This window comes from Antechinus flavipes, chromosome 5 (assembly GCF_016432865.1).
Source record: "Antechinus flavipes isolate AdamAnt ecotype Samford, QLD, Australia chromosome 5, AdamAnt_v2, whole genome shotgun sequence".
NCBI classification, from domain to species: domain Eukaryota; kingdom Metazoa; phylum Chordata; class Mammalia; order Dasyuromorphia; family Dasyuridae; genus Antechinus; species Antechinus flavipes.
The window spans coordinates 209,984,202-210,056,290 of record NC_067402.1 but is presented as its reverse complement, the minus strand read 5'-3'; the positions used below and the strand labels follow the sequence as shown (position 1 = coordinate 210,056,290).

The following is a 72,089-nucleotide window of genomic DNA, read 5'->3' as shown; positions in this document are numbered from 1 at the left end:
ACAATAATATTCCACAGCATTCATATACCAGAACTTATTTAGCCATTCTCCAGCTGATGGGCATCCACTTAGTTTCCAGTTTCTTGCCATTACAAAATGGGCTGCCATGAACATTTTTGCACATGTGGGCCCTTTCCCTCCTTTAAGATCTCTTTGTAGTAGAAGCAGTGCTAGGTCAAAGGGTTTGCACAGTTTGATAACCCTTTGGGCATAGTTCCAAATTGCTCTCCATAATGGTTGATCTAGATCAATAATTTAAAAAATTATCTCTCCTATGTCTATTTTCCATAGAAATATAGACTATTTCTCTATAGTCTATAGAGACTAACTCAGTCTTTCCAATAAGAATATTTCATATTTTTTCTATTTTCTCAGCATTTTTCATAAAGTCATTAGATTTCATTTGCTCAATTCTATTTTTAAAATTTATTTTCTCAAGTTACATGTAAAAACAACTTTTTTGGGTGATTATATACATATATTCATTTTTTTATATATTTCCCTATGAATCATATTGAGAAAAATCAAAACAAAAGGGAAAAACCATGAGGGGAGGAAAAAAAGGAAAAAGTGAACACAGCATATATTGATTTATATTCTATTCAATCTCTATAATTCTCTCTCTGGATGCTCAATTCTGATTTTTAAGAAATTATTTTCCTCAGTGAGCTTTTGTACTATCCCTTTCCCATTTGGCGAATTTTGTTTTTTAACACATTCTTTTCCTCATTAATTTTTTGTATTTCTCTTTGCACAACTCTCAATTCCCTTTCCAATTTTCCCTTTAACTCTCTTACTTGATTTTCAAAATTCCTTTTGAACTTTTCCATGGCCTGAGATCCATTCTTATTTTTCTTGGAGATTATAGATGTAGGAGTTTTGACTTTGTTATCTTCTTCCAGGTGTGTGTTTTGATCTTTCTTGTCACCCTATGTTCAGAATCTTTTTCTGCTGTTTGCTTATTTCCCCAGCCTATTACTCAGTTTTTACCTCTTTGATAAAATAGGCTTCTGTTTCTAGGATGGAAGGTACACTATCCCAAGCTTTAGGGATTTTGTGAAGCTTTTTTCAGGGATTTTTCTAGGGACCGACCACAATACCTGGAACTGGGAGGAGTATCTCCACTCCACTGTAGCTGTAAGTTCTAGTGTGCTAATTTGGAACCATGATCAAAAAGTTATCAAACTGTGCATACCTTTTGATCCAGCACTATTGCAACTGTTCTTATATCCCAAAGAGATCTAAAAAGAGGGAAAGGGACTTGTATGTGCAAAAATATTTGTGGCAGCCCTGTAGTGGCAAGAACCTAAAAACTGGTGGATGCCCATCAATTGGAGAATGGCAGAATAAGTTATGGTCTATGAATGTTATCAAATATTATTGTTCTGTAAGGATGATTTCAGACAGTCTTGGAGAGACTTACATGAACTGATGCTAAGTGAAATGAGCAGAACCAGGAGATCATTGTACATGGCAACAGGAATATTATACGATGATCAACTCTAATGGACATGACTCTTTCCAACAGTGAGATGATTCAGGCCAGTTCCAATGGTCTTGTGATGAAGAGAGCCATCTACACCCAGAGAGAGAGCTGTGAGAACTGAGAGGTTCACAATATAGCATTTTCACTCTTTTTGTTGTTGTTTGCTTGCATTTTGCTTTCTTTCTTATTTTTTTTTCTTTTTGATATGATTTTTCTTGTGTAACAAGATTACTGTATAAATATGTATTCATATGTTGGATTTAACATATATTTTAACATATTTAACATGTATTGGACTACCTGCCATCCAGGGGAGGGATAGGGAGAAGAAGGGGGAATTTGGAATACAAGGTTTTGTAAGGGTCAATGTTGAAAATTTATCCATGCATATGTTTTGTATATAAAAAGCTTTAATTAAAAAAAAGTCCTAGTGTGCTAAAGCGAGAGAGTCCTTCCTCAGTGCTAATAAAGAGACCTCCTGTGAGCTAAGACCTCTGGAAGCTGCCACTGCTACCACAGCCCATGCCCACTTTTGGCTTGCTAGTTTCCTAAGGCCCTCTCACCCTACTGACCAACCTTTCTTGCTGACCTTCCAGATTGTCTTTGGTGTGTCTGGATTGAGAGGTCTAAAGACCACCACTATTATGGCTGATTCAGAGGCCCCAGGGCTTGCTCCTAGTTTGCTGGTGCCCAGGCCAGGGATAGGGTTAGGGCTGTGTTGGGACTACATGCTAGACTCCTACCCTAGTGCCACTTTTCTGCTGACCTTCTAAGTTATCTTCGGCTGGAGAACGTTTTACTTCATCTTTTTGGGTGTTCTGACCCTCTAAAATTTGTTTAGAGTCATGGTTTAAAAGATTTGGGGGCTGTTTAGGAGAGAGCTCTGCGAGTTCCCATTTTTACTTCTCCACCTTGGCTCTGCCTCCCTGTATTACTATATTTTACCATGTTATAAAATTTCCTTTGTGTGGGAATACTGTAAACGTTCTTTCAAAATAGTTTGTGAGAAGGAATATATTGAAGACATGAAGGGATTTCATCAGTATGGACAGTTCAGATCTGAATAATGAAAATTAATAAAAATCACTGCCGACAAACTTGTGCTCACAACATAACAGCACAGTACAAATACTTCTTTCTTCAACATCTCCACAGTGACATCTGGTGGTTACATCTTAAGTTACCAATCTCATTATCTTTTCTCTCTTCATTCTTCTGGTAATCTTTACAGAAGCTGACACTGTTTACTATCTTTTCTTTCTGGTACGCTCTCCTTCTTTTCTTCCTACCTGTTTGACTCCATCTTCTCAGTCTCCTTTGATGGATTTTCATCCTCTGTTCTTTCTCTGTTCTCTCACTTGGCATTCTCATCATTGTCATGGGTTCATGAATCTATATTCAGTTGTTGATGTTCAACTCTTTCTCTTGTATTTGACTCTTTGTGATTCTAGTTGGGGTTTTCTTGGCAAAGATGCCGGAGTGACTCTCCCCATCCTTCTCCAGTGCATTTAACAGATAAGGAGACTGAGGCAAACAGTTAAGTGACTTGCCCAGATAACTCAGGTCTTCCTGACTCTAAGCCCAGCACTCTACCACACTGTACCACCTGCATTTTCATCAGGTGTCATGGGTTCAAATATCACCTCTATTCAGGTAGATTCCCAAATCATATAGTAAGATTATACACATAAAATGCAATAAACCATAATCTGTCTCCTGAACTCCAGTTGTATATCATCAAATGCCCAGGGAATATTTCCAACTGGTTATCCTATAACTATCTGAAATTCATTATGCCAAAAATAGAATTTATCTTTTTTTAAGTTTCTTTTTACTTGCCTATTTTTATTATTAAAGCTTTTTTTCAAAACATATGCATAATTTTCAACATTAACCCTTGAAAAACCTTGTATTCCAAATTTTTTCCTTCCCTTCCTCCTCCTCCTCCCCTAGATGTCAAGTTATCCAATATATATTAAACACATGCAATTTTTCTATACATATTTCCACATTTATCATGCTGCACAAGAAAAATCAGATCAAAAAGGAAAAAAAAATGAGAAAGAAAACAAAAAGCAAGCAAACAATCAAAAAAATGAAAATATTCTGTCTCTGGGTGCAGATGGCTCTCTCCATCACAAGACCACTGGAACTGGCCTGAATTATCTTGCAGTTGAGAAGAGCCATACCCATCAGAGTTAATCATCACATAATCATGCTGTTGGTGTGTCCAATGTTCCCTTAGTTCTGCTCACTTCACTTAGCATCAGTTCACGTAAGTCTCTCCCAGACTCTCTAAAACCATCCTGTTGATTGTTTCTTACAGAACAATAATATTCCATAACATTCGTATACCACAACTTATTCAGCCATTCTCCAATTGATGGAGTTTCCACTCAGTTTCCAGTTTCTTGCCACTACGAAAAGGATTGCCACAGACATTTTTGCACATATGGGTCCCTTCCCCTCCTTTAAGATCCCTTTGGGATATAAGTCCAATAGAAACACTGCTGGATCAAAGGGCATGATAGCCCTTTGGGCATATAGAACTTATCTTTTCCCTCAAACCCATCCATTTTCCATATTTCTCTATTATTGTTGAAGGTACTATTATTCTTCTGGTCATGTTCATTCACAATTTAAGTGTCATCCTTGAGTTATAAATCTCATAAATCTAATAATTGATTCTATAATCACATCTCCTGTGTATAGACTTCTCAGATATCGGCCACATTCGTTTAGGGCTTCATCACATCTTGCCTGAACTATTGCAATGGCTTCCTAATTAGTCTCCCTTGCTTAACTTTTCCCACTCCAATCTATACTTCATTCATCAGCCAAAATGATTCATTAAATTTTAAGTCTGACCATGTCACTTTCTACTCCATACATTCAATTGGCTTTCTATTCCCTGTAGGATCCAATACAAAATCCTCTGACTTTTAAAGTCCTTCATGACCTTCATCCTTTCAACTTTTCCAATCTTCTTACACATACTCTATGAGCCAGTCACACTGGCTTTGTTGTTATTCCCCATGCATGATACTCCATCATCTCCCTTTCTGGGCCTTTGCCATGGGTTGTCTCCCACGCCTGCAGAACAGCACAAAACCAGATCCCTTTTTGTTGACAGGATCAAATGAGTAGCTAGCAATGTTCTCTGGTGGCTAAAACTTATTTAAAAATAATTTACTATGATTAAGTGTTATTTATTCCAGATAGAAAATTTTCAATATTAAGAAAATCATATTAAATCATTCTAATCATAAGTGTAATAAATCAATCTAGTAAACCATTCTAGTAAAATTGTTAAGTAATTAGAATATATATATTTTTAAAAAATGCAATACCCTTTTTTTAAACAGTAAAAAGTATAGGAAGGGAGTGTTTTTCTTTAAGCTTAAAGCGTTAGAAGATAGTTACTCAAACCTTAGATCCAAAGTTATATGCAATGGGGAAATTTTAGAAATTCTCCAGCTCAGAACAGGAATAAAGTAAGCTTAATAAGATATGTCATACTAATAATCACATACATACACATATATATAATTTAAATATTTTAAAGGGCTACTACTCATTAAAGCCTTACAACAACCCTATATTGTAGGTAGGTACCATTATTTCCATTTAACTGATGAAGAGACTGAGTCTTAGAAAAGTTAAGCACTACATGTGGGGAAGGTTTTTCTATTTCTTATTACAAGGTTTGTAACATAAGAATTGCCTGGTCTTTATTATTCAGGCCTTGGAATCCACAGCTCTTACAGGATTAAGGACAGGTTCCCTTCAATTTCAAAATTCTTCATAGTTGTTCTCAAACAATCTCTTAGAGCAGAAATGATTCCCAATCTCACAGGAGAGGATGTCTTAGATTTTTCTATCATTCTTATTTATCTACTATCAGCAGAATAATCTGGCTACAGGGACCAAGTGACTTTTCAGCTTTCTATTCCCTCATGGAAAAAAAGAGCTGCTGTTTCTCCCTAATTTCCACTTTGTAAAAAGGCCACTCCAAACTTCTCTTCAACAGTGGATTAAAATAATGGTCTTTATCCAGCTGATTCATTCTTTGAACCCATGTACTTACACTCTGAAGTATTTCTCCTGAATGACCTTCTTCCTAGCATCAGTCACTTTGAAAATAAGGGAATTGCTAACTATAAATTCTGGCATATAACCTTTTCTTCACTAGAATCCTGGAGAACAGGATTATTTTCAAGACTTTCTTCAAATTCTGTCATTCAGAGTGTTCCATCTACTTTATCCAAAACTTCATTCTTTCCCTTTTCTCTCCACTACTCCTTTTTTCCCTTTGGGAATACAAGGTTATTTTTCTTTGTAATTGCAGACAGAGGTCATTAGATGACACTAATAATTTCTCATTTCCTATAGAATCTAAAATCCATTTAAGAGGGTAGGGACTGTTAAATTTTTATCTTTGTATTCCCAGAATCTCGAATGGTGCCTTTTCAATGCTTAATGTTGCTAAATTGTTAAATGTCTTCTGTCATACATTAATGGGTCACCTGTTTCCAAAAGATTCCTTTTAAAATAGTTTGCAAAGATTGGATTACTAATATCTATATTTGATAGAGGAAGATGGTCCCTCTACCTATTTAGATGAACACCATCTGAAATATGCAAAGCAATTTTTCTCATTCCTCTCACTCCCACACACTTTTATAAAGCATCATGGGTTGGGATTTAGACTCCTAGCAATAACTTCATGTTGGCTTACAATGACTATTCTTGACTTGACCTTTCACATCACCTTTGGGTGGTTCAACAACATAATCTACTATTAAAAGCTGACATTAATGATCTTTCCATCTTTAGAGAAATCCTTGTTACTTAGCAATGAGTCCTCCAAATAACCTCCAAATATATCTTGCTTCTGGCAGCTGTTGCAGGCTCTCTCCTTCCATCCTATAAGAGTCAGGATACATTCCATTCCATACCTTGTATCCTCTGTTCTTTTGTCAATAAACTTCCTTTATTCTTCTTGCTTCTTCCTTTCTTGATCCCTCTTATCTTCCGGTGCTTCCAAAGAACTGGCTTCTCCTGGAAGATGCTTCATCAGTGGCCATTCTCTCCAGTATTGCTTGGATTTTCTGTTCCTTAATTTGCTGGTCCAGAAGGAAGGAGTCTTACTTTCCTTTGCTATTTCCAAACCTTCCCTCTGCTGCCATCACTTACAACTGCAGTTGGTTTTGAGATTCATGCTTTTCAGATATCACCCAGCCCAGATCCTCAAGGCAGTTCCTGTGTCATCCTCCCTCCTTTCTCAAGGGGTTTAGTATCTCAGTCTTTTTTCCACTCTAACTCCTACTTTTATAAATGAATGTTAAAAGAAAAAAATACCTTTCATAATATTTCTTATATGAAAAGTACTGTGCTAATACTGAGAATAGAAAAGCAGGACAGTCCCTGATCCAAGTTTTAATTAGGGAGACCATACATATAGGTTTCAACTAGAAGTCAGACAAAAGGTACCAGGAACCTTAGGATGCTGGGGTGAAGTTGCGGAGATGAACACTGAAGCATCTGCGGAAGCTATTGCTAGGTAACATCTCCACCAGAACGCATTCCCTGAATGATGACTTGGGAGTGGAGTGGGCCTGAACTGGGCTGGAAGTAGGGCCACAGTGGGTTTGGTGCTGCTATTCCCAGAACGCTAGGACTCAGGACCTTGGCTTTTCAACATCAGAAGTAGCTGTTGAGGTGATAGGGAAGGTTCAATTTACCTGGAACATGCCATGTCATCATCATCATACATGTTCTCAAACACTAGTTGTCAGTTTGCTCAACTCCCATATCTAATTCATTCTACTTGAGCCGTACTTGGGGACAGTCATATCCTTCACAAATGTTCACCTAGCATGATTGAAAATTATGAAATGCTTCTCAATATCCATAACCAATCATTGCTTCATTTCTTTCTGTTTCTGACTCCTAAATCTACTGTTTTTGTGGTTACTACTATTCCTAAGTCTTCCAGACCATTACCTTTGTTTGCTTTCACTTTTCTCCCTTCTTGTTCTTCACCCTATAAAAAGTTCAGCTTTACATTATCTAATTGCTTTAAAATTTCTTTCCCCCTGTTCTACTGTAAATCATGTCCTGTTAAAATGTTCCTCCTCTGTTCTAAGTGGTGATGAAAAAAAGTTATATGATCATGTTGATTGTATCACCTACAAATTTGTGCTATCTAAACTCAACCGGATCTTCATAACTATAAGACAATCTTTCTATTTCTCCCTAATCAGTTTTCATTCACCACTAACTGTTCCATACTTTCTTTCCTCCCTTGAAGCTTACTTATATATTTCCCTATATATTCCTACTGTTAGCTGAAGACCTCAACTCCTTTTTTTTTTTTTTTTGACAGTAAGACCTGAAAACAAAGCAGATGCCCACCTATGGTGGAACATTAACGTTATTAGAATAGCAACATGAAAAATTATATGATACACACAGAAGAACATGTTAAAAACAACATAATTGACTACAATAGTAAAAATGGAAAGAACCAAATAACTATAAATTTAAATCACAAAATTATAAAGAATTAGCATGGCTTGAAAGGAGAGAAATGAAGGGACACACAACTCTTTGCATAGTGGGGCAATCCACAAGTATTGTATATTGTCTTTTTTTTTTTTTTTTTTAACTTTTTCAATGTATTATTGTTTTGTTTTCTTTTTGGTCTTGAAATAGTATTCATTATATGGAATATATCCTTGAGGGATAACAGAAAAAATATTAGGGAAAACTATGATGATGTTTTTTAAAAATCAAACCAAGATATCAATGAAAATTTATTTTAAAAAATTACTATAACCTTTCATGAAAGCATATTATCCCCTGAAGTTATTGTCCTATATAATTCTTTCTGTCTCATTCTTGAAAATAGAAGTCTAATTGAAAATAAAAAAACTATTGAATTAATTAATAAAACTAAGAGTTGGTTCTATGAAAAAAACAACAAAATAGAAAAACCCTTAGTAAATCTGATTAAAAAAAGGAAAGAAGAAAATCAAATTGTTGCTGATGGATCAAAGGGTATGCACAGTTTGATAACTTTTTGGGCATCATTCCAGATTGCTTGCCAGAATGGTTGGATTCATTCACAACTCCACCAGCAATGCATCGATGTCCCAGTTTTCCCACATCCCCTCCAACATTCCTCATTATCTTTTCCTGTTATTTTAGCCAATCTGAGAGGAGTATAGTGGTATCTCAGAGTTGTCTTAATTTGCATTTCTCTGATCAATGATTTGGAACACTCTTTCATATGAGTGGAAATAGTTTCAATTTCATCATCTGAAAATTGTCTGTTTATATCTTTTGACCATTTGTCAATTGGAGAATGGCTTGATTTCTCATCGTTTTGAGTCAATTCTCTTTATATTTTGGAAATGAGGCCTTTATTAGAACCTTTGAGTGTAAAAATGTTTTCCCAGTTTATTACTTCCCCTCTAATATTATCTGCATTAGATTTGTTTGTACAAAATTTTTTTAACTTAATATAATCAAAATTTTCTATTTTGTGATCAATAATAGTCTCTAGTTCTTCTTTGGTCACAAATTCCTTCCTCCTCCACAGGTCTGAGAGGTAAACTCTCCTATCTATTTTATAATCTCAATTATATATAATCTCATTCTTTATATCTAGATCATGAACCATTTTGATCTTATCTTGGTATACACTTTTAAGTGTGAGTCAATGCCTAGTTTCTGCCATACTGGTTTTCAATTTACCCAGCAGTTTTTGTCAAATAGTGAGTTTTTAACCCAAAAGCTGGGGTCTTTGGACTTGACAAACACTAGATTGCTATAATTTTTGACTGTTTTGTCCTGTGAACCTACCCTATTCCACTGATCAATTAGTCTATTTTTTAGCCAGTACCCAATGGTGTTGATGAATGCTGCTTTATAATATATTTTGGAACTAGGAACAGGCTTTCAAGGAGTGTTTTGAAAACTGTGGGAAGTTTACACCCTCAGGGACCTTCCAGGACTCAGCACTTCCTTAAATACCTGCTTGTTAAGCACTTACTTTACCCTCCTCCCATCCCAACTTGAAAGAAATGAGTTTTTAAAAAGTCTGCCCGATTCTCATTAATTTTCCTTCTGTGTTTTTGTTTGTTTGTTTTTCCTCAAGAGAGGGATGGCGTCTTTCTTCCAGAGTCCTTTGGAATCATCCTGGATCTCTGCACTGCTGAGAAGAGGCAACTTATTCAGAATTGATCATTGGACCAAATCGCTGTGACTGTGTACAAAGTTCTCCTGTTTCTACTCACTCTGCTGTTCACTGGTTCATGGAAGCCTTTCCGAGGGTTTTCTGCAATCTCTTGGTCCCCTTTTAGAACACAATGCCGTTTCAACCCAGTCACGGATCACAACTGGAGCTGCCCGACTGATGGGCGACTCCTCCATTTCCAATTCTTTGCCGCGGTAACAGAACGGTTGTAGATATGTTTGCACAAATAGATGCTTTTCCATTTTGTTTTTTATTTCTTTGGGATACAGACTCTGGAATGGGTCTCCGAGTCTGTGTCAAGGCATCCACAAGCAAGATAACTTTATACATATGAATACATGTATTGGATTTAGCCTATATTTTAACATATTTAACATGTATTGGACTACTAGGGAAGGGTGGGAGAAGAAGGGGAAAAGAACAGAAGGTTTTGTAAGGGTCATTATTTTTAATTATAGCTTTTTATTGACAAAACATGTGCATGGGCAATTTTTCAACTTTTCTGTTCCAACTTTTCTCCTCCTTCGGCCCACCCCCTCTCCTAAATGGCAGGTAGTCCCACACATATTAAATATGTAAAAGTATATGTTAAATCCAATATATGTATACATATTTATAGTTATCTTGCTGCTCTAGAAAGATTGGATCTAGACAGAAGGTAAAAAATAAACATGGGAAGGAAAATAAAAATGCAAGCGAACAAACAACAGAAATAGTGGAAATGCTATCTTGTGACCTAGTTTCTGCCATACTAGTTTCCAATTTTCCCAGCAGTTTTTGTCAAATAGTGAATTCTTACCCCCAAAGCTGGGGTCTTTGAGTTTGTCAAACACTAGATTGCTATACTTGTTTAGTGTTTTGTCCTGTAAACCTAACCTATTCCACTGATCAACTAGTCTATTGTTTTGGCCAGCACCGAATGGTTTTGATGACTGCTGCTTTATAATATAGTTTTAGATCTGGTCCCCTGCATTTGATTTTTTTTTTTTCATTAATTCCCTTGAAATTCTTAACCTTTTGTTCTTCCAGATGAATTTTGTTATTTTTTTCTAGGTCAGTAAAATAGCTTCTCTGGAATCTGATTGGTATAACACGAAATAAATAGATTAGTTTAGGGAGTATTGTCATCTTTATTATATTTGCTTGATTTATCCAAGAGCACTTAATATTTTTCCAATTGTTTAGATCTGACTTTATTTGTGTGGAAAGTGTTTTGTAGTTTTGCTTATATAGTTCCTGACTTTCCCTTGGCAGATAGATTCCCAAATATTTTATCCTATTGACAGTTATTTTAAATGGAATTTTTCTTTGTATCTCTTGCTGTTGGGTTTTATTAGTGATGTATAAAAATGCTGACGATTTCTCTGGATTTATTTTGAATCCTGCAGCTTTGTAAATATTGTGCATTATTTCTAATAGATTTTTAAGTTGATGCTCTAGGGCTGACAAGTTACTTTACTCTTTAGGCCTCATTCTTTGTGTATAAAGTGAGGGAATTTGTCTTGTAATAAGCAGCACCCGGTAAACTCTTGGCATTTATAATTTTCATAAATACCTACTAGATCAGGTGTTATTAACATCTGGTACATGAACTTGTACAATTTTGGTCACCATATTTCTATATAACTAGTTTTCTTTATAATTCTCTATATTCTATTTTATGCATTTAAAAACATGAATCTGAGAAGGGATCCCCCAGTTTCTAACTCCTCAAGTTGTCCATGACACAAATGTGGTTAAGAACCCCTAAAGCAGACGATGTCTATGGCTCTTTCTGACTTGACATCTATGAATTATGGCTAGGCGACTCACTAAATCTGTTCCCACAAATAGACATTATCAGCGGTGCCTGGAGAAAATCCTTCATATATACATACAGGGTCTCCCTGGGATCCACAAGATAGGACTCACTTCATGGAGCTTGAATGCCATGGGCAGAACTCCCAGGGAGCCAAGCCAATTACACAGAGTTAGTAAGAGTTCTCCAGTACCAAGAATGATCAGTTTAGAGCTTAACAGGTTATTAGAAGTCAGATAATCACAGTGTAGAGGAGGAGGAAAAAGACAGAGACAGAAAGAATTTTTGCGTATGGCTAGGGAGCTGATGGAGAGAAAAGATCCTGAAAATAAATTTAGAATCATTGAAAATTAATCCTGAAGGGGGCTCTCTTCAAAACTGAAGTGATTCAAAGTAGTTCCAATTGTTCAGTGATGAAGAGAGCCACCTATACCCAGAGAGAGGCCTGTGGGAGCTGAGTGTGGACCACAAAAGAGCATTTTCACTCTTTCTGTTGTCGTTTGCTTTCATTTTGTTTTCTCAGTTTTTTCCTTCTTCATCTGATTTTTGTGTGTGTAGCAAGATAACTGTATAATTAAGTATACATAGATTGGATTTAATATATATTTTAAAATATTTTACATATAGGGAGGGGTAGGGGGAAGCAGGGGAAATTTTGGAACAGAAGGTTTTGCAAGGGTCAATTTTGAAAAAGGAGAAGGAGAAGGAAGAGGTAGAGGAGGAGGTAGAGGAGGTGGAGGAGGTGGTGGTGGTGGAGTAGGAGATGGAGGAAGAGGAGAAGGAGATGGTGGTAGAGGAGGAAAAGGAAGAGGAGGAGATGGTGGTAGAGGAGAAGAGGAGGAGGAGGAAGTGGTGGTAGAGGAGGAAGAGGAGGAGGAGGAGGAGGTGGTGGCGATGGTGGTGATGGTGGAGTAGGAGGTGGAGGAAGAGGAGGTGGTGGAGCAAGAGGAGAAGGAAGAGGAGGAGGAGGTGGTGGTAGAGGAGGAAGAGAAGGAGGAGGAGGAGATGGTGGTAGAGGAGAAAAAGGAAGAGGAGGAGGAAATGGTGGTAGAGGAGGAAGAGGAGGAGGAGGAGGAGGTGGTGGAGCAAGAAGAGGAGAAGGAAGAGGAGGAGGAGGAGGTGGTGGTAGAGGAGGAAGAGAAGGAGGAGGAGGAGATGGTAGTAGAGGAGGAAAAGGAAGAAGAGGAGATGGTGGTAGAGGAGGAAAAGGAGGAGGAGGAGGTGGTGGCAAAGGAGGAAGAGAAGGAAGAGGAGGAGGAGGTGATGGTGATGGTAGTGGTGGTGGAGTAGGAGGTGGAGGAAGAGGAAGTGGTGGAGCAAGAGGAGGAGGAGGAAGAGGAGGAGGTGGTGGTAGAAGAGGAAGAGGAGGAGGAGATGGTGGAGGAGGAGGAAGAGGAAGAGGAGGAGGTGGAGGAAAAGGAGGTGGTGGAGCAGGAGGAGCAGGAGGAGGAGGAGGAGCAGGAAGAGAAGAAGGAGGAGGAGGAGAAGATGGTAGAGGAGGAAGAGGAGGAGGAAGAGGAAGAGGAAGTGGTTATGGTGGTAGAGGAGAAAGAAGAACAGGAGGAAGAAGAGGAGGAGGTGATAGTAGAGGAGGAAGCCAGGGAAGTAATATAGTGAATGAGTGGTACGAAGTATACCTGGCAGAGATGAAGCTCAATTGTCTTCAAATTTTTAACCTCCTTGCAGCAATTCTGTTCTATTAAATTCAACTCAATTCTGTAAATATTTAGAAGAGCTTGAGTGTTGTGGTCCTGAATTGGTCCGGCAGGTAGAAAAGAACTTGACTAAGAGCAAGCCCATGTTTTCTGAGTCCCAGCCCTCCTAATGCTTCTGCATTCCTCCACCATCCTCTCCTCCTCCTCCTCCACTATCTCCTTCTCTTTCTCCTCCTCCTCCTCCTCCACCACCACTTCCACTGCCACCATCTCCTCTCTTCCTTCTCCTCCTCCTCCTGCATGTCCTCCTCCTCCATCACCACTTCCACTACTACTACTTCCTCCTCCACCACCTCCTCCTCCTCCTCTTTTTCTTCCTCCTCCTTCTCCTCTTCCTTTGCCATCTCCTCCTCCTTGTCCTCGTCCTCCTTCTCCTCCTGCTCCTCCTCCTTTATGTCCTCCTCCCCCTCCTCTTCCACCATTTCTTCCTCTACTATCTCCTCCTCCTCCTCCTCCTCCACCATCTCCTCAACAGCAAGAGATACAAAGAGAAATTCCATTCAAAATAACTGTTGATAGCATAAAATATTTGGGAATCTATCTACCAAAGGAAAGTCAGGAATCATATGAGCAAAATTACAAAACATTTTCCACACAAATAAAGTCAGATTTAAATAATTGGAAAAATATTAAGTGCTCTTGGATAGGCTGAGCGGATATAATAAAGATGACAATACTCCCTAAACTAATCTATTTATTTAGTGCTATACCAATCAGACTCCCAAGAAACTATTTTAATGACCTAGAAAAAAGAACAACAAAATTCATATGGAAGAACAAAAGGTCGAGAATTTCAAGGGAATTAATGAAAAAAAATCAAATGAAGGTGGCCTAGCTGTACCTGATCTAAAATTATATTATAAAAGAGCAGTCACCAAAACCATCTGGTATTGGCTAAGAAATAGATTAGTTGATCAGTGGAATAGGTTAGGTTCACAAGACAAAATAGTCAATAACTATAACAACTTAGTGTTTGACAAACCCAAAGATCCCAACTTTTGGCATAAGAATTCATTATCTGACAAAAACTGCTGGGAAAACTGGAAATTAGCATGGCAGAAATTAGGCATGGAGCCACACTTAACACCATATACCAAGATAAGATCAAAATGGGTCCATGATGTAGGCATAAAGAACGAGATCATAAATAAATCAGAGGAACATAGGATAGTTTATCTCTCAGACTTGTGGAGGAGGAAGGGATTTGTGACCAAAGATGAACTAGAGATCATTATTGATCGCAAAATAGAAAATGTAGATTACATCAAATTAAAAAGCCTTTGTACAAACAAAACTAATGCAAACAAAATTAGAAGGGAAGCAGCTACACCCAAAGAAAGAACACTGGGAAATGACTGTAAACTGCTTGCATTTTTGTTTATCTTTCCAGGTTATTTTTACCTTCTGAATCCAATTCTTCCTGTGCAACAAGAAAACATTTTTACAGTTAAAGGTTCTGATAAAGGCCTCATTTCCAAAATATAGACAGAATTGACTCTAATTTATAAGAAATCAAGCCATTCTCCAATTGATAAATGGTCAAAGGATATGAACAGACAATTTTCAAATGATGAAATTGAAACTATTTCCACTCATATCAGTGTTCCAAATCACTATTGATCAGAGAAATGCAAATTAAGACAACTCTGAGATACCACTACCCACCTGTCAGATTGGCTAAGATGACAGGAAAAGATAATGAGGAATGTTGGAAGGGATGTGGGAAAACTGGGACAGTAATACATTGTTAGTGGAGTTGTCAACGAATCCAACCATTCTGGAGAGCAATCTGGAATTATGCCCAAAAAGTTATCAAATTGTGCATACCCTTTGATCCAGCAGTGTTACTACTGGGCTTATACTCCAAAGAGATACTAAAGGAGGGAAAGAGACCTGTATGTGCCAAAATGTTTGTGGCAGCCCTGTTTGTAGTGGCTAGAAACTGGAAAATGAATGGATGCCCGTCAATTGGAGAATGGCTGGGTAAATTGTGATATATGAATGTTATGGAATATTATTGTTCTGTAAGAAATGCCCAATACAGAGAGGCTTGGAGAGACTTACATGAACTGATGCGAAGTGAAATGAGCAGAACTAGATCATTATATACTTCAACAACGATACTGTATGAGAATGTATTCTGATGGAAATGGATTTCTTTGACAAAGAGAAGATCTAACTCAGTTTCAATTAATCAATGATGGACAGAAGCAGCTACACCCAAAGAAAGAACACTGGGAAATGACTGTAAACTGCTTGCATTTTGTTTATCTTTCCAGGTTATTTTTACCTTCTGAATCCAATTCTTTCTGTGCAACAAGAGAATTGTTTGGTTCTGCGTACATATGTTGTATCTAGAATATACTGTAACATATTTAACATGTATAAGACTGCTTGCTGTCTGGGGGAGGGGGTGGAGAGAGGGAAGGGAAGTTGGAACAGAAGTGAGTGCAAGGGATAATGTTTTAAAAAAACCCAGGCATATGTTCTGGCAATAAAAATTTATATATATATATATATGAAAAAACAGTAGTCTACATCCACTGCTTCCATCCTTTTCCATTTTGGGGGCACCTACATTATACCTTCCTTGCTGCTCTTTTCTATAGACTTACACTCCAGAAACTTCACTATCCATTTTTCTATCATCCTATTTTCAGGCTGCTAAATCCTTCAACTGCTGTCATTTATTAGGATGATCACTTTTTTTTTTGCCTTCACCATCATTTCAAATCGTTCCACATCCAAGATCCTGAACCCTGAACTTCTTGCCTCTGACCACAATTTGTTTCCTACTTTCTTCTTTGTTTTGTCTGTCTAGTCTATTAAGGTTATACTGATCTTTCTATTCTCAATCTTCCTTGTGGTGACCAAGTCCATTATAAATCTGTGGTACTTAGCTTCAATTGGGCTATTACTACACAGAAATATTTATTCATTTGAACTTTGTGCTTTTCTCAAGGCCTCTTTGGTTCTAAATTCTCATTGTTCATCTTTGTATTTCCAGTGCTTAGGAAGTAGTAGTTATTAAATCATTGAAGAACTGAATGAATGGAACCAAGGTATCATCTTAACAGTCATTATTTCTGACTGTGAAAATTACAAGTAACCAGAAAATGTTACTTCATCTATTATTTTCCTATTTAGAATATCATGCAAGATATTAATCTTTTTTGGCTGGTTAGGTACCAAGCTAGATTAAAATCCAGAGACTAGTTCATTCTCAGGACTGGATATTAAAATAAATCCAGTCTTGAGGGTGAACTAGTCTTTGGATTTTAATAGTAAACTTAATAGTTATCTATCTAGGCAATTAGGTAACACAGTGGAGGATTACTGGGCTAGAAGAGGAAGGCCAGAGCTCAAATCCTACCCAAGATACCTGATAAGGCCATATCATAGCCTCAGCCACAGTTTCCCCATTGGAAAATGGGAAATAACAGCAAACAGCTCACATTAGCACTAAATGCTATTATGACTACTGTTAACACTAATTAAATCAAAGCAAGGAAGAGAATTCATCTTGAGAAATCCCCTTTACTTTTTGATTTTGGACAGATGCTGCAATTGGCTCTTGGTGAATTGCAACCCTCTGTGTACATAATGCAAAGTAGGCTATCTTTTCTTATCAACTATACAGCATTAAAATATATAGTATTTCACTACAGTATAGGGTAGAGGCAGTGGATGTAGACTACTATTTTCAAGAATGAGACAGCAAGGAGAATTATATAGGACAATAGCTTAAGGGGATGATATGCTTTCATGAAAGTTTATAGTAATTTTTAAAAATAAATTTTCATTGGTATCTTGATTTGATTTTTTTTTTTTAAACATCATCATAGTTTTCCTTAACATTTTTCCTGTTATCCCTCAGGGATATATTCCATATAATGAATACTATTTTTAAGACTAAAAAGAAAAAAAAAAGATAATACATTGAAAAAGTATAGTATGTGGTTAGAACATAGACTTGTCTTATTGGCATCATTCCTCAACTAGGTCAGTTGCTGACAACAATTGAAGTGGAGAGTCTCATAGAAACAAAATTACAGGAAAAGTCAGTCAATTCAAGGCACAATGAGTGTTGCCTTTTGACAAAATTTTCTAGTAAGTCTCAGATATGAAGGGGAATTTTCCATTTAAAACATTTTATATAAGAACATCCATTTTCTAAACCAGAATTAGCATTCATCATTCTGTATCCCAGACTAGTGTATGCAGAATAAAAACACAAAAAACAAGGTAACATTTTCCATTAGACAGTTTAATTCATTGAAAAGTGCAGCAGTGAACAGGGTTCTTGGAAGGGCACTTTCTAAATCATACGAAAGGATACAAAAGCAGGGGTATGGTTAACAAGACAGAAGTTCAAACAATATGGCAGGAACTCAGTAGCTTTATAACCAAAAGTACAAAAAATGAGCATCTGCTTTGGTTGTATGGTTAACTGAGATTGCCTTCCAGCGTAAATTCTAGTAAAGTGGTGTTAAAGCCTTAGTTTTCTCCTCATGTAGATTTGGGATGCCCTTCCCCCCATAAAGGTCCCAACCCTAAAATGTGACAAGTTATAACATATCATTAAAGGAAGTTAAGTTTTTGTCCTTCACATGCTAAGTAACACACACTGCCAAGATTCTCTTGCTATTTCCAAAATCTGCTGTAACTTGTAAAATGTTTGAATCTGACAGATGACTTGAAGGTGAGAGAAAGCTTCCTAAAGGAAGGTTCATAAGGAAGGCCTCTATCTATCTTAACAGTTACATGGCTCTTGGGTAATAAAAGGTACATAGAAAGGACAATCATCTTAAGAAAAAGTAGCACAAATACTCCAGCCACAACGTGGAGGGTCAACAAGTAGTGGAGAATAAACTACCTGTGGGAGATCAAGTGTATGTTTTACCTGGAGATGGACCAGGTTTTAGAACTATTAATTCTACCAAAAAAAAAAAAATTAATGGGGCACAGTAATACCCTCGGCAATTGGCTTTTTTTGGTTTTTAATATTTTGTATGATGAGTGCCTATACTTGGAAACTTGAGTAAGATTTTTGTCAATGACTAAATGGGAAAAAACATTTCTTTTTACTTAGGAAAAATGAGAATTTACTTTTATTAGTAAGTATACTGTGTTAGATGAGAATCAATTTGCTTACATGTTAGTTTACCCTTGCAAAGAATCAAATAAGGAAAAGAACAAAAAAGTCAACCCTTATAACTAGACATTCTGGTTTGTCTTATGCCATTTCAATTTTAAGAATGACTCCTCAACACTAACTATACCTCTCCTCCTATCATTATGGTATAATATGTAGAGGTTAATTGAATTACATATCTAAATCAAGAATACCACATGAAACAGGAATCATGTAAAAGGATAAATCTTATGACTATTAACTCAGAATTGTTTACTTACTACTGATGAAAAAATAAGACACTTAAAATTTCATGTACAACCCTAAATAAAATTAAAAATCAATTTTTTTTTTGCTCTGAGAAGTTAGTTCATTACAAACCACATATTTTCCTCTGTCTGCCTCTCCCGTAAAGTGGTTTTATATTTCAAAAATTAAGTTGGATATCAATACTGCATAGTTTTAAGATCCCACAAGGTGGGAAACATAACAAGTTTTTCTCATTGGTGAGACAGGCTAAAACATTAGTCTTTCTCCAACACATAGAGCAGGATTAAACCCCTGAAAATCTGACAATTCTAAAGTACTTAATGATTTTATAGAAGAAAGGAGAATTGTTTATAAGGAAGAGAAAAAATGGGTAACGGGAACACATTTGGTTTCTTGCTAGATGTGAAAAACAATTTTGCCTGCAAATTGATGTAGAGGAGTCAAAAAATCAAGACTGGCTTAAAAACTAAACTACTTGACAGATATTTAGCAGAAAGGTAGTACTCAATCTGTCGGCCTAAGACTAAGCTTTCTATAGCAGGTGCTCATAGAGCTCTCATCAATGCTCTGCTATGAGTCACTTCTCAATATCACAGGGAAATATGTTTCTGGGGAAAACAGCTGTTTCTGGGCACCAACAGGAACTGTTAGTCATAACTACATAGCAGCACTTGTTTTACTTACCAGCAGCTTGAGAGGTTACCTTTAAAATACCAGCTATGTGGAATTATTATTATTATTATTGTTTATTTTTGTATGAAAGCTTGCTGATGAATTAAAATAATCTGCTTTTCAGGGAGGATGTCTAAAATATTAGTCCTGTATTAAAAACACCCCCCCCCCAAAAAAAAAAAAAAAAAAAGACAAGAAAGGATTAGTCTATGAAGTCTAGGATGCTGCCACACTTGTGACATGAGTTAGTGATATTGCTTAGTCAAAAGACTATGGCACTTGTTCAGTTCAGATCATGAGTCATAGTATGGTGATTAGAATTCTGTGTTGGCATTTTTGATATGAAAATGCTAAAAATATGAAATACTGCAAGAGGGATGTGCAGGCTAACTTTTGTACCAACAAGGGCAAAAAAATTGAAATATTTATCTAAATTCATTTGTAAACTCATTCTTCAGTTGTTATTCAGATACAGAACCACAGGTTACCACCAGGAACTCTGGGTTCATAAAGGTATACAAAAAACCTCAATACGCTGAGTAAATGAATCACAGATTGGCCACCTCTGACTGTGGTGGAAGTTCACAGTTTTTAAAACATATTGCACAAGGAAGTCAGCTGATTAGGTTTTTATCCAAATAGGATTTAAAATGAGAAGTCAGTCCTGAAGCTCCAGGCATGGTCTCGACGATTTGGAGAGATACCTACTATAGTCACTCCAGAGGAAAATGCAGGAATCCAACTGCATAGGTTAGGAAAAGTTACTACAGAGATGGTTTTAAAAACCTTCGAGTCCTGATACTGCCAACTTGACTGCTGAACATGAGACGTGGGTCAAACCTATACCTGAATGAAGATAGAGGAAAGGAGGGGAAAAATGTTGTATCAACTCTAGTTAGCTACCATTAAGAATTTCTTTTCTACTCTGAGAAGACAATAACAGATGGCCCAGGAAGAAGACAGGAGAAAAACAATCCTTGATTTGGGTGGGTAACTATTCTATGAGGACCAACTTTTCTAGGCACACAGGAAGATCTATGACACAATGAGAGGCAATGAATATCAAAAAAATTTTGAGCAGGATATGACATGCTGACAGGATGCACATAAAAGAAATCAGGAAATGTTAACCCTTAAGATGGCTTTTTTTAGGAGGTGAAGCACTGTGAAGGGAGAGCATTTTAAAAATAAATATGATGAGAAGACATGTAAATTTAAGACATATATAATCAATGCTGTGAGAATATTATTTTTCAATCTTATTTCAGAAAATCCTGTTAAGTTCATTCTGTGAAATGAAAAAAATGTCGGGCACAGCCTAATGGTTTCACACTAATAACACCATGAAGTCAGACATTTGAACCAATTATGAGATTCTTATAGTGCCCTCTTAAAATATCGCCAACATAATGTAGTGGAAACAACACATTTTGGAGTCAAAAGGCCTATACATCAACTGATGATTGCACCCTTAGGAAAAATCATTCATTTTAATTTTTGTGTCTTGCTTCTTTACCTATCAAAAGAGAGTCAGACTAGATTGTGACTCTTTTCCTCTCCCTGGATTCTATGAATCTACATGCCTATTATCATCAATGATTTCTGAGATATAAAAATAAAGATTTAAGAATTACAGTGCTAAGGACTTGAAATGAGGGATAATGTTTCAAGTAGATGTAACAGTTATCTGATACTATTTGGGCCATAAGAAAATTAAGAACAGACATCACCTCAATCATCACTCCAGGGTTAAATGATGCTTCTACATTAACAAAGAGTCAGAACAATCTTAATTTCCAGCAATGGAATAAAATGGTTAGGTGGCTATCTTGGAAAGAGTCAGATTTCTATAGTTCTCTATGCAGGATTCCGTACCACAGCAGCTGCTGAAATGCCTTAAAGAGGCAAGTGTCCAGGAAAAAATTATTTGTTTCCAAAGCATTCATTGCTGTAGACATGCAGCTGTTTATCTGGCTTGATAAAAGGCTGCTATGCTCAGAATGAAAATTATGCTTATTCTGCAGAGCTTAGTTTGAGCTTCCTAATGAAAGGAAACAGTTTCCATAGCTGGATTCCCACTTTATTGGTTTGTGCACAAAGGACCAAGAGCAGAAAACCAGGGAGTAAAGTTTTAATTCAGTCCCTAATGATTTGACATACAGTATCTAAACTGTCACAACTGTTCTACTATAGAAGTTATCATGTTACAAAATCAGACAATTTAAACTCAAAATCTCTTATGCAAAAAAAGAATGGATTTGAGTGCAGGTCACAGCCCATCCATGATTTTTTATTCTATTCCATTCTAAATTATATCTTTTTGAACATCCTTCATGGAGGACCTATCCATAACCTGTGGAACCTTTTCACTCTCTGGTTCTCTCATTACTTCACAAATATTAGTGCATTAACTCAGGCAACTTTATCCTTCACACTTCTTATTTTTTAAAAGCATCAGGATAGCCCTGACTTCAAGGTCATTAAGTGGAGAAAGACTTAAAAAAGAAAACCTACAAACTTTACAAAGCACTATATAAATGAGTTACTCAGAAATTTTAAGTGGCCATTTAATGTAATAAGAGAAGTGTCTGGCTTCAGGTATGATTCCTCCTTTAATATTTTGCAATATCACCCTTCCCACCCTAATCTAGGTTCTAGTCCTTATTCAGCCTTTAGCTTAGATAATTTTAGGTAAATTGCTTCACGGTTGCTGAAATATAAATTTAGTTGGTGAGCAGTAGCATCTCTAATGGATTAGAAAGTTTCAGTTTTCATCTTTTTCTTGACCTCTCGGTCTTAGTCTAAGAGATGTATGTACTATTTGAAGAGTACAAGTGAAAGAAAGCCAGGGTGAACTGTCTCATTCAGGGCCTCAGCTAGGAAATGTCTAAAGGATGATTTGGAGTTGGGTCTTTCTGACTCCTATCCAAGACTTGAACTGGTGTGCCATCTCAATGTCTTCATCTAAATTCTTTATCAATAAAAAAGACATCTCTAACACAGGTTCATCTAGTAACTTTTACTCAACTATTATGACCAGGCCAGTCACAGATTTTCCTACTTTCTAATGTTCCCAATTACTGTTTGCAAGTCATTAGGTAAATGTTTCAGTGTTTCAGTCTACATTTGTCCACCACAAGTCCCCAATTATTCTTTGGAGAGTGTGACATTATGACTTGCAATCAAACCACATCACTAGAAGAACAATTGTGTAAAAAGAGGGCTGGATATAGTGGCAGGTTAGGATCCTTTAAAACACCAAGCAATTACATAAATGTGTATTAATATACCTGCTGCTCTCTTCCATCAATTCTAGATCCTCACCATTATTTTTCTGTAGCATCTGCTTACCGACTAATCCAATGATTCATGAATTAAATTAATATCGAGACTCCTCACAATGCTCAAGAAAGGTCTCTAAGTTCTTGCTATGATAAGCAAACTATATAAAGCCTGACATTTGAAGGAAAAAAATGATCAAAAGACTTATTTTGCTGTCAGAAGGCATATGTATAATGCTAGTAATGATATTATAATCTTATATGTAATATTTTATAGTTTAGGAAAGCCTCCCAGATTTTTTTTTCTCAACCAATCCTGGTAAATAAGTAACAGAGATATTATCCCTGATTTGTTGAAAAGGAACCTGAGACTGCTAGGTCTTGACTCCAGGATTTATTCCTTGTTCAGAGTTCTACAACTTTATGCAGCTTTGTATAGTTCCAATTGTGGCAAAAATGGTGAATAACCAGGTTTCCCTTTAAGGCCACCATATTTACCAAGGATTTATTTTGCAATCAATTCCAAGAGGAAGAAAAACTTACCCTGGATCAAAAACCCCTGGAGTACGGCATGTTGGTCCAGAACAAGATTGCAACATCATTAGCCGATAATTCATCTTCCCTAAAAGCTCTGGATCTATAGTCTTAGCAATGTTGTCAATTTGATGTGGATCAGCAGTCAGATTATAAACTTCCACAAACACCTATGAGATTAGGGAAGAAAGAATTGGGAAAAAATATTAAACACTAAACAAACAAACCCAGTAAACACTAATACTTAAAAATGCTAAAAATGGATGTCTTATTCTCAAGTAACATAGCTAGAAAATTACCAGAATTGTTCATATATAATGACTTACACCAGTCAATTTGGCTAAGGTGTTTCTTATATGAATTATGTTTATCAGCATATTCAGGCTGTTCATCTTTAAAATTATTAATTCCAGTGCAGATATTTAAGATAAGGAGTAAAGAAACAAAAAAACAATCTGACTTCCTGAGACTGACTTATGTTTGATGTTGTGGCAGCTGAATCCTTCCTCTATGACGTTTTTTTGGCAGTTACTACTAGATTAAAGCAATAACCTCAACTGGGGCTTGTCTTTGCTTAACTATTAAGCCTACCTATATGGTTTATCATGCTTAGATTTAATTTGGTTCACCCCACCTCTATACTTCTTTATATAAAATGTTGATCCAGTACTGGTCTACTACTATAGATTTGAGAATTCATCAGTGGAAATTATTTGATCTGTACTACATGTTATCATACAGCTATCTGACTTCCACAATAATATTTTGAACAGCAATTTTGTATAATTTCTTTCCATATGTTTTAGGTATACAGCCTAGATCTGGACAATATAATAGTTTTGTAGATGGAATGACTGTTAAAAGGTATGTAATGAGTACTGACCAAAATCTGATTATTAACATATGTTATGACAAAACCAGGATAAGACCTAGAACAAATTCTTATCCTGACTTTTGGAGGATATCACAATTATTCATGGAAAACCTTTTCTAAAGAATTTGTGCCAATTACTATCTGCTAAAAATATCTCTTCATTTCAAAGAATGGAGTTGAATATACCCTAATGATAATATAACATAGAACTAACACAAGATGAATTGCTCTAATAAGACAAACATTGATAATTTCAGCTATTCTCCTATTTAGGAAACGAAGGGACAGGAAGGGATGGGACCTGTTTACTTTGCTGGTTAACCAGAATTCCCTGAGGAGTAAATTCCTTCTATTAATGCATTTTTATGCTTTTAATATAATAATGCATTTAATGCATTAATTCTCCATCTCAGTCCGAGATCCATCTGGGGTGCCAAGTGTCAGAAGTGAGCCTTGAACCCAAGTCTTTCTGGCTTTGAGGAAGACGCTTTCTTCATAATGTTATGTCACCACTTTGGGGATAGTTTCAATCACATAGAATGAGGTCTCCTCTCATTTACATTTGGGGACAGAAGACCTTATTATGGAAAACATAACTGAAGGATTGAATTTATAAAAAATTAACATACTTGATTTTTCTAAGTTTGCTGACTTATGTTAGGGAGCTCCAGGTCTCCATGGAATTATTCTATGATAAATGCAGGACTGAGTCTCAAGAAACATGCACTGACAAAAGATAAACTAGGGGTGGGAAGAAATCCGTCTCACCTCTTGATCGTCAAATTCACAATACTGCAAATTCCATGACTTTGACATTGTCCTCACACAAGCATATGTGTTATTATAAGCATCTTCACACACACAGTCTGGAAAACATTGCTGTAAGATTAAAAATGAAAATAATGAAAACCATTCACTCACAGTGACAGTTACCTAGCGGTCTACATATCACTTCCTAGGCTATTAGTCAAGTGCAAATGTAGGTTATTAGAATTCCCCACTGAGATAGTTTGTGTTTTGTGCAATAATCAAGCCAAGTCTCAATTATTTGGGGCTTCCTAAATCTCCATTTTCAGGCAAAAGGCCTATATCTAATGAGCATATTGGACGCAAGGCACAATAGCAGCAATTCTCAAAAAAAGTTTGGAGTGGGAGAAAGTTGATATTGTTGGATGCCCCAACAACCACAACCTAAATTTTCACTATGAATATTCTTTCTCCTTCATTGGAAGGTAGGAGTCTCAGCTATTTTAAGTTATTTGTAACTTAAATAAAGGGTTTTATAAAAAAATGGGGAGAACTAAATTCGAGTCAATAACATCATAGTCTAAGGCAGAAAATGTTTTATTCTCCACATACATTTCTCTTTTAGATGGCTGGACTGCCATCACCAATCACTTGTAAGGGATGGCTAATAGGACCTGGCTGATGAGGGTCTATTGCTAAAGCAAGATTACAAGTTTAAGCCCTATTTGGGTTTGCTGTACAATGGTTATAAGGACACTTTTAAATTGTGGATGGATCAACACCTCACTAGTACAGGGGCAGTGCAGGTATTAAATGCTTCATTGATGTGTGGAAAAGACTAGAAAAGATCATATTTCTACATTTTCCAAAAGTCCTGTGACACAGAATAGGAGACTGAATTGATGATCAAAGGTTTCAGCAGGGAACAGTAATAACTTGTAACAAAATTCAAATTATGTAAAAAGGAGGGGAAAAAAATCAAGCTGACTTTACTTACACTGACTCCAGGGCCCATAGCAGGACAAGTTGGGTCAGAGCCATTATATCCTTCTCCTTGATATTCCACCAGGACATCTGATCTCCAAGTTACATTACTGGTCCCTCTCTAAAAAGCAAACAGTAGTTTTTTGGTAAGCAATCAATGTTCATAATAGAAAAACAAAGATTTACTACCAATTATAGAAAATTATTTTTACATCTCAGAGAGGTTTCAATTTTTAGTTACTAAATTAAACCACATTAGGAAAACAAAACCACAAAACAAAAACGGTAACACAAGCATTCAAGTGCTCACTATATGCTAGACACAGGGCTCTGTAATAAAGAAACAAAGATAAAAATGAAATAGTCCCTGCCCTCAAGGAGTTTACATTCTACCACAGGAAATAAGTAAATAAAAGTACATGCAAAATACAAAAAAAAAAAAGGGTTGGAAAAAGAAATTAGGAAAAGCCTCCAGTAGGTTCTGAGTTGAGCTTTGAAGTAAAGTAGGATTTCTAAACAGGAGAGATGAGGGACATTCCAGGCAGGAGGGAAAGCATTGCAAAGGAAGAGATGAAATGCAGTATGTACCAAGAACCAAGAAGCCCAATTTTGCTAAACCACAAGGATGTGAAGGAGAGCAAGACTGTAAAGGTGGTTTGTAGGGATTATGAAGGGCTCTCTTCTATTTTTTCCCCTGAGGCAATTGGGGTTAAGTGACTTGCTCAGGATCACACAGCTAGGAAGTGCTAAGTGTCTGAGAGCACATTTGAACTCAAGTCCTCCTAACTTCAGGGCTGGTGCTCTACCCACTGCACCACTTAGCTGCCCCAAGGGCTGTCTTTAAAGCCAGAGAAGCTTTATATTTGACTAGAGATAACAAGGAGTCTGGCTTTTTGAGAAGTGGAAGCAGTAGGTGACAGTCACATCTGAATTACTGCCAAAGTGCCAATAGTTGAACATAGAGAATAGTTTAGAGTTGAAAGACTGGAAGCAGGGAGACCAGTTAGGATGTGACAACAGCTTAGGGGAGTAGACAGATAGACATTAGATCCTATGAGATGCAAATGACAAGATCTGGCAACTGACTAGAGATATGAGCTGAGTGAGAGTGATGGTGAATTAAAAATGTGGATAACTCAAACAAAAGGCAGAAAATAAATTAGGAAAAAGGGAAGGTTTAGAACAAGACATCATAGTTTTTGTCATACTGAGCTTGGGAAGCCTATAGGATTTCCAGCGTGAAATGTTTGACAGACAATTGAATGTAGATTGAGCGCTCAGTAGAGCAACATAAGTAAGGATGACTGAGCAGTCCTGGCATTCATATAGGCATCTAAAAATTTAAATATTTAATGACGATTCCCCAAGATATCAGAAACTATATCTTTTCTGTCTTAGAAATAAGCAAAGCAGCACAGAGTTTGAGGGACTTCCTTAAGGCTACAGAACAAGTTTACGAGGCAAAGGCTACACTAGAATTCATCAAAATATTTGCCGAATGGCTATTACAAATAATTTGGGGCATGCCACAACCACAGTATGGGGGTATCTGCCCTCGAGGGACTTAATATATGTTTGGAAGAAAGGGAATAAATGAAGAAAAATCAGAACACTACAGAAATAAAAAGCATTTAAAGACATTTTTAAGGAAAAAGTATTAATAACATTTTTCAAAGTTAATGAAAAAAAGGAGCTCATAAAACAAGAAGAAAAAATATATATAACTGTCTTCACATTTAACAAAGAACAGCCAAATGAATTAAACAAAGGGTATTTTTGCTGTGCCCCCTTCCTAACTATTCCTTAGTTTCCTCTAAACAAGGAAATATCATCATCTTTAGAGATGATATTGATCTACTACTTACCTTGTCTGGCTGCTGGAAGGAAAGCTTTGCAAATATCCTAAAAGTTCTGGGGAATTAATACAAGGAAGTAGGACTGTTACCTTGCAGCTGGAGTGGTCAGGAAAGGTCCTTGGCTGACAATTGCTCCAGAGGCAATACTCTGGGGCATAATATTAGTCAAATCTCTTGATCAGAGGCTGTTCTTTTGGACCCCAAGGGCAGGAGTAGGAACTAAAAGTGGAAGGTGCAATGAAGTAGACTCTGGCCTGATAGGGTATTGGGGAGAAGCTTTCCTAACAATTAGGGCTGCTCAAAAGTAGAATGGATGATTGGGAATCACAGGGCCCTCTTACACCTGAAGTTAGAATACTGTTCATCTACATACAGGAATAATAATAACAATAATGATAATAATTAACATTTATATAATGCTTATCATGCAAAGTGCTTTACAATTATTATCTCCTTTGGTCCAGACTCTGAGGCACCTTCCAAATCAATCTGGCTTTATGTCTGGAAGAATGAGCACAAGGTAAGAATTGATAGCTCTGATCCCTTTAGGCACTGAAGCCTGGTTCCTTTTTCAGATCAAATTTAAAAAAAAAAAAAAAAAAAAAAAGGTGCCTCCTGTCTTAGGGGGAACTTTACTTTTACAAATACAAAAGGATCTATGATTTACGAAAGAGACACTTGCCTCCAATCAAGGCAAATAACGACCTTTCACAGCTAACTTCTACAGGATTGTCTGAGCCATAAAGACAGGTCAAGTGACTTGCCCCAGCTCACTAAGTGATAATTAAGAGTCATGTGGGCTTTGAAATCTTATCTCTAAGCCCAAAAGTCTACTTCTTATATTTTGTTGCCCCAAACCCTCTGAGAAACTTAATATTGTGGCACTCAAGATGACAAATTACATTAGAACTAGCTAATACAATGGAGAATTAGACCAGCTACCTAACCTCTGTCTGCCTCAGTTTCTTCATTTATACTAGGCAGTTGTCAGGCTCAAATGAGATAACATTTGTAAAATGATCCATAAGCCTTAGAGCACCACATAAATGACAGCTCTTATAATTAGCTCCTGCCCTTTCCCCATTTAAATCCTCTTCTAATGGTTGAGGTAACAAACGCAAAGTTCTTTGAAATCTGAAAGCTCAAAGCAGACTGAAATCCTGTCCTAAGAGTTGTCAGACATCCAAACTAATTGAATTCAGAAAAGCTCATCACCAGAACAGTGACTATGGCAATTCAAAGACCATCTAATCTACTGATAGAAAACAGGCAGCATTTTTTTTGAGAAAGAACCGGTCCATTGAAATCTTAGGTGTCTGAAATAGTGGAGTCAGAGAAGATGTATGGCTCTACAACTTTTTTATGTGTTATAAAGTTACATGTGCAGTTGTACCATGGTAACTTCTAAAAATGAAAATATAGGCAGGGGAAAAAAAGGGCTTGGTAATTAGGGACTTAGAAATCAATTATTCTAAATTCACAATCAGCCATATGGAAATGATAAACTTACCAAGAGGGGCAACAGGGACCTTCCATCCATTTGGGTTTTGTTTAAGTCATATCCTGCAATGTCTAAAATAGTGGGACCCAAGTCAATGTTGGCAATGAGCATCTGTGGGTACAAAAAGAGAACTAAGTCTAAGGCAAAGGAGATCTGATATTGCCTCCAAATGTTTGCTGACTGATCCACAAAGTATTCCTTTAACATTTTGCATACTGCCCTCCCCCCCATATTTTGTATGTATGCAGTATCAATTGCAGCTGATTCCAAATGATACTATTTTGAAATAAAAAAATTTGCTCTCAAAAAAAAAAAGTCTACCAAAATTAAGGCTACTGAAAAGAATTGTGATATAAGATTTAAAAGAAATTTCAGTAAGGGTTCAAAAAAAATAGTTTAAACACCAGAAACATGATTAGAATAAGTGCAAAGTCTTTCAAAGTACATATAGTAGAGGAATAACACTCATTTGCAGAGGTAAGCTTTGATATGCAATCATTGCTTTCTTGCCCCAGTTAATATTGTAAGCTCTTCAAGAATATGTGCTGAACATATTTCCTTTCCCTGGAACAGGCCCCAAATAAGCATCTTAAATATTACTAAGCTTGGACAACATTTTTAACAGATAATAAATAAGAACATCAAAAAAATAGTTTATTAGTTTCTGGAAAAAAACCCCACCAAAAAACCAAGAACAAAAATAAAAGAATAGCATTCTAACTCTAGGTGGACGCCAAAGCTGCTGCTAAAGAGAATTTTTTGGAAATATCTGGCTTCCCTACCACTTTTATTTTCTATATTTAAAGGGAAAAAGCAAGGATGTGAAAAAAGGCCAGTATCCTATGGGTCTATTTATTAGCCAGGGATTCATCAAGGCTCAGATTTTCACTTGAGGGATAGCTGTGATATTTTCTAGAGAAACAAAGTGATGTTCTTATCCTTGGAATGCCATTTCATTAGTCCAAATCTAGCATAACTCAAAGCTGCTAAAAATTAATTTCTAATAGGCACAATCAAAGCACCTAAAAAACTAAAAAATAAAATAAAAAAATCCAACAGCTTCCAGAGTTAGCTAGAATGGCAGTTTTGACAAAAGTTCAGTTTAAATAGAGCAGCAAGAAGAAACAAGGCCTTTCTTCTCTTTCTACTGGCTAATATCACTAGGCTTACCCTACTACAATTCACTATCATATCTGAACATTTCTGCTTTTAAGAATAGCTACAAGTTCTTTGGTTTTGGGCTACTTCCATGATTTTTTTTAGAAAGACTCAGTGACATTAATCAAAAAGAATTTCTATCCAGTTTTCATGTGTAAATACCATCCTTAATCAAAGCAGACTAGCACAAACAGGACAACTCTGTGAAATTAAAGATGTCATAACTTCATGGAGTTTGAGCTAGAAGGAGAAATGATTACTGAATTAAAGAGGTGAATTAGTACCAGTGTTTTATTAGTCTTTTCAGATGGGACCTAATAGAGGAACAGTTCAAACCTGGACAGTAATGGCTTTCCCTTAGCAGAATCAGTAATACAAGTGCAATTGCATTAGAAGTACTTCCTGTGGGTATACTATTAAAAAAAGAAGAAACTGAGATAAGAAAATGAAGGTGAAAAACAAGAAGATCTCTAACAGATGGAGATCACAGCCTGGAAATCTTCCATAATATTTCATTCTCACAGGAAGCTGTACAATGTTGACAAATATCAAAGGTTGCAAAGAATAAGAAAAAGAGGTACCTGATCACATGATCAAAGGGCACTTTAAGAAAAGGAGGGGAGAAAAATAGAAAGTCTCAATTAAGTCCTTAAAAGTATGCCAATTTAGTTATAATGTTGATTTAACATAACTGGTTGGGTAGAAACTCAAAATAAAATTTATGTCAAATAACAGACTGAACTGAATTTATTTTCAAGTAATTATAATGAAAACTCAATTTTAAAATCATCTTTTCATGCTGTTGCTTCCTCTTTCAAATTAATAAGATGGTCAGATTTATCTCTAATCATATCAGCCCCCCTAGAAAATAACCACTTCCACAATACAGCTAGGTCTCAATCAGCTGGAATAATTAATCATCTTAGATGTTCACATGCATTAGGCTTTATGCTACTAAGAAGTATAATGGCTCTATTCCAACAGAAATATGCAATGTAAGTTCAAATAATGTGACCATTTCAGGGAATATATCATTCACAGTAATCTGGATCTAGTTATATAGCCAATCTGATTAAGAGAAAACAGTGTGCGGAGAATGCCAAATAAGAAGCATAAGGATTGAACTAGAAGACATGTAGAGTAGTTTCTTTTCTCAAAAAACTTATCTCACACTTTAAATAGGCCAGAATTAGAATAAAAAATGTGGTATATATTCTGGAGAGCAATTTGGAACTATGCTCAAAAAGTTATCAAACTGTGCATACCCTTTGATCCAGCAGTGTTACTACTGGCCTTATATCCCAAAAAGATCATAAAGAAAGGAAAGGGACCTGTATGTGCACAAATGTTTGTGGCAGCCCTCTTTGTAGTGTCCAGAAACTGGAAACTGAGTAGATGCCCATCAATTGGAGAATTGGCTGAATAAATTGTAGTATATGAATATTATGGAATATTATTGTTTGGTAAGAAATGACCAACAGGACGATTTCAGAAAGGCCTGGAAAGACTTACACGAACTGATGTTGAGTGAAACGAGCAGGGACAGGAGACCATTATATACTTCAACAACAATAATGATCAATTCTAATGGACATGGCCATCCTCAGCAATGAGATGAACCAAATCAGTTCCAATGGAGCAGTAATGAACTGAACAAGCTACACCCAAGTGAAAGAACTCTGGGAGATGACTAAGAACCATTACATCAAATTCCCAATCCCTATATTTTTGCCTGCCGGTATTTTGGATTTCCTATACAGGCTAATTATACAGTATTTCAGAGGCTGATTCTTTTTGTATAGCAAAATAACAGTTTGGTCATGTATATTTATTGTGTATTTAATTTATACTTTAATATATTTAACATCTACTAGTCATCCTGCCATCTAGGGGAGGGGGTGGAGAGAAGGAGGGGAAAAATTGGAACAAAAGGTTTGGCAATTGTCAATGCTGTAAAATTACCCATGCATTAAAAAAAAAAACAATAAAGATATTTATTTTAAAGATTAAAAAAAAAAAGTGGTATAATGGAAAGACCAAGACTAGGAGTAATGAGATTATCAGATTCCAAACTACATGGGGCCTTAAGGATCTTGTGTCTTAGTTCTGTCAGTTAAGAGTTATTACTTCAGCCTAATCAGTTATCCATATTTTGGGGAGAAGGAAACTTCAGAAGTTGTTGGTAATAAGAAAGATAGATAACTGTGAGACATTTTGTGAATATATCACTACTCTTTTAGTGCCTGGGCAAAACAAAGAACAAATAAAAGCCTGTAGACTCTGGAAGGTATAGCTAAGTATGAGTTTAACAATTTTCTATAGGTCAGGGGAGAAAAGCAAAGTTTTTCATGTATAAATCATGCCCTGACAAATAGTTTGAAGAAAAAACCTTAAGCCTATTTAAATACGGAACTGAGGAAGTAAAAGGTCTTGCAAAACCCTGAGACACAGGTGCAGTTGTAGAGAAGTGATTATTTTGAGAGATTTAAAGTTAAGTATTCGCTAAAGAAACAAGGAAATAGAAGGAATAAAAACACTTTGGGAACTTGAAGTGGCCTTGTAAAAAAGGGACATGTTAGTTCTAGTGCAGAGAATTTGAGTGGGGCAAATAAGAAGGGCACTTTTTGTTTAATGACTTATGGCACTCAAAATGTTTGTAGCAGCCCTGTTTGTAGTGGCTAGAAACTGGAAAATGAATGGATGCCCATCAATTGGAGAATGGCTGGGTAAATTGTGGTATATGAATGTTATGGAATATTATTGCTCTGTAAGGAATGACCAGCAGGATGAATACAGAGAGGCTTGGAGAGACCTACATGGACTGATGCTAAGTGAGATGAGCAGAACCAGGAGATCATTATACACTTCGACAACGATATTGTATGAGGATGTATTCTGATGGAAGTGGATTTCTCTGACAAAGAGACTTAACTGAGTTTCATTGGAGAAATGATGGACAGAAACAGCTACACCCAAAGAAGGAATACTGGGAAATGAATGTCAACTATTTGCATTTTTGATTTTCTTCCCGAGTTATTTTTACCTTCTGAATCCAATTCTCCCTGTGCAACAAGAGAACTGTTTGGTTCTGCAAATATGTATTGTATCTAGGATATACTGCAACATGTTTAGCATATATAGGACTGCTTGCCATCCTGGGGGGGGGGGGGGGGGAGGAGGGAGGGAGGGGAAAAAACGAAACATAAGTGATTGCAAGGGATAATGTCGTGTAGAAATTATCCTGGCATGGATTCTGTCAATGCGAAGTTATTATTAAATAAAATAAAATTTATTATCAAAAAAAAAAAAAAATGACTTATGGCACTAACATTCCCTTTTCCTTCCTTCTCTCCTTGCCTTATCACCAGGGAAGAGAACAGAACCTCCTCTGCAAGAACCAGATCTAATCTTTATTTGCATAACTCAATGAACTTCTTGAGTGTACTAAAAGATATGGTACCTTCCTGTACTCTAGCTCAGTTTAATTTTGACTGGCCCGAAGTGGGGTATTGTGTCCAATTCATCTTTCATGCTATTGCTGGAGCAAACTTCTTAAGGAACAACCCTATCCTCCACATCACTGACCCTTGGTCTAGGCATTGAAGGCACTCTTCAATCTGGTTCCAATTTGATGACACATTAGGCTACTTCCTTTTGTGGATTTTCATGTTCTCCTTCTGCTTGCTTTCAGTGTTGCTTCTCATGCTGTATTCCTTGCTTAAAAGAAAATTCTTTAGAGTACTCCCAATATCATTCTTCTTTCCCAACTCAAGAAAAACCCACTCTCACATCAGCATAATTAGTTCTCCTTTCAGTTTTTTGTGGCACTTTATCCGGTTTTCCTTTGTCCTAGTCAACTACTTGTACTGGATGTCAAAGTTCACCACCCACCTTCGACTCTCCCTTCTCCAAACTAGAAACTTGAAGATTTTTCTTTCTTCTACTTTTAGATTTCCAGTCTCTAGTACAGTCTTGTTTATTCAATATTTAAGTACTTAGACCCCCAAGTCTCAAACCTACTCTTAATCTTACTCAAGCCCATTCCCCTTTCTCATTATAGTTAATGTAACAACAACTCTTTACAAGAAATAACTTTAAGAAGGAAAAATATTTTGGCTAAATGTTCTTATACTGGATTTTAAATCTGAAAACACATAACAGAAAGAGTGCTGGCCTTAAATTGACTGTGCTGTTTACTATTTCTTTATTACTGCTATCCCAAGATTGTGAGAATGTCATTTCATTTTCTGGGCCTTACTTTTTTTATTTGTGAGATGAGGGGATTAATCTAGACAGTCTAAGGTCCCTTTTTACAAGAATCTAACTTCTCCTCAAGGCCTGACTAAGGGTCAGACTTCCTCCATGAAGCCACCCCTCCACCACTGAAAGAAAGCTCTAAAGGACAGAAGGCTCAGGTTCATAGTTTCGTTTCCCTAGAACTTATTTGCTGAATGGAATTATTTAGAGTTGAATGGCTTAGGAGAGTTGAACTTTGCTCAACAGACTCAATTTTGTTAATATTTCATATCTTCAAGTGAAGAGGATCCTTATTAAAAGGTTTTATTAACAAAGACTTTAGATATGTCACCATATCCTTCCTCTCAAGGTGTTTCTATGATAGTTCGCCTGTTCATGGAAATACAGATGCTAAAATGATCTAAAGTCAGCCCCAAATACCAAATATTCACTGTATTGTGACAAGATCGGATGGAGTTCTAACTTTACAAACAAAACTACTACCATAACAAACACATGATTTGGGAAAAAAAGGCCTCTGATATCAGGTATATCTAGTTTATGATTGCAGTACTTATAAGATAAATTCCCATTTACATGTTATGAAAGCCACTTTTTCCCTTTGAGGAAAAAAAAAATAGCTTAAGAGGAAAAGCGGGCAGATAAACAAAAATACCCTCTGAACATGTGAACAAGTAAAAAGCTAACACTTCATTGAAGACTTCAAAAGGTTAGACTATAGTTATGTAATACTCAGACTGTGTTTTTTAATCAATTTTGGAAATATTGGCAAGATTGGTTGGTTTTTTTTTAGCTTAATTTCAAAAATTAATAGTTTTAGATGATGTGAACCTTCTAGTATTTTCATTCAATTAACATGAAGTACTAACTTGCAAAGTATATTAGGTAAAAAAAGTAAAAAGGTCTTAGTAAAATAAATCTATCTGAAGAATTTAATGTAGTATGTCTACTCAAAGATAAAAAGTAGTTTAACAATACTGGGATAAGACTATTCTAATAAAGTAGAAAAACATTAGCCATGAAGGCTCATTATGTATTGTTAAGAATGTGAATTCTGCAAAAGTAAAACTATTGAAAGGAGGAGAGAAAAAGGATTTATGCCATTAAGTATGAATTCATGAACATTGTACAACTCAGGCCCTAAGATAAATCTACTTCATACAATCCATTTGTGTGAAATAAGCCTTTGGCGAGGCTCATCATCTCACCTGATTTGTCTGATTTGCTTTGATCCCAGGCCCTCGAACCAGTAATGGAACTTTGATATCAAACTCATACAGCTGCCGTTTATCAATAGGCAAGGAGAACTGCCCTGAAATAAAGAAACACATGTGAAGATGGACACCCCTTCTCCAATCTTGCTGCACTTGATTTCATTCCAGAAGAGAAAGAATCTCTTATTTTATCTATTCAAGATAGAAAGTGATTTATATAAAGGGTAAACTGAATTTGGGTTTTCTCATTAACATGACAAGATCAATTTTTGCCCTACATTTTTTTGTAGCACAGTCACCACAATTATAGCATTTATATACTGCTTATTGGAGGCTAGGCAGTGTGCTAAGTGCTTTACAATTATCACTTCATCTAATCTTCACGACAACCTTAAGAGGAAGGTGCTATCATCAGGCCCATTTTGCAGGTGAGGAAATCGGGTGGAATGCAGTTAATAAAATATAAACCACTGACATCTTAAGTCTTAGACCTACAGGATGGCCATCTTCTTTATCCATCCTAACAGATCTGTCTTACATGAATGACAAGAGCAGAAAAAAACTCAGACATTAGTTGTATGAATAGAAATGTTTTAGCTAGGTCAGTCTTCTTTCTTTCCCTGTTGTCTATCTAAAAGTTCAAGTAGAGAAAAGGATGGCAAGAAGGCTTCTGTTTTAGTATCAAAACTTTCTTATTTCAGAGATTCGGCTAAAGCTTTACAGAAATCTGCCAAGGAACCTTCGTCCCCGATGTTCCTCTTAATATGCTTTCTTTCTCTAGGCTCTCTAAAGCCTATCCATCCGAATGTCCTCTTCAAGCTCTACAAAGCTTTTCTTGACTACTATCACAAAGATCCCTTCTTTCTCGGAGGTGTTGTTGCACTTAGTACAATTGACTCATTGTTTATTTCATTTTACGTACCGTTTTTCCACTTTTAGAGATAAGGTAGATTTCCTTAGCTTTTGATGTTTGACCTGACAAATGATTAGAGAAACACAATTTGAGAGACCCCCAAACCAGTTCCTTACCTGTGTGATAGCCATTGTCTGATGTATAAAAAATGAAGGTGTTATTTAGTTCCCCATGAAAATCCAGCCTTCTTATCAATTTCTCTACCAGGTCATCAACTGACAGCAGAGTTTGCCATCTAAATGTGAAGATAATTAATGAGATGACATTTTTAGTCACCAGTGATTTAAAAGTATCAATATTTCTTAACTAAATTTGAGTATCAACATTTTTTTTCTTGCTAAGGTAATTGGGGTTAAGTTACTTGCCCAGGGTCACACAGCTAGGAAGTGTTAAATGTCTGAGGCCAGATTTGAACTTAGGTCCTATTGACTTCAGGGCTGCTGCTCTATCCATGGCACCACCTAACTGTCCCTGAGTATTGACTAAACTTAAAAACAGGCCTTTATTTTAAAATGATATGGCATCATTTTAGACTATCTCTAAGAAGGAATAGGGGAGAGTTATGAGGAAAGATATAGACAGCAATTTAATAAATACAGATTAATATAAAAATAATTACAATCTCATTTTGTTATATTATACTATATTCTAAAATATTCTTGAGATTAAACAGCATTCTTTACATTCATCCTGTTTCGTTTTGTTTTTGGCTTGAGTTATAATTAAAAATTCAAAATCCTTAAGTGAAAAACATTTTAACCTGAAAATAAACTTGCCTTTACTTAGGCCACTTCAGTTTCTTAACAGGTTCCTTCAAAAACAGGGACTATATGGTTATAGAATACTAGTGTTGACCCAGAAGTCTTAAAAACGATCATTTAATACATCACAGGATCTAGCAATTCTGCAATATATCTGGTGGGTCCAAGTATGGGTTAACATAGCCAACTGTCTGAACAATGACTCTTTTCTGAGACATCCTGACTGGATCATGCCCATCTGCCCTAGTATCACCAGAAAGGGTGCAGTGACTAATATATAGGAATTAAATGTTTTGGGAGCTCCTGAAACACCACCATGGTAGAGATAAAGAAGGAAATGCCTACCTTTTCCTAAATGCTTCATCTAAAAACTGTATTGAAGAATTAGTCATTGGGGTCTTGGCTTGCCTAATTAGCCAATGCTTGTTCTAAAAATAAGGAAAAAAAAAGTCAACACCAAAGGAATACAAACAGCAGCAGAAAGGAAATGTCAACAACTTTTGCATTTTAGCCACAGTAATAAACCCCTTGAATACTCCATTCAAAATCATTTTGGTGACTGCTCCAGGATTATCTTTATTTTCAGTGAAAAATTACTGAGACAAATAGCTGAAAGTCAGTTTTTATTTATCATGGCTTTCTCTTTATTTATAGCCATGATCCCTTACTTTACAAAAAGTTAAGAATTAAGGTACCAGCAAGTTTGCTAAATTGGGTACCTAAAGTCCCTTTTCTGGATGTGGGCATCACCTTGGCCATCTTACTATTTAAGGAAGTAAATAGCAATAAAGGAAGACTCCTCACCAGACACTCTTTTTTTGTCTCTTTTTTCTTCTGGATATTCATCATACCAGCCAGTTAGCCAACAGTCATAAGCCTCCAAGAATAAAACTAGCTTATTAGTAGCAGACTGAATAATCATTAGCACATGAGTGAAGATCAAGGAACTTTGTCTTACTAGAGAAAAGTGGGTAGTTCGCTATATATATCTTTTAAAAGAGTATTCCATGAGTAAGCTAAAGCCCTAACCTATGCTTCTGAATCAAAGATATAGTTAGTAATCCTAACCTTCTAAACCTAAAAGAAAAACAACCAGGTTAATAAGAATACTACAACCATTGTTCATCTATGAATAGGGTTTTAAGTAAAGACCTACATAGACCTTACCTTCCCATGAATGTTAAAATTACTATTTCTTGGCGCACTGACATTTTGGAAGCTCTTTTGATACTGGGGAGCAGCAATCCAAGGAGAATGAGGTGCTGGAGTAGAAATCATCATGAAGAAGGGCTCAGAGTTTGACTTGTAGTCCAGGAAATCTAAAGAGACATTAGCCTGAAAAAACACAAAATGTAACATCTCTCAGATTAATCATCAGTTAAATAAGCATAGGATGAATGGGACTAGAAGAATTCAGAGATTGTGGATATTCCAAGACTCTACTTCTCAGCTAGTTTACCATCTGGAGATAAGTATACTGTGAATACAATGAATCAACAAGCACTTAATAAGTACCTAATCTATGTCAGGAACTTTTCTAAGTGTTGGGCATACAAAGATCAAGATGAAATTAGTTCCTACTTTCAAGGAATTTCCATTCATCACAAAAAGCAATATAAATATCTAAATACGTAATAAAATGAATACAGGGTAGTTTTGTTAGGCCCACATAGGTGGCCATGAATTGAGTTTTGAGAAAACCAGGAATTCAAAAAAATTGAAATATAAAATATTTTAGGCATGGAGACAGAGCATCGTTTGTGGCAAACAGTAAGTCTCCTGGCATAGTTGTAATGTGCAAGAAATTAATGTATAATCAGCTTGGAAAGGCAAACTAGAGCCAGAGTGAAAAGTGTGTATGTGCATATATATTCACACACATGCGCGTGAGCACACACACACACACATATGTATGTATGTATGTAAAGAGACAATAGTACACAGTTTTTGGACCAGGAATAACCAAGGTCAGACTTACATTTGAGGAATATCACTTTGGTGACTATATAATGAATCTGAGAGGGAAGAAACTTGAAGAAGGGAGATTGATTAGGAGGCCATTACAATGGTTAAGGAAGAGGTGTTAAGGGCCTGAAATAAGGTGGTGGACTTACATGAAGAAAGAAGTTGAAAGATGTGAGAAGTTATGGCAATACAATTGGCAAGACTTGCCAAGGAACTGGATATGGAAGAAAAGGAAGAATGGAGGAAGAGAGGATGACTACCTATATGAATGGTACTCTAAACAGTAATAAAACAAGTTAAGAAGAAACGCTGAATTTTGCAGAAAAGTTAACTTAGGTTTTGGTCATCCTGAATTTGAAATGCCTATGGATCATCCAATTGAAAATGTCCAAAAGAATGCTGATGAGGGACTAGAACTTGGCAGAAAGCTCTGGGCAGGAACTAGAAGTTAGCAAAGAGATATTAATTGAATTCATGAAAAGTGATTCAGTAGTATGGAAAGAAGGGGGCTTATGACAAAGTTTTTGAGGGTGAGAATGATATATTTATATATCCAATTTAAAAAATTTAACTTTGAAAATAAAATAGTAATCCTTCCCCTTTCTAAAGTTTCCACTTTTACAAAATGAAACGGATGTTTCAAATTTTCCAGGTTCTACTGACACACAAGCATATGTTCTGTCAATCACATGACACAAAAAAAAATCACTTTACTTCCTTCTTTATTGACTGGAAGTTACTGTTCCTGATCACAAACAAGGTTAAAGGGGAAAGGAACTGCATCTATCATTCTTTTATTAATGTACCTCTGAGCACATTTCATCAATTCAGGAAAAGAAAAAGGTCAATAAAGTCATTACTGCAATTTGTCTATATTAAAACAAAAATAAAAACACACTCCAAAATTACAATCAGTACTAATTAATAAGTTAAGTTATTTGACTTCGCCTACACAAAGAAATAACTTATAGAGATTTAATTTGTGTGATCAGTCATTTGTGTTATTGTGAAGACAAAGTAACCTGAATACTCAGAAAATAAATTACTCATTAGTTGACTTCTTTCCAAATTCCCTACAATGCAATACTGTCCAAAGTTTCCCTTATCTTTTATTCTCTCCACTATCAAGATGATTCTAGGGATAGGAAAAATTGAAAACATTTCATAGTTGTTTTTAGGATCAGTTAGAAGAGAATCTCAAATATAGTGGATCATTGGATTGGACTTTTAATGTACTGAGGAATTCATGGTAATCTATGATTTCACCTTTGTTAACTTCCTTCATCAATTAAATTTTTAAAAACCTAAGTATAAATAATAGTAGTTTAATGAGCTGTTATGGTCCCCTGTACAAAATCATTACTTAGTAGTATCCTTCTGATGAAATCTGGAGAGTAACAAAAGCATAAGAAAAAATTGAGGTTGATATAGTACTGGAATAAAAAGTTAAAAACAAAAACAAAAACCAGGCAACTATATCAGGAGTTAACCTGGAATTCATGGACCCCAGGGGTGCCCCCAAAACTAGTTTAATTTTTTTTTTTTTTTTTTGCTGAGCCAATTGGGGTTAAGTGACTTACCCAGGGTCACACAGCTAGGCAGTGTTAAGTGTCTGAGATCAGATTTTTGAACTCGGGCCTTTTCTGACTTCAGGGCTAGTGCTCTATCCACTACACTACCTAGTTGCCTCAGTTTAAATATTTTGATGACAATTTTAATCGTTTGGCTTATTCTGTCTTATATATTATTTTAAAGTTTAAAAGCATCATTAGAAAGGATCAATGCCACAAAAAAAAAAAAAAAAAAAGTTAAGTACCTCTGATGTAGAAAGTGAAATAGGACTTATTTTAATGCCTTGTGAAGGAAATTAACTTTATTCAAAAAAGTTTCATGGATTGGTCAAAATCATCCCTCACTGATATATGAATGCAACAATTAGTGTGTAAGAAGTAATGACTATGAAGAATTTAAGGAAACATGGCAAGATTTATTAGGTGATGCAGAAGGATGAAATACTTCCCCTAAGAAGGTAATTTAGATAAAGTTCATATGCAAGTCACTGTTATACACCATCCTTTTTAGCAGTCAGTATGTTACAAAAATGGAAACCATCACCATTGTTACCAAGTGGTTTTGCTTAAGTGTTTTATGTGGAGGGGCTGCTGTATCAAAATAAATTTTTCTGAATTTAAAAAAGGGTTCAGAACTAGAATTCTGAACACAACAATTCTGGCTTGTATAGAAAGCCCTTTATACACTTTAGATATTAAAATACTGTGAGTTATGTGATTTTAAAATTTCTTCTAGAAGCTTTGGTTTCATATTAGAACAAATTATTATAGTTAAGCATTATTCATTCTAAATTAACAACAAATGTCAAAGGTTAAGAGTTATGAATCATGGAAAAAAAGTAGAGTGCCTCACCAGCACATCTGTCAGGTAGTCCAGACTGTAGTTTTCACCATGCTTCCGTGCCTTCCCATTGACTGAAAGAGTATAATTGTAGTACTTAGAATTCTTCTCCTGTGAAAGGGTTAAAAAAGATTATTGTGAGATTTGCAAAGCAATTGAAAGTCTTCTGAAACTAGGCTGGATTCCATTATTACTAAGTAAAAAGAAAGGCAATCCTATGCACATATTTTAAAATTATGATTAAAAGCTTAGTGGAAATTTGGAGTTGTTTTTAAGATTAAAAAAAAAATAAATCACACCTCCTAGCTGTGTGACCCTGGGCAAGTCACTTAACCCCAATTGCCTCAGGAAAAAAAGAAAAACATCCCAAATTATTCAAAATTCAATGAAAAAAGAAAAAAATTTTTGGAAGGGGTGGGGAAAAAACAGGAAGATTAGAAAGGAAATACAATTAAGAAAAGGGAAAGCAAAGAGGTAATTCAATCATATAAAAAGTCAGCCTATGCCACAACCAAGTAAAAATAAATCTAGAAAAGTATGAACACAAAGCAAAATTTCTTAAAGGATATGTTGGGAGTATTTTCTTCTTAAAGGGTAATTTAGGATTGAGATTAATCGAGTTACTTACCAATGCATACCAATAACTCCATCCTGGAGGCACATGTTCTACTCCTCCAGCATCCACGGCTCCATACTAAAAACAAAAAAACCAACCTCAGTTACAAATAGCTACAAGAAATAAAATAACAGGATTGTAAATGAGTAGCCAAAGAAAATATAAATCTATTTCAAACAACATCAATATAACTTATTCTGCATAGCCATGTTAAGGCTAAGTGTGGAGCCTATCAATCAGATACATGGACAAATAGTCACTACTTCAGTTGTCTCTAATTAGACTGATCTGAAAGTATAATTCATTTTTTTGTGGTCAGCTTTTAAGTAAAACTGATAGAATGACAAAAACCTTATTTGACAAGATTTAAATAGTGCTCATCTAAGACAGGCTTTTGTATGACAATGAAAATCTTTGCAACTTAAAAGTTTAAATTCTTTGAATTTCTATCTTATATAACAATGGGTCACATAATTAGGATGGTAAAGGAATGCCTTTCTTTCTCCCTTACTCCATTTGTGACTTTGTTCTTTGTTACAAAGTGTACTTCCAGAGATATTCATACTTCTCCATATCCCACAGTCTTGGATTAAAAGCCAAAGCCTGAATTTAATGCCATTAATTCTGAGATTGTGTTATGATGAAGAAAATAATATTTCAAAAGTCACATTATAGGAAAATGTGACAATCCTAATTATAGGATTAATTTGGTACAGAAAGTCTGTTAGTAGTTTAAGTTTCAAAAGCCAGAATGACTAGGTTGTTATATGCTTACCTTTGATATTGATTTTTGGAAAAACATGATCTAGCTAGCTGAAATTAATTTTACAATTTAGAATAAGTTAAAAATAGTAGAATCTTAACAGTATATATGCATGGGGTAAAAAAAGGCAATGGGACTGAAGAGAAGGAAGAGACTGAGATAACTAGATACACTCATTAAAATCTGTGGAGGGTGAGAGAAAAAGGAAAGGTGTTCAGGAATCACTTCAGAATCAGGTGTTTAAGTTTAAAAAAAAAAGTCTTAAGGCATATATAAAGAAACAGAAGGAAAGTATTTACCAGATTCTAAGTTTCTATAAAAAACAAATAAGTGCTTGTTTAGGGCTGGACACCCAAAACTCTGGAGATAATAATATACCCTATGACAATATACTGATGTTTCATACCTCATTCAAGTACTTCCCAGCAAAAAATGTCTGATAACCACACATGGACCTGAGGATTGCTGGGAAGGTATATGGTTCTTGAATCTTCTGCCATAACTTACTGCTACAGTTTCCTTCCAACGTGTTGTTAACAACATGATGATTATGTGGGTACTTCCCTGTAAGAATGCTGGCTCTGCTGGGGCAGCAAAGGGGACTTGGAACATACTACAAAGAGAATAGAAAAGATAAGTCACAGCAGGAAGATTTCATTCTGAATTTGCAATATTTTTTGACAACAGAAGAAAAAGACAAATATCAATGTATTATATTTAAAGAAAACCTATGTTAGTAATAAGATACTTCAGAACCCAACTAATTTCTAAGCTCAGGAAAACTAAGGAAGACAATTCTTTCACTAAGTTTTCTATTACTGCCCATGAAATTGTAATAATGTTATAGCAAAAGAAAAAAAAAATCAGACTACTATATCAGTAGGTCTATGTAGGATCTAATGGAAACTAAGACAAAAAAAAAAAAAAAAGCATCTTATCCTCATGGAACTTATAACTCATTTAGAATAGAACATGAAACATTTATAGGAAAACTACAAATTATGCACATCCTTGCATTGATTACAATTTTTTCCCTTGCAAAATTATGATTTATCTCCCAGATTTATATGGAGACCCCAGATTTCTTTTATTAAAAATTTCCTTCTAAATATTCACTTAAGGGACATCAACACTTCTCCATTTCCCAAGATAAGCATATTAATTATAATAAAAGAATACAGACTAGTTGGTTTCTTTACTTCTAGATCTAGCTCTTGGAAAACTGAGGTGCTAATACGATTAGGATGATAATATATATTTTAAAACCACATGGAAGGGGCCGCTAGGTGGCGCAGTGGATAGAGTACCAGCCCTGAAGTCAGGAGGATCTGAGTTCAAATTTGACCTCAGATACTTAACACTTCCTAGCTATGTGATCCTAGGCAAGTCACTTAACCCCAATTGCCTCAGCAAAAACAAAACAAAACAAAACAAAAAAACCCAAACCACATGGAGACCATTTCTAAAAACGATGCTTACTTTTTATGAGGTCAATTTAAATGGGGGGGAAGGGAAAGGGGGAATATCCAAACAGGAAAAATATCACAACTACTAAGTGAAAGATTTTCTTTTTCCAAACCAAAAGGTAAGTCAACTAATTTGACATAGAAGTAGCTAGACTACTTGTTTACAAAGACACGAGAAAAGCTATGATTATAATATATGTGAATACAATATACAATAAAAACCACTCATAAAAACTGCCAGATTAATAGTTTACTTTTCTTTTTGCTAAGGCAATTTAGGTTAAGTGACTTGTCCAGGGTCCCACAGCTAGGAAGTATTAAGTATCTGAGGCCAAATTTGAACTCAGATGCTCCTGACTTGAAGGCTGGTGCTCTACCTACTGTGCCACCTAGCTGCCCCCAGATTAATAGTTTTCTAGTGGAATAGTTTTCATTTGAGGCAGCCAAGAAGCTGATTTAGAGATGCCAGCTGCCCAAGAATATAGTACAGTTGAATATAGATCACAAAAGGCCTAGAATTATATTTTGTTTTGAAGAAAGGGAAGGAAAGAGGGAGGAGAAGGGGAAAAGTAAGTTTAACAGCATGACTAGCTCAAGTAACAGAAAAATGTTGCATTGTAACAAATTCAAATTTAGTTAAGATTTTCAAAACAACTAGAGTCAACATTTAATTTGCTCTGGGTATAGTTTTCTCCCTTAGGGAAAACTTTTCATTCTAAACTACTGACAAAATTCAACTCATGACTAAGACAAGATACTCTTAAGTTCAAAGTATTTTCTCCTAATGATAGAACAATTCAATAAGTTTTCTTTTGAACTTTTGAACTAATTCAAAAGAAAAAAAGAAAATTAGCTTAAAAACTTACAGCACTAGAGAAACTCATTCCCATGTCTGCAATGAGGGCCTTGGTTTTCTTTAGTGGAGTCTGCAAGAGAAAAGTTATTAATTAAAAGAGCTATGAATACCAGCAATTAAATGTAAAAAGAGTCTATATAATTGTTTCTTTGAGGTTTGATGCTCTGTTCTTTTTGTATCCATTGTTTTGTTTTTATATCACATGTAAATAACTATGAGAATCACAGAATCTGGAGAAATGTTATTTAAGTGGGATTGGTTATGGACCAGATTGCACCAAGAGTGAAATAGAACTGCTAAAAACATGTGAAGAAGTCAAGCTTTGTTGGCAACAACTGTCCCATTCTGCAGTGCCAGTAATTTTGATGTTTCTATCCAATTCCTACCATTCACTATCAGGAAACAAGGTGAACTTGCTGACCCCATTATCAGTGAACTCCTTGATCTGAATTTATATTTATGTTAATTTTAACTGTAGTATAAAGAAAAAAAGGGCATTGGAATTACGCTTAGGAGATGACTAGGGTATTTATATTATATAATCCTGTTGTTTAGTAGAGAGCAAAGAAACAGAAGATGTGATACAAAGTGACATTAAGGTAGTATTGGCAAAAGTGACAATACAGAGTACAGCAAAGTAAACTATAACAAATAAGAATTACTGCTGTGAAATTATAATCTGATAAAATACACTGACACTTCTTCGGCAATCTAGTAATAACTAGAACTACTGTAGTACAGTACAATACTGTAGTAACTATTCCTGCTTTCTAATGATATGACTAAAAATCTGTGGAAAACCCCCAACAGGCAAAGTACTATGCACTGAGTTTACCTCTTTCAAATGCAAAGGAAGTCAACAGAGTTAAATTCTAGTTTTAAGAAGCCATTACATAACAAATTCTTCAAAATTGCAACAGTTTACAAATCTCTTTCACATTCAAATCTTACTTGGTCCTAATAACTGTGAGAAAATACACTCATTTTACTGAGCAGAGAACTACAATGACAATTTGAAGAATAAGCAAAAGTAGTCCTCAAAAACAAAAACAAAAAAACCCTAAACCAATCCAGGTTTCAAATGGGCATGGGGGAAGGGCCATGAAAGAAGTTGTTTTCTAGTTAAGGTCAGGTCTTGCTTTGGGAGGTGAGGGCAAGAAAACTAAGGAATCACAGAGTAGATGACTACTACAACTACAGCAAAACCAAGTATGACATAAAATATTTTTAATATGAAAAAAGAAGTAATGTAGTCTATAATTTTTTTTCATAGACCCAGAATAGAAAATAAGAGGAAACCAGAAAGGAGAATCACCAAGATGGTGATCTAAATCATTTAAAGGAACTGGGAATTAACTTGAAAGACTTAGGAAGTAGATGGTGGACGTCTTTTAAGTATATAAAAGAGATTAGACTAATTCTGCTTGGTCCCGAGGGTAAAACCTGGAGTAGCAGGTGCAACCAGTAGAAGCACAGATTTACAATTAAAGATAGCCCAAAACGGAATGGTTTGGGCTTCAAGTAAAAGCCAAAAGATCGCTACTAGGTGAAGTTTTAGGGGAGATTCTCGTTCAAGCCTCAAGTGCAGGTTTTTTATTAGCAGGCCTGCCAGGTCTCTCCAAATTCCGAGATGCAATACTCTATGCTTAGTAAGGGTGCCAACCCTACCTCTGGGACTTTGAGCCATTCACCATTCTTCCGTACTTTTATTTCTTTTAATTGTTAAATCTTCATTTAACATCAGGATGGATGACCTCTAAAGGTTTAAAATGCCATGACTATAATGGAGCAAAAAGCATTCTGTGAAATAAAGAAGCTTTCAAAATCATTAATGAGAACGCCGGGCCAGGTCCATCATCTCTAAGCTCTCAGTAAGACTGAGTAATTCGTTTTTGCTGTACGAGGAGGGGGACAGCAGCTAGGTAGTGAAGTGGCCTGACTTAGGGTCGGGAGGACGTGAGTTTGAATTCTAACACAGCCCCCTTCACAGATATGACGTCATTTCACCCCCACAACCGCCCCAGGAGGTTTGCACTATGATTAATACTATTTTACAGATGAGGAAACCGGAGCTGAGATGAAGAGGCATGCCCAGGAACACCTCAGACAGCTACTACGTCTTTGAATACTCGTCATTATTTCTGCTACATCCCGCAGGTTTTCAGTGCGACTCATTCTAGCCATACTTCCTTAATTTTTAAACATCTGACACAGAGTTGGAGGTAACAGGGGGAGAGGACCCAGACTGTGACTGAGGAAAAAAGGATGGAAAGTAAGTTTTTTAAAAACCAAAGCAAAAACACAGCTGTGGTCGGACCAGCACCTGCCTCTAGTGGGCTCTTCTAATTACTCCTTCACTTTACTATCAGCCCCCCTGGGGAGATGTGAAGCCAAGCCCCCGAGGCAAAGGGGGAAGTGAGATTGGACCCCGGAGGCCCCTGGGGCTCGAGAAGGGGCTCTCGGGCCTAAGAGGGAGAGGGCGGGGCAGCTTCTCCGCCTCGCGCACCGGCGAAGCAAACCCTCCTCCTCCTCCTCCTCAGGGTCCGGGAAGTTCGGGAAGCCCCGGAAGGGGAGGTAAGTTACCATGCCGCCAAGCACGTCATCCTGGTCGTCGGTGAGAATCAGGACCACATTGGGCCGGCGGGAGCCTGCAGCCTCCGAGCCCCGAAGCCAGGCACACAGACACGAGCCCAGCAGCAGCAGCCGCAGCCCCAGCGGGGTCGGGCTTCGGAGGACGCAACCCCTTCGGGGGCGCCCTGACGCTGGGATAGCCCGGAGCGGCATCTCCGGGTCTGGAGGGAGCTGAGTAGGGGGTGGGGCGGTGGGAGATCAGGGGCAGACTCGGGATTTGGGGAAGGGGGACAGTCCAGGAGACAAGGAAAGAAAGACAGCCAGCAGAGAGACGCGCAGCTCAGAGAGGCGGCTCAGAGCAGGCGTTTTCTCCTCTAGCGTGGTCACGTGAAGCGTGGAAGGCGGGGCCCGCGGGACTATCATGTGACCGGCTGAGCGCGTGCTCGCGGGGTGAAGGGCGCCTGCGCCTGCGTCTGCGCCTGCGCCAGCTAGGAGGGAAGAGGAGGGAAGGTAGAGATAGTTTAAAAATGAGGCTGAGAAGGAGGGGCGGGAGTGAAGAAAGAGAAAGACTGAAAGTGAAGCTAAGAGAGGGAGTAAGGGGAAGATGAAAGTGAAATTGAATAGTAGTTGAAAGCGGAGCTAAGAGAGAGAGACAGACAGACTGAAAGTCAAATAGGGAGGAGAGAGCAACTTGACATTGTGGATAGAATGTTAGACCTGGTAAGGAAGACCTGTTTTCAAATACTGCTTTCAGACATTTGTTTCCTTGAACAACACTGTCAAGATCTCAGTTCCACTTTTCCATCTGTTAAATGGGGAGAATGGCCATTGGGAGGTGTAAATGAGATAATTTATGTTAAATACTCTGCAAATCCCAAGGGATTATGTGGGCGCAATAATAGGGGAAGTAGGGAAGCGGGGCTTAATTCTCTGCCTTATTGCCTCAGAGTCCAAAGGGAAAAGGGTAGAAAGACCAGGAGACTAAGCTATTTGTGGGTTTGTGTGGTAATTTTTTTTCTTTTTTAAGTAACAGGGGTAAAAGGAGCAAAGATCTACAGGAATTATTGCAAAATCATTTTATAGTAGTGTAAGAATTAGATTAGCAGAGCAATTTTGGATTGAAGTTTAGCTCTGCCATTAGCTAAATAACTGGGTAAGCCATTAACACCTTTGACCTTAAGCATCTGTAAAATTGGAATAAAATACTTTATGTTAATATTCATATAATTGTTGTGAGTAAAGTTTTGTAAATCTTCAAGCACTATAGAAATAAAGATTGAAATATTGGGAGGTATGTCTTTGATGATTTTGCACTGACAATGCTAGCTCAAATATAGTCCAAATATGCCTGTAGTATAAGCATATTAACAAAATTGAAAAAATTGTAATTTTTCATATAATCCCATATTAAATAAACTCTTCACAAAAACTTGGGATACTATTATTGTGCTTTTAAGAAAAAACAGAATCTTAGGGGACTGATACCTGTCTTTTAAAATTTTTTTTTAATTGGCAAAAATCTGTTTTCTTCTTCCTAATTTCTTTTTCTTCAGTAGAGAAAAAGAAACAAAACCTTTATCACATTTACATATAATCAAGCAAAGCAAACTCCTTCTTTGATCCTGTCCAAAGAAGATATCTCTAATTTTGTACCCTGAGTCAAGCAAGTTCAGGGTCACATGATAGTCCCGCGGGCCCCGCCTTCCACGGTTCAAGTGACCACGCTAGAGGAGAAAATGCCTGCTCTGAGAATGCGAATAATGCATTATTATGATTAGAGTTTCTAAGTCTTTAAAAGTTTTATCTTTTCCTGGTTCTGCTCACTTTACTTTGTATCAGTTTGTACATGTCTTTCAGGTTTCTCAGAAACCATTCTTTCTATCATTTCTTATAAAACAATATTCTATCACATTTATATATAATATAAAATATTTAATTATTTCTCAGTTGATAGATATCCCCTCAGTTTCCAATTCTTTGCCACATACACATGTGCGTGCGCACACACACATACAATGCTGCTTTTTGGGCACATAGTTTGTTATTGTTGTTTTGTTCATTATTAATTATTATTATTATATTATTATTTTCATAATATTATTATTATTACTCTATTTCCCAATTTTGACTTATGTTCATGCTGTCCTCTGCCTACTTTTATAGGGAACACCAGGTCTCATCTTGCTGCTTTTAGGAGCAGTTACTGGATATTTATATTATATTAGGTTGTCAGAAACAGCTAATATTAGAGGCCTGCAAATTTTCAGTTCTTCCAAAGTGGTTTGATCCAAAGTCTGATTTCTGTCCTTTAGATGTGACTTCTGCAAGTTCTCGGATTTGTGGTTTTATCCTAATTGCGGGTGCAGTAGACTGCTTCTGGTCTCAGGCACTATTAGCCAATTGGAAAACTCTGCTGGTTCAGCATAGTAGAATCTCAGGCTCCCTTTTGGTCTAGGAATCTTTTCCTGGTTATTTTCTTCAGGCTTCAGATTGGCCTGAAAGATGGAGCAAAACCTAGTTTTGTTCTTGGGGTCTATATATAGCATATAACTGTTATATGATTTTTAAACTGGCATCTTTGATGGAATCTGTGAGAAATAAAAAATTCATTCCTGAATTGAGTAGATGCCCATCAGTTGGGGAATTACTGAATAAGTAATGATATATGAGTGTAATGGAATGTTAATGTTGCATAAGAAATGACAAGTGGGTTGATTTCAGAAAAGCCTGAAAAGACTTTCATAAACTGATGCTAAGTGAAGTAAGTAGAACCAAGAGAACAATGTACACAGCAACAAGAAGATTATGTGATCATCAATTATGGTGGATTTGGCTCTTTTCAACAATGACATAATTCAAGGCAACTCCAATAGGCTTGTGATGGAAAGAACCATCTGCATCCAGAGAAAGAACTATGAAGACTGAATGTGGATCAAAGCATAATGTTTTCACCTTTTTTTGGTAATGTTTGTTTGCTTGTTGTTGTTGTTGTTTTCTTTCTCATGTTTTCCCCCCTTTTTAATCTGACTTATTTTTGCATAGCATGAGAAATATGGAAATATGTTTAGAAGAATCACACATGTTAAACCTATGGTGAATTGCTTGCTGTCTAGGGAAGGAGGGAGAAGGACGAAGGAGAGAGAGAAAAAATTGGAACATATAGTTTTGCAGAGGTGAATGTTGAAAACTATCTTTGTATGAATTTGGAAAAATAAAAATCTATTAAAAATAAAATAAATTCATTCCTGAAGAGACTTGTTAATTGTCCTGCACAAAAAGTCTGTAAGAGATTGATAATTAGTAACCCTTGGAGTTGTCCAAATACAAGAATGACATTATAATTATAATTAGGATTTGGTAGGATGAAACCTGTGACTGGAATGTAACTATGGATAAGAATACTGTATTCCAGAGCAACAGGATAGGTAACAGAAGAGGTAGGAAAAGCACAAGAAGTGGATGTGAGGAAATCCAGAATATAGAAGCATGGTGAAGAATATTTTGAAACAGAAGCAATTTTGTCATATGCATACTACAGAACACTTGATAAGAAATGAGGAAATAAAAAAGGATTTCAGGAAATTGATCACAAGTCTGGCACAGAGGCATAATATAGTAGGATTGTATAAATTTGTTATTTGTACATCTATTAGTGCTCCCTCTCCTAAGAGCTAAGCAACTAATAACCGCTCAATGTCCTTTAATGATAATTTTATCTTTCAAAGGATGAAGAAATCAAAAAGGGGAAACTTTCTACTGGCTCTGTCATTAACAAGGAAGAACAAATTCTTGAAATGGAAATGATGGGGATTTTGAGGGGAAATAGGATTTGTGAAAAAGCAGTTGTGTCTAATATGTAACTAGATTTTTGAAGAAAAGATTTCAGAGGTTTCAGAGGAAGGATAGGTAGGATGCCATTGAATAAATTCTATAAAGGATGAGAAATGCTTAAGAATAAATTCAGAAGACAAAAAGGGATAATTCTAGAGAGGAATAAAGTGGGAGTTGTTTGAAAAGGCAGAGGGAACACACTCTAAACAAATTAGCCAGGCATAGTCCTTGAAGATGATCATTGGAATTGTTAAAGCTCAAAATGAGCTAAGTTTTTGAGGGAGATGGTATGGAGGAGAAGGATCAAAGTAGGGACAGAATTGATGTTTGGGATGGCTGGAGTAATGAGAACTGCTAACAGAACACAAAGCTACTCATTTCTTCTCTTGCTTCTGTTTTCTCTGCCAAGAAAGAGGACCTGACTTGACAGAAGAAAAATAATAAAAAATTGATATCTTCATAAGTAAAAAAGTACCTTGTGAAGAGAAAGCTCTTGACAGGCTCGAATGTTGGGCTGAATCTAATAAGAAATTCTATAAGAATAAGCCTAAAATTATACTTGAGTTTAAGAAAATAATTTTTAGAACAGTAGGATTGAGGAGGCTGCAGATTGTCTGAAAAGGATCTCAGGGTTTTAGTGAGCCACAAAGGCAATGTAATTAATCAGTATCACGTGGAAACTGAAAAATCCTAATGCATTCTTGGAATGCATTGAGGCATATTTTTTGGAATTAAGGAGGTGCTAATCCCCTATATTCTGCTATGGTTAAGAACATCTCAAGTAGTCTGTTCAGTTCTAGGTACCTTTAAGAAGGGCATTGATAGGCTGCAAAGTATTCACAGGGCAACCAGGATGGTGAAGGGTTTGGAAGTTATGTCATATGAGGCTCATTTGAAGGAAGTAGGAATGTTTGACCTGGAAAAGAGAAGATTCAGGAATCATTTAACCTCTCTGATGCTTATTTTCTTCTTCTATGAAATGGGGCTTGGGGAACTGAAGCTGACCTCTAGCATCCCTTCTAGTAAATGAATAAAGGGAATGAAAATAAATTCAGGTGATATACCATAAGCTGAATTTATAGAAATTGTAAACAATACTGTATTTCAAATTGTAAAATTTTGAAAATGTAATTTTGAAGCTACCAATTCCCTGAAACTATAACATACTATGTTATAATATATTCTTAAAAACAACAACAACAGTTCTATTGCTATTATTATTATTTGCTGAGATAATAGGGATTAATTAAGTGATTTGCCCGGGGTCAGACAGTTAGAAAGTGTTAAGTGTCTGAAACCAGATTTGATCTCAGGTCCTCCTGACTTCAGGGCTGGTGCTCTACCCACTGTGCCACCCAGCTGCCCCTGGTTCAATTAATTTTTATGAAAAAATCCCAAACTTTAAATACATGAATTAAAAATGCCAATGTGATTAACTCTTAGTAAGATCTCATTTTAATCGTTATTTTAAATCATGATGAGTTTTATAGTGATATTCACTTAGATAAAAAGTTTTTCATCCAGTTAACTTCAGTGGTATCAGGTTTTTTGTCTCGTGACCTTCAAAACATCACCATCTCACGTGTGGGTGAAAAAGAGACCATGAGCCATCAATATGTGCTTTAACACTTAAAAACATTTGTGATTTTTATAGAATCTCAGAGGACCTCTACTGTACCTAAAATAGCAATCCCTTTTCCAGTGTTCCTTATTTGTCACTTCTGGTGAAGGGGGAGCCATTACCTCTAGAGACATATACCATGTCTACTGCTGCTCTTCAATGACCACCCATTGCTTCTACTTTTATTGCCTAGGCAGTTAAAATAGCAATGAATAGCTGTTAACTATATTATATAATGTATTATATTTATATGTATATCTGTATCGCTTCATAAATGTTTGGTGGGGTCTAGTCATCCTTATATAAAATTTTTTTTATTTTTTTATTTTTATAAAGTTAATTTTAATTTTTAAAAATATGTGCAGATAGTTTTCAGCGTTCATTCTTGCAAAACTTTGTGTTCCATTTTTTCTCCCTCTCTTTCCTCTACCCCTCTGATAGCAAGTAATCCAATATATGTTAAACATATGCAATTCTTCTATACATGTTTCCACAATTATCATGCTGCACAAAAAAGATCAGATCAAAAAGGGAAAAAAAAGAGAAAGTAAAAAAACCAAGCAAACAACAAAAAAGATGAAAATACTATCTTGTGATCCACATTCAGTCTTCTTTCTGGATGCAGATGGCTCCCTCCATCACAAATCTGTTGGAATTGGCCTGAATCATCTCCTTTTGAAAAGAGCCAAGTCCATTAGAATTGATCATTCCATATTCTTCTTGTTGTTATGTACAATGTTCTCTTGGTTTTTTACTCATTTCATTTGGCATCAGTTCATATAAATCTCTCAAATCATTCTGCTGATCATTTCTTATAGAATAATAATATTCTCTAACATTCATATACCATAACTTATTCAGCCATTCTCCAATTATGGGTATCCATTGATTTCTAGTTCCTTGCCACTACAAAAAGAACTGCTACAAACATTTTTTTGCACATGTGAGTCCTTTTCCCTTTTTTAATGATCTCTTTGGGATATAAGCTCAGTAGAGATACTGCTGGGTCAAAGGGATAGCCAATTGCTCTCATGCTTGGATAAATTCACAACTCCACTAACAATGTATTCCCAGTATTCCCACATCCCCTTCAGCATTTATCATTACCTTTTCTTTTCTTTTCTTTTCTTTTTTTTTTTTTTAATAACTTTTTATTGACAGAACCCATGCCAGGGTAATTTTTTACAGCATTATCCCTTGTACTCACTTCTGTTCCAATTTTTCCCCTCCCTTCCTCTACCCCTTCCCCCAGATGGCAAGCAGTCCTTTACATGTTGAATAGGTTACAGTATATCCTGGATACAATATACGTGTGCAGAACTGAACAGTTTTCTTGTTGCACAGGGAGAATTGGATTCAGAAGGTATAAATAACCCGGGAAGAAAAACAAAAATGCAAGCAGTTTATATTCATTTCCCAGTGTTCTTTCTTTGGGTGTAGCTGCTTCTGTCCATCCTTCATCAATTGGAACTGAATTAGCTCTCTTTAACGAAGAGATCCACTTTCATCAGAATACATCCTCAAACAGGATTTGTTGTTGTTGAGGTATATAATGATCACCTGGTTCTGCTCATTTCACTTAGCATCAGTTCATGTAAGTCTCGCCAGTCCTCTCTGTATTCATCCTGCTAGTCATTTCTTATAGAACAATAATATTCCATAACATTCATATACCACAATTTACTCAACCACTCTCCAATTGATAGGCATCCATTCATTTTCCAGCTTCTAGCCACTACAAACAGGGTTACCACAAACATTTTGGCACATACAGGTCCCTTTCCCTTCTTTAGTATCTCTTTGGGGTATAAGCCCAGTAGAAACACTGCTGGATCAAGGGGTATGAACAGTTCGATAACTTTTTGAGCATAGTTCCAAATTGCTCTCCAGAATGACTGGATGGGTTCACAATTCCACCAACAATGTATCAGTGTCCCTGTTTTCCCACATCCCCTCCAACATTCCGCATTATCTTTCCCTGTCACTCTAGCCAATCTGACAGGTGTGTAGTGGTATCTCAGAGTTGTCTTAATTTGCATTTCTCTGATTAATAATGATTTGGAGCATATTTTCATGTGTCTATAAATAGTTTGAATTTCTTCATCTGAGAATTGTCTGTTCATATCCTTTGATCATTTATCAATTGGAAAATGGTTTGATTTCTTATAAATTAGAGTCAATTCTCTATATATTTTGGAAATGAGGCCTTTATCAGAACCTTTGATTGTAAAAATGTTTTCCCAGTTTATTGTTTCCCTTCTAATCTTGTCTGTGTTTGTTTTGTTTGTACAAAAACTTTTCAATTTGATATAATCAAAATTTTCTATTTTGTGGTCAATAGTGATCTCTAGTTCTCTTTAGTCATAAATTCCTCCCACTTCCACAGGTCTGAGAGGTAAACTATCCTATGCTCTTCTAATTTATTTATAATCTCATTCTTTATGCCTAGATCATGAACCCATTTTGTCCTTATCTTGGTGTATGGTGTTAAGTGTGGGTCAATGCCTAGTTTCTGCCATACTAATTTCCAATTTTCCCAGCAATTTTTGTCAAATAATGCATTCTTATCCCAAAAACTGGGGTCTTAGGGTTTGTCAAACACTATATTATTAAAGTTATTGGCTGTTTTGTCCTTTGAACCTAACCTGTTCCATTGATCAACTAGTCTATTTCTTAGCCAATACCAGATGGTTTTAGTAACTGCTGCTTTATAATATAATTTTAGATCTGGTACAGCTAGGCCACCTTCATTTGATTTTTTTTTCATTAATTCCCTTGAAATTCTTGACCTTTTGTTTTTCCATATGAACTTTGTTGTTATTTTTTCTAGGTCATCAAAGTAGTTTTTTGGGATTCTGGTATAGTGCTAAATAAATAGATTAGTTTAGGTAATATTGTCATCTTTATTATATTTGCTCGCCCAATCCAAGAGCATTTAATATTTTTCCAGTTGGTTAGATCAGACTTAATTTGTGTGGAAAGTGTTTTGTAGTTTTGCTCATAAAGTTTCTGATTTTCCCTTGGCAGATAGATTCCTAAATATTTTATACAATCTGTAGTTACTTTAAATGGAATTTCTTTTTGTAACTCTAACTGTTGGGTTTTGTTAGTGATATACAAGAATGCTGATGACTTATGTGGGTTTATTTTGTATCCTGCAACTTTTCTTAAGGTGTGGATTGTTTCTAATAACTTTTTAGTAGAGTCTGTGGGGATCTCTAAGTATACCATCATATCATCAGCAAAGAGTATCATTACCTTTTCTTGTATACCATCATATCATCAGCAAAGAGTATCATTACCTTTTCTTGTCTTCTTAGGCAATGTGAGAGGTATGTGTGGTACCTCAAAGTTGTCAGACATCTTTTTCAGTACTTGAGAACAACTTCTCTAGGTCCCCTTTTCTCTGGGATAAAGGGGTCTAGTTTCTTTAATTTTTCCTTGTTTCATCAGTTCTGGTCTCTTCATTATCTTCTGAGTATGATAGTTTGACGTTTAAATTTTTTTCTTTTTTCTTTTTTTTATTATAGCTTTTTATTTACAAGATATAAGCATGGGTAATTTTTCAGCATTGACAATTGCAAAACCTTTTGTTCCAACTTTTCCCCTCCTTCCTCCCACCCCTTCCCCCAGATGGCAGGTTGACCAATACATGTTAAGTATGTTAAAGTATAAGTTAAATGCAATATATGTATACATGTCCAAACAGTTATTTTGCTGTACAAAAAGAATCAGACTTTGAAATAGTGTACAATTAACCTGTGAAGGAAATAAAAAATGTAGGCAGACAAAAATAGAGGAATTTGGAATTCTATGTAGTGGTTCATAGTCATCTCCCATAGTTCTTTCGCTGGGTGTAGCTGGTTCAGTTCATCACTGCTCTATTGGAACTGATTTGGTTCATCTCACTGAGAGCCATGTTCATCAGAATTGATCATCATACATTTTTTTTCAACTAACAGAGATTTATTTTCTTTTTTCTCTTACCTCACATTCTCTTCATACCCATCAGAAGAAAAAAAACCTTGCATAGTCAAGAAAAATACATTCTCACATTGGCTATGTCCAGAAATGTTTCAGTCTGCACCCTGAGTTCATCACCTCTCTGGCAGGAGAGATACATCATCATTGGTCTTCTAGAATATTGACTTATCATTGTATTGATCAGCATTTAAAATTTTTTCAAAGTTACTATAGAATGAATGGTTTTCCTGTTTCTGATTACTTCAGTCTACAACAATTCATATTTTTTTTTAAGGTTTCCATGGAGTCAACTAGATGGTACAGTGGATAAAGTATGAGAATTGTGATTAGGAAGTTCTAAGTTTGAATTCTGCCTCATAGCATAGTGGAACTGTGCCCAAAGGGCTATCAAATTGTGCATACTCTTTGATCCAGCAGTGTTTCTAGTGGGCCTGTATCCCAAAGAGATCATAAAAGAGGGAAAAGGACTCACATATGCAAAAATGTTTGTAGCAACCATTTTTGCAGTGTCAAGAAACTGGAAACTGAGTGGATGCCCATCAATTGGCAAATGGCTGAATAAGTTATAGTATATGAATGTTGTGGAATGTTATTGTTCTATAAGAAACAATCAGTAGAATGATTTCAGAGAGAGATTTACATGAACTGATGCCAAATGAAATGAGGAGAGAACCAAGAGAACATTATACATAGCAACAACAATCATATAGAATGATTAATTCTGATGGACTTGGCTCTTTTCAATAATGAGGTGATTCAGGCCAATTCCAATAGATTTGTGATGGACAGAGCATCTATATCCAGAAAGAGGACTGAATGTGGATCACGATAGTATTTTCATCTTTTTTGTTTGCTTTTAGAAAATTTTCTTTTTCTCCCTTTTTTGATATGATTTTTCTTATGCAGCATGATAAATATGGAATTTGTATGGTTTAACATATTACTTGCTGTCTAAAGGAGGGGGTAGAGAAATGGGAGGAAAAAATTTGAAACAGGGTTTTGCAAGGGTGAATGTTGAAAACTGTCTGTGCATATATTTTGAAAATAAAAAGCAAAAAATAAAAATTTTAAAAATTAAAAAAATAATTCTGCCTTATACACTTACTAGCTTTGTGATCCTGTGCAAGTCACCAAACCTATCTGAACCTCAATTTCTTCATGTGTGAAATGGGGAAAATAATAGCACCTACCCCACAGGAGTATTGTGAAATAACATTTGTAAAATGCTTTACAAAATTTAAAATGCTACATAAATTCTAGCTATTATTTCTGAAGTTTTCCCCTTCATTATTTTTAAAGGTACAATAGTATTCCATTATACTGTATCCTATAAATTATTCAGCTATTCTCCAATTGATAGACATTCCCTTAATTTCCAATTCTTTGCCACTACAAAAATTACTACTATCCATGATTTTCATAAAAGGGTTCTTTTCCTCTTTTCTTGATCTCTTTATGGTATAGGCCTAGTAATGGTATCACTGGTGTAGTGATAATGGTATGCACAGTGTAGTGACTTTTGATGTATCACTTCCAAATTGCTTTCCAGAATGGCTAGATCAATTCATTGTTCCATCAATAATGGGACAGTTTGTCCTTTCAAAAGTCCTTCCTTAAATTAAACACAATACCCATGATATGTTCTGATTGGGTTAGAATATAATAAGTCTGTTGCTTTCTTTTGGCCGCCATATTATGTGGTTAACTAATAGTGAGCTTACAGTTCACTAAAACATCTAGATTGTTTCTTTTTTTTTTTTTTTAATTATTAACAATTTTAAAAATTTATTATTTAAAAAATGAAAAATTTACAGTAAGATCTTATCAGTGAAATTATTTCATAGCCTTCAGAGCAATGAATATAAACATATTTGTGTGCTAGATGAACTTGAAAAACTTCCTTCTATCTTTTACATACAAGCTTTGTTTCAATATTTTTATTTTATTTTATTTTATTTTTTTAAATTTTTTATTTAATAATTACATTATATTGACACTCGTTTCTGTTCCGATTTTTTCCCCCTCCCTCCCTCCACCCCCTCCCCTAGATGGCAAGCAGTCCTTTATATGTTGGATATGTTGCAGTATATCCTAGATACAATATATGTTTGCAGAACCGAACAGTTCTCTTGTTGCGTAGGGAGAATTGGATTCAGAAGGTATAAATAATCCGGGAAGAAAAACAAAAATGCAGATAGTTTACATTCGTTTCCCAGTGTTCTTTCTTTGGGTGTAGCTGCTTTTGTCCGTCATTTATCAATTGAAACTCAGGTCTCTTTGTCAAAGAAATCCACTTCCATCAAAATATGTCCTCATACAATATCGTTGTCGAAGTGTATAATGATCTCCTGGTTCTGCTCATTTCACTTAGCATCAGTTCATGTAAGTCTCGCCAGTCCTCTCTGTATTCATCCTGCTGGTCATTTCTTACAGAACAATAATATTCCATAACATTCATATACCACAATTTACCCAGCCATTCTCCAATTGATGGGCATCCATTCATTTTCCAGTTTCTAGCCACTACAAACTGGGCTGCTACAAACATTTTGGCACATACAGGTCCCTTTCCCTTCTTTAGTATTTCTTTGGGATATAAGCCCAATAGAAACACTGCTGGATCAAAGGGTATGCACAATTTGATAATTTTTTGGGCATAATTCCAGATTGCTCTCCAGAATGGTTGGATTCGTTCACAACTCCACCAACAATGCATTAGTGTCCCAGTTTTCCCGCATCCCCTCCAACATTCATCATTATTTTTTCCTGTCATCTTAGCCAATCTGACAGGTGTGTAGTGGTATCTCAGAGTTGTCTTAATTTGCATTTCTCTGATCAATAATGATTTGGAACACTCTTTCATATGAGTGGTAATAGTTTCAATCTCATCCTCTGAAAATTGTCTGTTCATATCCCTTGACCATTTATCAATTGGAGAATGGCTTGATTTCTTATAAATTTGAGTCAGTTCTCTATATATTTTGGAAATGAGGCCTTTATCAGAACCTTTAACTGTGAAAATGTTTTCCCAGTTTGTTGCTTCCCTTCTAATCTTGTTTGCATTAGTTTTATTTGTACAAAAGCTTTTTAATTTGATGTAATCGAAATTTTCTATTCTGTGATCAGTAATGGTCTCTAGTTCATCTTTGGTCACAAATTTCTTTCTCCTCCACAAGTCTGAGAGATAAACTATTCTATGTTCCTCTAATTTATTTATAGTCTCGTTCTTTATGCCTAGGTCATAGACCCATTTTGATCTTATCTTGGTATATGGTGTTAAGTGTGGGTCTATGCCTAATTTTTGCCATACTAATTTCCAATTATCCCAGCAGTTTTTATCAAATAATGAATTCTTTTCCCAGAAGTTAGGGGCTTTGGGTTTGTCATACACTAGATTGCTATAATTGACTATTCTGTCTTGTGAGCCTAGCCTTTTCCACTGATCCACTAATCTATTTCTTAGCCAATACCAAATGGTTTTGGTGACTGCTGCTTTATAATATAATTTTAGATCAGGTACAGCTAGGCCACCTTCATTGGATTTTTTTTTCATTAATTCCCTTGAGATTCTCGACTTTTTATTGTTCCATATGAATTTTGTTGTTATTTTTTCTAGATCAATAAAATATTTTCTTGGAAGTCTGATTGGTATAGCACTAAATAAATAGATTAGTTTAGGGAGTATTGTCATCTTTATTATGTTCGCTCGGCCGATCCAGGAGCACTTAATATTTTTCCAATTATTTAAGTCTGACTTTATTTGTGTGGAGACTTTTTTATAATTTTGCTCATATAATTCCTGACTTTCCTTTGGTAGATAGATTCCCAAATATTTTTTGGTATCAACAGTTATTCTGAATGGAATTTCTCTTTGTATCTCTTGCTGTTGGGTTTTGTTGGTGATGTATAAAAATGCTGAGGATTTATGGGGATTTATTTTGTAGCCAGCTACTTTGCTAAAATTATGAATTATTTCCAATAGCTTTTTGGTAGAATCTCTGGGGTTCTCTAGGTATACTAGATTGTTTCTTTAAAACAAAACAAAAAACCCTGCTGTCCAGTCATTCCATCTTATATACAAATGTTATTGATTTAGAATAGGGAGGAAAGGGGGAAACCCAAATGTTGAACTTTGCATTTAAAACTTATATAATATATATTATGGTCAGACTATCATTTTCACTTTAGATCTTTTTGGACATCTCAAAAATGTATTTCATAAGCATACCAAAAAGATAGAGTCTTGAGATATTCCATTAAAGACCCTCCATGAATATTATTTTTGGGGTCAGATCGTTCAATTAGCTCAAAAATGAGCTATCCCTCACTTTTCCATCTTTTTCAGAAGGATAATAGGAAAAAGTTTCTCAAAGGCTATATTGGAACCCAGGCATATTCTGTGGTATTTTTTTGAGCTGCCAATTTATTAATTTTGTCCAAAAATAAAAGATGGTTAATTCTTTTAAAAAGTAATTAAAAAAATTTTAAGTTATAACTGTGCAGTTTTTTTTTTTTTAAGCCCATTTCCATATGAGTTATGTGGGAAAGAAAAATCAGAATAAAAGGGAAAAGCCATGAGAAAAAAAAACCCAAAAAAGATGAAAATAGTATTCATTAATCTACATTTAGTCTCCATAGTTCTCTCTCTGAATGCAAGTGGCATTTTCCATCCAAAGTTTATTGGAAGTTTATTGGATCACTGAATTGCTGAAAAGAACTAAGTTTATCATAGTTGATCATTGCACAATCTTCTTGTTGCTGTGTACAATGTTTTTCTGGTTTTTCTTGTTTCACTCAGCATCAGTTCATGGAAATATTTCCCGGCTTTTCTAAAATCAGCCTGTTCATTTTAAAAAAAATAGAAGCATAATATTCCATAACTTTCATATACTATAACCTATTTAGCCATTCCCCAACTGCTAAGCATCCACTTGTTTTTCAGTTCCTTGACACTACAAAAAGGGCTGCTACAAACATTTTTTTCACATGTGGGAACTTTTTCCTTTTTTATGATCTCTTTGGGATACAGGCCCAGTAAAGGCCCTGCTGGATCAAAGGATATGCATAGTTTGATAGCCCTTTGGGCATAATTCCAAATTGCTCTCCAGAATGGTTGGATCAGTTCACAACTCCACCAACAATGTATTTTTTTCACATTCCCGCCAACATTTATTAACTTTTCCTGATCTGAGAGGTGTGAAGCGGTACCACAGTTGTTTTATTTTGCATTTCTTTAATCAATAGTGATTTAGAACATTTTAATATATCTATAGATAACTTTAATTTCTTCATATGAAAATTGTTCATATTCTTTGAAAGTGATTCATTATTAAGCTATCCTGAACTTTGTTGGTCACCACTTCCATTTATTGGTCCTCCTCAACACTTTGTGAGTTGCTTTCTTTAAAAGAAATCATTGCCAGGTAGCCAAACTTCTGATCACAAGCCTCTCTGAATTTTTCTAACATGATGCTTAGATGAGACCATTTCATTCTAGTTTATAGTTTGCCTTCCAAAAATGTGATTTAGAATGGGGAGGAGAGATAGGGAATACCAGTGAATAAATGAATGAATGCCATAGTCATCTTAAAAAAAGAGTGCTATTTGTGTGTGTGTGTGTGTGTGTGTGTGTGTGTCTATATGTGTGTGTCCTAGACTCCTTTGATAGTCTAGTGAAGTGTATATTTCTCTTAGTAACATTTTTAAAGGAATAAAATACATAGGATTACAAAGGAAACTAATTATATTGAAATACAGATGTACTTTTTCTCCATCCAAGATCACGGACTCATATAGACTGTGGGTATCAGAGAAAACTAAAGCAACTTTTATTTTGACTACAGTTCCTCTGTCTTATCCCTGAGCCTGTTTGTATTGCTAGTCCCATCTTTCTTTGAGAACTCCATTTATTAGGGTTGAGTTATAAGAGACAACCTGAAGAAGTTGCTAGCCCAGCAACAGGCTTGTCCAATCAAAGGATACTATATCTCCTATTCCTGCCCTGCAAGTCTCCTGTCTATAGGCCTTTCCAATCCAAAGATACCCCATACCCAATTCACCTTCTGCCTAAATGGAAACTTTCTGAACTTTTTTTCTTTGGGGATCTATGTAAGTGAGGCTCCCTTGCTAGTGAACTGGATAAACCATTATTGGTTCCTAAATTTATAGTATTCAGACTTGGGTTATGGTTTTGGTTTTAGGATTCTGGTTCTGGTTTGTTGTAGCACTGATGATTTTGCTCACAGGATCATATTCTAAGAATCTCTTAGACAATTTGTGTAAGAGACTTTTTATTTTTTGTGACCTTTTTCTTAGTTCCTTTCTTCTCTACTTTAAAATTCTTCATTTGTAGGTTCTGGCACTGAAACTCTGGATAGAGAGAGACAAAAGTAGAGACAGACAGAGAAAGAGAAAAAAAAAAAGATATAGGGATAGGGCATTGTTTGAATGATGGAGCTCTGGGAGTCTCAGACATGTGTGAGAAATTCACTTATAGGGAATTACATCCCTTCCCCTCTAGGTCTTGTAACTCTAGAAAAGGCTGAGAATGGATCTCTCCTAAGTGAAAGAGTTCTCTCCCACTTGGCTGCTTTAATATCTTTTCTGAAGAGTTCATTTATTCTTGTATATTCTTTGGCATCCTAATGTAGAACTTTATTGATTTTTGTTTGCAGTTTGGCTTGGATAAATGGGTCTGTTTACTATTCATTCTGATCTTCTCAGTAACAATAGTTGGAAGAGATTAAGCTGGGAATGTTTAGCTAAGAGATACTTTCTCCCTTAAGCATAAGTAAGGAAATGGCTTTCTTTTTGAACTCAAACTCATATCTCTAGTCTAGACCTAGTTTAGAAGTGGCAGATTCAATTCTATCCTGATGCCCATCTTAGATACTGAAAGAGAGGAAATCTTAACATATCTATGAAACCTGCTAATTACAGAAAAGCAGGGTAAGATATAGAAGGGTATATTTAAAATAAGTTAAGATGATCAAAAACAAGAGATTAAAAATATATATTAACATATATGTAAATTTTAATACACATTGCTTTATTAATCATGTTGGGAGAGAAAAATCAGAGCAAAAGGGAAAAACCATGGGAGAGGAAAAAAAACAGAAAAAAGAAGTGAATATAGTATGTGTTAATTTATATTCAGTCTCCTTATTTCTTTTTCTGGATGCAGATGGCATTTTTTTTTTTTTTTGTCCAAAGTCTTTTGGGCTTACCTTGGGTCACTGATACACTGAAAAGAACTAAGTTCTTGCTGTTATTGTGTACAATGTATTCCTGGTTCTGCTTGTTTCACTCAGTATCAGTTCATGTCAATCGTTCCAGGTCTTTCTAAAATCAACTTGTTCATTATTTTTTTATAGAACAATAATATTTCATTACTTTTATATATCACAACTTCTTCAGACATTCCCTAATTGATAGGTATCTACTCATTTTCCAAAAGAGCTGCTACAAACATTTTTGCCCATGTGGGCAAAAGGACCATGTGGGTCCTTTTCCCTTTTCCCATATATATATATAGTCTTATGAGGAAGAATAGGATGAAAAAAGGACTAGGACCTTTTTGGGACAAATGAGATAATTTTAAGAACAGAGAAATACTGTTCAATTCTTTTGTTTCTGGGTAGTGGTTGTTGTTTTTCTTACAAGAAGGATGATCTCATTTTTCTTGTGCAGCGTGATAAATGTGGAATTATGTTTAGAAGAACTGCACATGTTTAACCTATATTGGATTACTTGCTGTCTAGGGGAGGTGGGGTGGGGGAAGGAGAAAAATTTGGAACACAGGATTTTGCAATTTTGAATATTGAAAACTATTTTTAAATGTATATTGAAAATAAAAAGTAATATTAAAAATTAAATAAAAGAAAGATGATCTTTAGGAGGTGAACACATATGATTACTTCCTTTCGATATGTATAAGGAAACTAAATTACAGATGTCATTTTAAATTCTGAGCTTCCCAAGACCAGCATTTAAAGAAAGGATCACTTTCATTTGCAAATTAAGAATCGAAATCTACAGTATTTATACTGCCAACTTTGGGGGTTAAAATATACCAATTTCAGTTTTTATTTTATTTAAGCAAAGCTAAATGTTAACATTTATATATGCTACAGATCTTAGAAAACTTTCATGTTTGGGAAAGGAGAAACATTATAGTAATATACTGTGGCCCTCTGGTCCTTAGTTAATTATCTTTAAAATCTTAGGAAAGTTATTGTCAGACTAAGAAGCTTTAATGAAATTTCAGGTCCTGCCCCTTTTTCTTCCTTGTTGAAAGGTGAGAAGTATCTGGGAATGTATTTGGGAAAAAAAGAGGTCCGGGTCAGCTCTTATTTGCTGACTTAATTCCTCCTGGATATGACATTTTGCCTATAACCCGTCTCCCCTTTAAACCAAGTGTCTGGTAAAGGTGGAGGTGGCTAACACCTGGTCTCCAATCCTGTCCCGGTGTTAAGTTTAATCCCCATCCTGTTCCTGCCACGTTTTATTTCTCGTCGGTCCTGCCAATTGAAAAGCCTTTGCGCGCCAGAGTCCTGCCTCGCCAGAACAGGTGCAACGCCAGGTAACCCGGCGGCATGGAGAGCTCCCGCTGTTTCTCCGCGCCCAGACCAAGGAGGGCGGCGACTCTTGCGGCCCGGGAGGCGGTCATTCCAGGGATCCCGAGTTAGTGGCCTCTTAGAGCTCCCCCAACTGGGGGATGTGGCATTGGCTCGACCCGGAACTGTCCGGCCCGCGGGAGCTCGGAACGCTGCATGGGCCGGAGGAGAGGTAGGCGCCGAAGCAAGCTCTCCAGGGGAACACTGGGAGGACGCGGATACTCCGGGGACATGACGGCTTCTCCTCGAGACCCCAAGGACCAGGAGCTCTCAGTTATTGAGATCGGCGGGGCCAGGGTACGGGAGCAGGGGAAGACACGAGATGAGGAAAAGGAAGAAGAGGAGAAAACTTCACCACTCCTCCGGGACCCTCTGTCTAGGGAGGCGCAGTTACTACGGGCGGGGAGAAGTAGCGGGGACAAGGACAGCACGGAGGGGGAGGAGGATCCTGAGCTATGTGCGCCTCCGCGGGGGAGGTCGAGCCGCACAGCATCCCTGGTGAGCGGACTGCTCACCGAGTTGTACAGCTGCCCGGAGGACGATGGGGTGGGGGGCAGCTGGGGCAGAGGGCACCCGGGACGACAGGATAGTGTGGACAGCTCCACCGAGGCCTCGGGCGGCTCCGACGCCTTCCTGGGCGGCCGCGTACTGCAGGAACTGCTGGAGAGGCAGAGCCAGAGGCACCAGATCCAGTACCTGAGACAGAAAGGTGAGGCGGGGGCTGCCCTCGGGGCATAGCGCCAGAGTTTCAGTCATCTCGGGGAGAGAGACTCCATCCCACCTCAAATGCCACCTTGCCCTGTCTGCTAATCATGCGCTGCTAAACAAACCCTCCTTGTCTTTCCTTCTCTCTTCCGGCTCATCCTAGACTTCTCGGAGCTCTGGGTAAAAACTTGAGTAACTGCTCTAGAAATAAGCAAACTAACAAAACTTTTTCACTTTAGTTGGGGCTGGTCTGTGCAGTGTTTAAGTTAGGCAGCAATACAAATATCCTGCTTTCAAGGTCTTTGATGAAGTGCTTCCTTTTAGTGGAATAAGGGAGAAATGTCTCTAGATAATTACTTTGATATGACCTGGAGCACAGGTGCATTCATTACTATACAGCAGCTTCTCGTGCTTTTCTAAAACTGCCTGCCGAAGTCTGCGTCTAATTGACCCCTCTTTTCCTTTTCGTGGAATTTGTGAAATCTGCTTGAGCAGCTGATCACTTACAGGGATTTTTTTGATTTTGTGTGTATTACTATCCTCTTGATAGTCTGGAGAAGCCCGTGGACTCTTCAGAAATGTTTTTAAATAAAAAAGTAAAATACATAAGAGTACAAAGGAGACCGATTATATCGAAATACAGTTATCAAAATTAAAAACCCAAACAAGTTCATAAATCTCACGTTAAGAACCATTTACTTGGGGGAACGGGGAGTAGGATCTATGATTTCATGAATATAAGGAACTCCCAGGTGAGAAAGTAAGTCAGAACCTTCTCTGATAGAGTCTTAGTTGTTTAGAACACTGAAAAATTAAGCTACTTCCCAAGTCCCCCAGGGAATATTTGAATACCGGTCGTCTTGGCTCCAAAGCCAGCAACTAACTCCATGCTGTGTCTCTCACTTAGGTTATTTTTTAATTTTTATTTTCAGTTCTAAATTCTCTCTCTCCTCCCTTCCTCTCCCCTTCCCCCTCCTGGAAAGAAATACAATGCCCATTATACACATCTCCTGTTATCTTAGAGATTTTTTGAAGTTAAAAATAGAAGGCATCAGCAGAAGAGTGGCTTTATAGGCCTGTGTGATTACTGAAGGTTTAACTTAAACAAACACTCAACCTCTTTTTCTGGCTTTTACTAGTGTTTATTGAGGCAGTGTTAACTGATCATAGCTGTTCAGGATCAGAGTCTGTGAATTTAATTTCTATCTGAGCTCAGAGCCCCTCTAAAGGGACTCCTCAGGTAATTGTTTTCCTAATAGTGAGGGACAGTTGTCCATCCACTGAGATATTATAGGATTTAATTGGCACCTTTTGTTAGTAGATTTGAGAATACTTGGACTGGGAAAATGTCCTTGGCTTTCCCAGGGGAGGGAGACCAATCTAGTGTTTCTTTTCATCAAAAAGCAATCATCAAAGCAATGCTAAGGGTGCTGATGTCCTCATTTAGATTTTTCTCACCAGTTCAAAAGGACATGGCTTTTCTGTACTTAACACAGTTATTAAATATATATTTTCCTTTCTAGGAACAACAAGCTCCCATGTAATAAAATGAAGCTTGGTGTGGATAACAGATTGCTAGGCAACAACCACATTTCTTGCAACTACTGTCCTTGTGCTAAATTGACTACACTAGGAGAGAAAAGAGGAGAACACAATGGTTGCTTGTGTCTGCATTGTCAAAATCAACCTTACTAATGCCAGAAAAATTTAAAAGGAAATGAATAAATCTTTTAGCTTTCGGAAATCTATGTAAACAACTCTGGTTTCCTCTGCTTCCTAGTGACCTCCCCCCCCCCCCCCCCCCCCGCAACTCATTGTTATGAATGGTTCCCTGTACCCCCTCTGCATTAATGTTAGCTAGAAATACACAATTTCACTTTATATGAGGATTTGACCAAATTTATGATTTTCGTTTTTTCACAGTGTTCAATGAAGAAATGTTTTCCTTAGATTCCAGCAAAATCCAGCATTAAAAGTTATGATCCAGAATTCCTTTATTATTCTTGAGGAAGCCATTTTCCCTATTGTGGACATTTTTGGTATTAATTACTCAGTGGAAAATGAGATTTGGTAAATTGATTTTAAAAAAGAGATAAATCACCATTGTTAACAGTTTTTCTTCTAAAACCTGCTAGTCTTTTGCACAAATCTATTCAAAATCATTTTTTACTCAAGGGATAGAATTACCTACAATTTAATCTAAAAGCTTTGTTTCCTGTCAGTCACTCTAGTAGAATTAAAGACATGTCACGTATATAATTTCAGAAATTTCAAGCTGGAAGGTACTTAAAGGTCTTCTAGTCTATATATCCTTCTTTTATAGATGAAGGAGTTGAAGCATACATGGACTGAATTTTGCTTAAGGTTTTACAGGTAGTGGTGAATAGTAGAGAGTCTTAGATTCCATATTCCATGGTCTTTTACTATATTTTTTATTTTATTTTTTAAAAACTATACCAATCAACCATTCAGTTTAGCCTGGCTTGTGGGGGATCATTGAGAGAAGGAGGAATTTTGGTAAATCTTGGTCTTAACATAGACTTCTTGAGTATATATGTCATAGTGTTATCACTGGATTAAAGGGCATGCAGAGTTTAATTGGGGGCGCAGTTAAAAATGGCTTTCTAGGAAGCTGAGCCAATTTACCACTCTACAAATAATGGCTCTCTTCACATAGTTCCTCTAATAATTGACATTTTCTTCTTGTCATTTGATCAATCTGGTGAATATGAGGTAGAAACTCAGAGTTGTTTTTATTTACATTTCTCTTATTAGTGATTTGAGATATTTTTTCTTATAATTATTGATAACTTGCATTTTATCTTTTGAAAACTGCTTGTTCATATCATTTGATCATTTATCTGCATTTGGTCTATGCTAATATTTTTATCAATAACTTGAGCAAAGGCATAGTTGTCATACTCATCAAATTTACACTTGACACAATTCTAGGAAGTATAGTTAACATACTGACAAGATTCAGAAGGATTTTGATAGGTTAGTACATTGGACTGGATCTTAAAAAAATGAAATTCAATAGGAAAAATAAAGTTTTTAACTTGAATATGAAAAAAAACTCCACAAATATAAGATAGAGAAGGGCAGGGATAGACAAGAGCTATTTTGAAAAAGATCTGGAAGTTTCAATGGACTGCAATCTCAATCACAAGCAGCAGTTGTGATGTAGCAGCAAAAAATGAATAAAAACTTGGGTTGCGTTAAGAGGGGCAGAGCTTCCAAAAATAGGGAAGTGATAATTCCTTGTTATCTTTCATCTGGAGTATTGTAGTCATTTCTGGGTCATGGTTTAAATAAGGTGGATAATATTTCAAGGAGGTCAAACAGGATAACAAAATGCTTATAATTCAAGACATATGAGGACCAGTTAGGGAAACTGGGTATATTTAACCTGGGGAGAATAGATGAAGGGATAGAAGTTGCAAGGAAGACATTTTAGACTTGATGCCAGAAAAATCTTCCTAATGTTAGAATTGTCCAGAGTTAGACTGATTTGCTTCAGGAGATAGATTCCTTTTCCTTGAAAGTCTTCAAGCAGAAGCAGAACTTGTCTGGATATTTGTTTGTCTGTGATTTGGGCAAATCGCATAAAGAAAAGTTGTTGAGGTCCTATCCAACTATCCAGCTCTCAGATTCTGTGATTCCAGGTTTTTGTTGAGGAATTGAATCAGTTCCTTAAATATCTTGGATATCAGACCTATATTGGACAGTTTGGTGCTAAAGATTTTTCTCCCAGTTAATTGTTTCCCTGTTAATTCTAATTGCATTTTGTTTTTACAAAAAACTTTTCAACAAGACAAGTCAGCAAGCATTTATTAAGCATGTTCTATGTGCCAGGCACTAGACTAAACTCTGGGGATACAAAGAAAGAGAAAGAAATCTCTGCCCTTAGAGCGCTCACAATTTAATGGGAGAGATAAATGTAAGTAACTATGAGCAAACAAGATGTATAAAGATAAAAATTGTATGTAATCAACATAGTTTGCTTCAATTTATCATCTGTAGAATGAGCTGGAAAAGGAAATGGCAAACCATTCCAATATCTTTGCCAAGAAAACCCCAAATGGGGTCATGTAGCATTGGAATTAATTATGGCTAATTAATTCTCCCCTGTTTTTGTTAACTGTTAGAGTAGTCTGTGAGTGTTTTATTGTAGTCTTAAATTTTAACTGCCATACTGTCCTGAGTCAGTTGTGGCTTATAATACCTTCTCTATTCTCTCCATGTTCCAGTGGGTAAACTTTCTGAAGAATCACATTTGAGCTCTTTTCAATTTTTATGTTGTCTTAATAGATCTTACCTTAGTTTCCCTATCTTTTGCTATGCTTTGCTTGTAAAAATATCAGTTCTTAAAAGAAAGCAATGGTAGGTGGAAGCAGTGTCATTTGATAGGAGTCATTATGTGTCCTAAGTTCTATCCTACCTCCTAATCTTATAATGATTTCTACTCCTAAGACCTTATTATCCTATTTTGGGTTCTTTTTGTCCCATATTTGCCTGGATCCAGGCTGCCCTTGGGGACTCATACTTTCCCTCTTCAGGTGGCATATAGTTCTGGTAGGCACAACTTTTATCAGAATAAGGCATAACTTTTACCAGAGTAAGTATGCTCCTAATTTGTGGATTTTGCCTACATAGGACCCATTATAAAGTCCTTATCTTTAACTACATATAGTTACCTTCTCTTACCTGGGAATGGTCTTTAGTGATGTCCTTTTTTTACCTCCTTGACTTGGATATACCTCTGTCAAAAGGTGGGCAACATATTTCCTCTTAGTCTTGTGGAGTCATGTTTGGTCATTCTAAGGTCTTTCAAAGTTATTTTTCTTTACAATGTTTTTTTTCTTTTTTTTTAAATTAAAGCTTTTTTATTTGTAAAACATATGCATTGGTAAATTTTCAACATTAACCCTTGTTAATTGTGTTCCAAATTTTCCCCTCCTTCCCCCACATCCTCCCCTAGATGGCAGGTAATCCAATATGTGCTAAATATGTTAAAATATATATTAAATTCAATATGTGTATATATATTTATACAATTATTTTGCTGCACAAGAAAAATTGAATCAAGAAGAAAAAAAATTGAGAAAGAAAACAAAAACAATGGAAAGAGTGAAAATGCTATATTGTGGTCCATGCTCAGTTCCCACAGTCCTCTCTCTGGATGTAGATGCTCTCTTCATCACAAGATTATTGGAACTGATCTGAATCATCTCATTGTTGGAAAGAGTCATGTCCATCAGAATTG

At 36.2% G+C, this 72,089-nt stretch overlaps 1 protein-coding gene across 1 annotated transcript; it reads right to left on the bottom strand.

Annotated features, from left to right (window-relative positions):
* Positions 1 to 17,508: 17,508 nt before the first annotated feature.
* Positions 17,509 to 49,359, bottom strand: GNS (glucosamine (N-acetyl)-6-sulfatase). Its single transcript, XM_051963717.1, has 14 exons — positions 48,080 to 49,359; positions 45,507 to 45,566; positions 43,581 to 43,787; positions 42,424 to 42,489; positions 41,808 to 41,906; positions 38,586 to 38,753; positions 37,764 to 37,846; positions 36,774 to 36,892; positions 35,739 to 35,842; positions 29,125 to 29,226; positions 25,772 to 25,879; positions 24,796 to 24,906; positions 23,163 to 23,323; positions 17,509 to 20,184 (listed from the first exon to the last, which is right to left on the bottom strand). The coding sequence occupies exons 1-14, from the start codon at positions 48,278 to 48,280 to the stop codon at positions 20,103 to 20,105; spliced, it is 1,671 nt and encodes a 556-aa protein (XP_051819677.1). The 5' UTR covers positions 48,281 to 49,359; the 3' UTR covers positions 17,509 to 20,102.
* Between the last annotated feature and the right edge of the window lie 22,730 nt (positions 49,360 to 72,089).

Excerpts from the sequence above, each read along its gene's own strand:
- GNS (XM_051963717.1), bottom strand. The coding sequence starts at position 48,280 with ATGCCGCTCCGGGCTATCCCAGCGTCAGGGCGCCCCCGAAGGGGTTGC. Across the intron at positions 41,907-42,423 it reads GGAGTTATTGGTATGCATTG|GAGAAGAATTCTAAGTACTA; the intron begins GTAAGTAACTCG and ends ACCCTTTCACAG. Across the intron at positions 25,880-29,124 it reads GGTCCCTGTTGCCCCTCTTG|AGAGGGACCAGTAATGTAAC; the intron begins GTAAGTTTATCA and ends TTTGCTTTTTAG.